Source organism: Corticium candelabrum, chromosome 17 (genome assembly GCF_963422355.1).
Source record: "Corticium candelabrum chromosome 17, ooCorCand1.1, whole genome shotgun sequence".
In the NCBI taxonomy this organism is placed as follows: Eukaryota; Metazoa; Porifera; class Homoscleromorpha; order Homosclerophorida; family Plakinidae; genus Corticium; species Corticium candelabrum.
Genome location: NC_085101.1, coordinates 150349 through 222437, shown reverse-complemented (window position 1 = coordinate 222437; position 72089 = coordinate 150349). Strand labels below are relative to the sequence as shown.

General features: G+C 39.1%; 7 protein-coding genes and 2 long non-coding RNA genes across 10 annotated transcripts in view; 3 read left to right on the top strand and 6 right to left on the bottom strand.

The window, feature by feature from the left end:
* Positions 1-11683: 11683 nt before the first annotated feature.
* On the top strand, positions 11684-12624 carry LOC134193480 (uncharacterized). Its single transcript, XM_062662307.1, has 3 exons — positions 11684-11898; positions 11971-12241; positions 12301-12624. The coding sequence occupies exons 1-3, from the start codon at positions 11684-11686 to the stop codon at positions 12622-12624; spliced, it is 810 nt and encodes a 269-aa protein (XP_062518291.1).
* Positions 12625-18731: 6107 nt separating this feature from the next.
* LOC134193479 (52 kDa repressor of the inhibitor of the protein kinase-like) lies at positions 18732-19697 on the bottom strand. The gene has a single exon (XM_062662305.1). It carries the CDS (start codon positions 19293-19295, stop codon positions 18732-18734), a length of 564 nt encoding a protein of 187 aa, XP_062518289.1. The 5' UTR covers positions 19296-19697.
* On the bottom strand, positions 19669-21334 carry LOC134193478 (zinc finger MYM-type protein 1-like). The gene is made up of 3 exons (XM_062662304.1): positions 21262-21334; positions 20909-21092; positions 19669-20833 (listed from the first exon to the last, which is right to left on the bottom strand). Exons 1-3 carry the CDS (start codon positions 21332-21334, stop codon positions 19669-19671), a joined length of 1422 nt encoding a protein of 473 aa, XP_062518288.1.
* A 10290-nt stretch (positions 21335-31624) lies between these two features.
* Positions 31625-33869, top strand: LOC134193166 (uncharacterized). Its single transcript, XR_009972021.1, has 4 exons — positions 31625-31715; positions 31775-32374; positions 32469-32559; positions 33735-33869. It is a non-coding gene; the product is annotated as an uncharacterized LOC134193166 (long non-coding RNA).
* LOC134193165 (uncharacterized) lies at positions 33797-34908 on the bottom strand. The gene is made up of 4 exons (XR_009972020.1): positions 34600-34908; positions 34421-34528; positions 34293-34346; positions 33797-34235 (listed from the first exon to the last, which is right to left on the bottom strand). It is a non-coding gene; the product is annotated as an uncharacterized LOC134193165 (long non-coding RNA).
* Positions 34909-36990: 2082 nt separating this feature from the next.
* Positions 36991-41285, bottom strand: LOC134193147 (uncharacterized protein K02A2.6-like). Its single transcript, XM_062661947.1, has one exon. The coding sequence runs from the start codon at positions 41179-41181 to the stop codon at positions 37129-37131; it is 4053 nt and encodes a 1350-aa protein (XP_062517931.1). The 5' UTR covers positions 41182-41285; the 3' UTR covers positions 36991-37128.
* A 3688-nt stretch (positions 41286-44973) lies between these two features.
* LOC134193097 (uncharacterized) lies at positions 44974-47682 on the top strand. The gene has a single exon (XM_062661884.1). It carries the CDS (start codon positions 46508-46510, stop codon positions 47201-47203), a length of 696 nt encoding a protein of 231 aa, XP_062517868.1. The 5' UTR covers positions 44974-46507; the 3' UTR covers positions 47204-47682.
* Positions 47683-51266: 3584 nt separating this feature from the next.
* On the bottom strand, positions 51267-63323 carry LOC134192924 (integrin alpha-V-like). 2 transcript variants are annotated; one of them, XM_062661679.1, is made up of 13 exons: positions 63143-63323; positions 62988-63073; positions 62791-62929; positions 62641-62733; positions 62497-62576; positions 55839-55934; positions 55553-55775; positions 55443-55499; positions 55268-55381; positions 51983-52108; positions 51827-51922; positions 51638-51760; positions 51267-51579 (listed from the first exon to the last, which is right to left on the bottom strand). In XM_062661679.1, the coding sequence occupies exons 1-13, from the start codon at positions 63143-63145 to the stop codon at positions 51478-51480; spliced, it is 1338 nt and encodes a 445-aa protein (XP_062517663.1). In that variant the 5' UTR covers positions 63146-63323; the 3' UTR covers positions 51267-51477. The 2 variants fall into 2 exon arrangements, with proteins under 2 accessions (XP_062517663.1, XP_062517664.1); XM_062661680.1 differs by lacking the exons at positions 62497-62576; positions 62641-62733; positions 62791-62929; positions 62988-63073; positions 63143-63323 and adding exons at positions 58449-58506; positions 58567-59484.
* A 3723-nt stretch (positions 63324-67046) lies between these two features.
* The window catches only part of LOC134192714 (integrin alpha-4-like), a 26040-nt gene continuing 20997 nt past the window's right edge, over positions 67047-72089 (bottom strand). The window contains exon 17 of the transcript XR_009971966.1: positions 67047-67340. The gene's annotated coding sequence lies outside the window, so the exon portion shown is untranslated. The remainder of the gene's footprint in view (positions 67341-72089) is intronic.

Here is a 72089-nt window from a genome sequence, read left to right as displayed (position 1 = left end):
TTTTGTATACAGGTAGTAAATAATAGAGAAAAGACTATGACTTATTATGATTCAATTAGAGGATTGTATGATGCTACAGACAGTTTCAGTCAGATGAAGTAAGTAAACACATTCACAACATAATCACTAACTGTTAGATCATAATTGTTATCTTAATTTTGAACAATTGCAGGCAGTATTTGTCACGACAAAGTATGTTGAGACGTACAATACAGATTGACTGGACAGAGTGGAAGACTATCAACGCCAGTGTAAGATCTATTATATTCACTACTATATAAACCCGAACATTTAAAGAGTGCATGTTCGAATAGGTCACATGCAGCTAGCCATATAAGACAATTAATGACTTATTACCCTCAACTAATTAATGCTCACTTCTAATCAAATCGTAATGAAAAACCTCTTACAGTTACTCAATCTCAACACAAAGATAATATCTGCCCACTATCATTGGCTCTTACTAGCTGCAAATATAGGTATACATTGTATATAACAGGTCAACTTTTAACTTAATAGTGGCCTTGAAACTGTTAGACAAGTTCTGGCCAACAAAGAGTCCTCCTTTGAGATGCAATGTCGTGAATGCAGTTAGTGTATTGTGAATTTGTGTGTGTGTGTGTGTGTGTGTGTGTGTGCGCGCGCGCGTATGTGTGTGTTCATCATTAAATCCAATAAACAGTTCAAAGACCATGGTGTGCAAACAACTGACATTAGTTAGTGTTGTTATGTAGCATGATTACCATTGTAATCTATAAATAAATGCAATATACACAAAGACATTATTCTGTTATTCATACTTTCTTTATGACTTACGCTAATACAGGAAATACCTCAACAGCAGAACGGTAATGACTGTGGGGTGTTTCTTCTCCAGGTATTACAAGCTACTTGGTCTGACTTGTTCTAAACTAGTCACAATTTAATTTTATCTATTCAGTATGCCTATTGCGTGGTTCAGAGAAGAGACATGGACTTCAGTCAGGTACATGATTGTTAATTTATATATCCATTAATTAATTAATGAACATTCAACAGCTTACTACTGATACTAAGAAACTCAAACATTCTATTTATAGAACCACTTAGAAAACCTGAATGATATATCTAGAACAGTTTGTACAGTTAGTAAGTACTCGTACTTTATTGGCTTTGTTACTACAGGCTGACATTCCCCAGATTCGTTGTCGGATTCAGTCAGAACTAACAGACGTGTGCAAGTCAAAGACAGCAGCTGACTCCAATGAATCCATATCAACACATGTAGAAATAACCAACAGCACTGACTTGGCACCCATAACTGAGTCCAAAAACAATGAATGTCAACCCACAATCAAACAATCGCTCATTCCAACCTGCCAGTCAAATCTAAGCACAGATTCAGATTCGGATTTTGAAAACAACACTGTGGAAAGAGTCTCCTCCGGCAATAGAAATTGCTATTCTGTCCTAAACAGAAATGATTGCCCAGAACAATTGAGAGCTGTTGTACCACAATCCAATAAATACACATATGTGATAGATGAATTCAAAGTATCTGAGCAACACTGTCTTGATAGTCCCCAGTTTTCTGCCACTCTACGAATTAATTTAGCAACTAAAGCCGATGCAGAGCAATGGCTAAAACAATTCATGTGTCACAGCAAGTGCACATACAGAACAACAAGAACAAAGAAAATTGCTTTCAAACGCCTTGTGGCAAAATTCCACATGCATTGTCAGCATCACAGAAAATCATTAAGTCACAAGCAAAAACAGGCACATCTTCGAGTTGAGAGAAAAGGACAGAGAAGATCTCTCATTGCAGGAATGAGAAGCAAAAAAACAGAATGTCCTTCAAAGTTGACTTTAACCATCATGAAACCTACCAAGAAGCAAGTTTGTACAGCAGATAAAAACGTCCTGTCACACATGACAATCTTGAAGTTGAATTTTATTCACAACCATCCTATACACTCAGCGCATGCATTGAGTTTTCGATCTGTAGATGATGCCACAAAGCAGGAAATTTTCACTCTTTTCTCTAAGGGGCATAGTGCAGCATCAGCTCGGCACGCTCATGAAACCAACCTGATGATTTCCTGTGCTGAAAACGAGCAAGATGTTCAACGTGTACTAGCAGACAGGGCCATAAATCCATCAGTACAGGACTACAGCAGATTGCATGAGCAATGGAGAAAGAAGGAAATGGGTGAAGAGAATGGGCCAGACATGTTTTTTCAGCTTCAAACTGAAATTGATATCTACAATAAAAACAACCAACAACAAGGTGGAACAGCCAAACTTCAGGTCTATGAAAATCCATGCTTGAACAAAGCAAAAAGTGGCACATCTTCTAACAGTGATGACGATATCTCACCACCACCAAGAAAAAAAGTCAAGTTGTGTAAAAGAAAGCAGAAACATCAGCCAATGGTTCTAGCAATCTGTACACCACTTATGTCCAGAGCCCACAACAACATCAAACAAGCCAGAGAAATGGTGTTTATTGATGCAACTTCCTCACTAGATCGCTATAATTCATCTGTATTCATTATGTCAACTAGCACACCTACTTCTGGTATCCCTCTAGGTGTGATTGTCACTTCAGATGAGCAGGCGACAACCATACATCGTGGACTGGAGTTGTTAGGAGAAGTTTTGCCTGAGGAGGCATTCAATGGCAAAGGAGTGAAACATGGTCCCACTATTGTTATGACCGATGACAGCCATACAGAGCGAGAAGCTCTTCACAATTTCTGGCCAACAGCAAATCTCCTTCTATGCACATTTCATTTTCTTCAACGCAGGTGGACCTGGCTATATGATAGTAAAAACCAAATTTTTAAAAATGATCGTACCATCCTTATTGAAAAAGTCAAGAAATTAGTTTACACTAATACAGAAACTGAGCTACAGAAACACTACAACAGTTTCCTTCAAAGCCCTGAAGTAAAGAAATGTCCTAAGTTTTATAGTCACATGCAGTCACTGTGGGCTAGACGAAGAGAATGGGCGCACTGCTATCGTAGAACGATTCTTATTAGAGGAAATCATACTAACAACTATGCAGAAGCTGGAATGAGGATCCTGAAAGAGCTCATTTTCAGTCGAGTGAAAGCATACAACTTGGTACAGATATTCTATTTCATAACTGAAATAATGGAACGGTATTACCAGGGTAAACTGCTCAGTGTAGCCCACAGTCGAGTTGACCGCTATATTTCACTTCGGTATCAAGGCGTAAATGCTAAAGCATATGCTAAAGTAACCATAAAGCAGATCGCAAAAGAAAGCTTTTTGGTGCCAAGCAAGACTGAAAGAGGAGTTGCTTATTACACTGACATGAAAATAGGAGTTTGCACGTGCCCAAGAGGTCAAGATGGATCACCGTGTAGTCACCAAGCAGCAGTTGTGTTGCACTTTGGGTGCACAACAGTAAACTGCATTCCTGCTCTCAACCCTGAAGACAAATGGAAGTTGGCATACATTGCATATGGCAAGGAATGTGTACAAGATTTGTCCTTCTATACGCTAATCAGTAAGCCAGTTGACACAACAAAGAAATCATGCGAGCCACCACCATCACCAACACAGCAGCAGGAGAAGCAGCAGCAGCAGCACTACATTTCAACTGGCTGGTATGCGCAATCAGAATATCTACAGCCACAATGGTGTGTAGATGATGACACAAAGCAGTGCAACAAAGAGCATGATTCTGATACCACTGTCTCTCTAAAACAAGAAACACAGCAACAAGACCAACTCTGTAAGGTAGTTGACTTAATATCCGAAGATATTAAAAAGCAACTGAGGGCTGATGTTATGTTCCAGCAAAGCATAGAAAAGTTTACTACAACATACAATAAACTATCCACCAAATCCACAAATTCTCATCTGATTACAGCTTTCCATAAATTCGGTTGGTGCTTTGGGGGCAGTGTCACCCGAAAGAATTACGGAGTTTTGCGGCGAGGTAGGAGGATCCCTATTCAAGCCAAATCAGCTGGAAGAAGAAAATCAATACACAGAGGGAAAGCAGCAGCAGCTCCTGGACGAGCCCCTGCAGCTGTCACTAAAAATCAAAAAGAGACTGAAAAAGATGACAGGTATTTTATACCAGTTCAACTAAAAAACAACTCAATTAAAAGACCTCACTCTTTGAAAGACAGTATCTCCAAAGGTCAACAAAATGCAGGAAGATGGTAGACTGTTCACTACTCTCTCAACCTGCCAGTATAATATTATGTTAATTAATTAAGCACAGTTATGAAGACATGCAAAAGAAATATTCAGTACTTACTTGGACCACTAACTTGCACAATGTAAACTGCATAGTTGATCACACCTCTTGTTACTATGTATTATGAATAACCAATTGTTTGTGACATGAGTCTTGATGACATAAATTATGTGTCAAAGTATACTGAAATCCATTGCTGCAGCAAAATACCCCAAGGTACGTCCTTGATCCAAAAAGAACAAACATACAGAACTACCCAGGAATTGCCCCAAGATACAATAATTTATAAAGCTAACTAATTAGTTTAGATCATATTATTTAGCCTATACATATAAACTATAGAACCAATCAATAAGAACATATGTAATAACAAATAGATAAACAGACAAACAAACAAACAAGAAGACAAACAAACAGATATAAATAGATGGTCAGACAAACAAAAACAAAAACAGATAATCAAACAACTCTGTTCAATTAATTGTTCAACTTATTTCTTAGTATCTATAACATCTACAAACTGTTGTTGCATGATAACGAAAATTAACTAATAGTGTCACTGCAAAAATAAGTCAACACATAAAGTCAAAACACTTGCATGCATATTGATACAAACAGATAGGCACTTAATAAATCAATGTTTGTAAAAGACTAGCCGGAGCAATAATTTTCCAATTAAATTATTTCCACTGTCACATCGTCGACAGCAACAATAAACACCACATAACTAAATAATCTAGATTAACTAAAAAAGAGTTTCAGTTGATCAGCTGTGTAGATCATATAATACAATATGACCATCTACAAACTAATAATTCTAGTATGTCAAAGTTGAGTTTGCCTAACATTTGCTGCATAAACTAAGTATTGATCTTCGTCTTCATTTCAACCATTTGATCTTTACCAAATATTGATTATGTTCTAGTTATGTTGCTCGTACTTCAAGTAGGTAAAGTATGCACACACAATTAACACACACAATTAACACACACACACACACACACACACACACACACACACACACACACACACACACACACACACACACACACACACAGCTAATTACATATACAACTGTCATTCATGTCACCAATTATATAACAACCAATGGCATGATATGTATTTCAAATATAATGTCAGTTCGTAAAAGGCATATATATCCAACATCTGATTTGTCATGATTATTGAAACGTCTATACATTATTTTACGTACGTGTTTATGCCAACTAAGTAATGCTTAAAATATATCAATGCTGTCATTTCAACTAGATAATGTTTATGTGTTAGTAAATTTGTGGTAGTAGTAGTTTGTATTATATAATTGTATTATTAATTGCATATTATATGATTGCACACAGAAAATAGATTTGCCATAAATAGTACACAATTTGATGTATGCAGTGTATGTAACAGCGTAAATATTGCCGTACAATTCAATCGAGGCAACGTGCATAGCTATATGCACCCAAAAAAGACTTTAGAAATAATAAAAAATGTTTAATCGCAATTCATAGTAATTTAGAAATCACTTTACCTGCCGTCCAATCTATTTGAAGTCGATTTGCACAGAGAAAACAACGTTCAGCAGACGATGTTCAAAACTGGGGCTCCCTTTGAATAAACGGTGCAGGTTACTGTTCGAGAGATGCGCAAAAACGCAGCACTTCGTTTATGTCAAAATCACGGTTGTAACATGTCCATTGACTACCAAGAATCAAAGGCCGCGCCGCTAGCCTCGTACTACCAGCGCACTGTTCGCTCCAGCGGCTAAGTCGAAAGGGTGTCCAAAAAAAAAATTCGCCCGGTCCGGCCATGGCCGGACCGGTTTTTGAAATATGCACTTTCGCCAGACGCTCAATGGCATCAACTTCCGTTTTAAGGGTATAGCCGATTAAATAAGTAATATATTTCTGCTCATTTTTGGAAAGTTCGATTAAGGTTATGAGCAGCAATAAGTATCAGTTTTAGAATTAGACATGGCTGTCATTATAGTTCTCGTTAATTAAAGTTGTCCCGCCCATCTACTAGCGTGCGCTACATTGTCCAGCCCACTAGCGCGCGCTAGGCCGGACCGGTTTTCATTTACTTCCTACGCCCCTGTTTATAGCGAACTAAATTGCTTGTAAGTTTTCAGTCTGGAATTCACGCAGCTAGAATAGTCAACATGTGTACGTACAATTGAAGCAACACTCCATATAATAGTATCATCGCTTAATGACTATAAGTTCCATGCTCTCATAATAATATAATTTGTTTTAAAGTCATTATATGCAAGCAAAAAGAAAGTCTAGTCTCAGCAAGATTATTAACACGCGTACAAGTACACTACGTCTTAATTAAAATTACAATAGCAAGTCAGTTGATAGAGACTACCTGTGCACTGTATACCGCATGCTCATGGTAGCATTCAATAATCGAGTCACAAAAAGTAAAAATACAATGTAATAAGTTTGTGTTGCTATATTGTGCAATGTGGCTAAATGCCAGAAGCTGATCTTGGTTTGTGTGCCTAGTCATGATCAAGAAGTACCATGACATTTCCAGTGGAAAGATCAACCAAATCCTGGGAGACAAAATGAAGTATTTGAGAGTACAAGGCAACCAATGACATTGCATGAATGCGTAATATAGCTAGAAGAGTATGTTGAGATGTTAATTGTGCAATACAGAGATTTCCAATCACCATTTCTTGTGCCAAATAGAGTTCCCGCGTGTGTACAAATGTCTGATCCATATGAACAGCTATACTGCCCCTAGTTTTAGCACCACCGTTATTTCCATGGATCCATGGAAGCAAGAAATAATTCCATGGAAATGTACCATACTTGCACAGAAATAATAACCCTGATTACCATAGAAAATTTCTCCCCTGCTTTTAGGGTAACCATGGTAAAAATATCATGCTTCCATGGAAATTTTGCCATAAAATTTCCATGGAAATTCCATGGAATTCCTTGCTTTGTCTGGCACGGGAGCGTTAGTATCAACCTCTCTAGGATGTCACGTTATAATTGAATAACTAGTTGTACGGTATCCGTAGGCGCCTCGCGTTCGTGAGTAACACGTCCAACGGAGTTTTCAGACCGTCTACTGAAACGCCGAGTCCTAGCTAGACAATACGTATTTGTTGAAACCCTAGCTGTCATGGAAGTAAACATGCAAACTTCCTAGTAGTTTAGATTACGTCTATAGGCCTGGTATAGGTGGTCGTCGTTTTGCGATCTTGATCAAGACAATTGAAATGTACAGTCTAGGTATGCACTCAATTCTGTTGTAACGACAGTGGTAGAGCGACGCCCTGTTATCGGACACCATCAATCATCAGACAGCCGTGCAAGAAGTAAACGAAGTAAGACTGAGGTTTCTTAAAGCCCACAGTAAGAAGGATTAGTAAAGACTGTGATTCCAGACGCGGGACTTCCAAAGGCTTGAAACGGTTATGCTAGGACGGTAAACGTGATCCTTCTCTAACCTCGGCCTCCTAGACCCGTGTAGCGACGATACAAAATCGATACAAAATCGGAGGACGATTTTGTATCGGCGCTACACGGGTCTGGGAGGCCGAGGCTAATCCTTCTCTGCGACCCCGTTCATCGGACACCACCATCGTTCACCGGACACGACCTCCCCCATGAAAACGCAAAGGCAATTCTGCAACTTCGCACCTGAGATAGGTTTACAGGTAGCTAACACAACAACACTATCACTGTCTCCATTTGCTACTCTCCAAGAGAGATAGCGTACGCTCATTGAGTCGAGGTAACGCCCCTTCGTCGGACAGTCGTTTCTTCTTTGCAGGAGCAGTCTGGGTCGGTCAGTGGATGGTCCGGCCATTTCAATTTTCATGTTTTCATTTTTCAAGTTTCAATTTTTAGTTAAATTTTTAAATTTTTAAGTTTTAATTTTTAATTTTCCTTATTTTTTGTAAAATGCTTTCATCTTTTGATGTTTGATTCTTGTGATCCTTAGATTTATCTTTTAAAGTTTGATTTTAGGCACCTATGTGGGTCAGTGGGTCTTTCGGCCATTTCAAATTTCAAAATTTTAAATTTTTAAATTTAAAATTTTTGAAATTCAATTTCTCAATTTTTTGTATTGAAATTTTAAATTTTTAATTTAACGTTACCAATTTTTATAAATTTGCATTAAATTTTCAAATTTTAATTTTTTGAATAATCAAAATTTAAAATTTTGTTATTTCAAATTTGTAAATTTTTAGGTGCAGTTTATTAGAAATTGCTTTGCCGACGAGAAAGCGGATGTATTTGTATATATATGAACTGATGGCCAGATTTGAACTAACAGAAATTGAACGCTCATTCGTTCTCTCAAATAATTTGAGTACTGTACATCAGAAAAAGAAAATAGAAAGAACGAGTAGCAGTGTACGCGGTAGGGAGTCCAATGGACGGCGTAGGGGTGCATTCCAACGCGTGCTGATACGTTGATTCAATTGAACTAGGCGCGGTTTCTGCTAATCACATCAGCACGTTTTTTGTACCATGTTTCTGCACCTGTACCAGTCTACGGAACTACCTCTCGCGTTATGTTCCAAATGAAGACCCGGATAAGCCGTATCCTTCTCTAATGCCAAGTCCCGTATAACAGGACCTGGCGAAGTCCCTACTTCACGGGTGATGAACAGTCTCAGTAGAGCCTTCCTTCACCAGTTGCTGTCGTTGGTAGTGAAGGAAGTCTAGAGGCGTCGATTTGACAATGTAGGGCGTGTGTCAGACTGCTTGACTTCGTGGAAAGACGGCGAAAGTTGGGGTGATTTGTCGCTGTGGCGACCGTAGCGCCTTCCTTTGTCAATTTTGTCCACGGAAAGGCCCCGGCCAGCAACCCAATGTTGATCACCCTACGGTAGCATATACCTTTGTCGACTGTTTGAAGGAGTTCGAGCTCGACTCTTCTCTTTTAGTGCACAGAATAGGATGAGGAACATGGCGCTTAGCGACCGGAAGTTTGTGGTTTTCAAGTCGTCGTTATTGCCCGGTGATTCATCGTTTTCAAGGTATTCACATTTTTTTGAATTTGGTAGGCATTATAGCATGCCGTCGTGGCGTTGTAAGGTGCTTGGTGGTGATTTCAGGTACTTGTGGGATAATTTATTGAGGCTTGTCAACGCGTTACGGTGTGGGAGCCCAACTTTTAAGCCTCCCCTGCATTTTGTCCAAGGGTCAGAAGACTAGTTAGGGCTCTCTTAGTGCTGTTCAGATGTAAATCTTTTGTTTGCCGCTAGTCTTTTAGAATCCTCGTCCTCTGGTAGTGTATAGAGTACTTAGCAATATCTGCATTTCGCGTTGCATGCCAATTGTTGTAGGCGGGGCATGCACAAGTTAGTGCTAAGGTTTACCAGCTGCATTCTGTGCCATTGTTGCACGTGGGAACGCTGGCAATTGCGAATCGTGTGTACTCCGAGTCGTCTTCAGTGGCTGCTTGGTCTGTTTGACACACTGTAAACACTACAGCGGCGGTTACTGTATTTGTTACTGTATTTATTCAAAGGTTGTGTGTATTGACCTGACCGTCTCTTGTGTTTATATACTGTTTGACGTTGACACTGCTGGTAAGTACTTTGATCAAATGTCAATAACACTGTTGCTTAGAAATGTTCTGTGGCAGGCAGCAGATCCTTCCTGAATTGGCTCATGGTCACAGCACACAATTGAAGCTGCACAAAGGGCAATCACTGTGAAGATTCCTAGGTTGACAGCAGAATTAGTAGGACATGCTTTACTCTGCGTAGATCACTACGGGAGACTACCTGCTGGGGTGTGGTGCCTCCAAAGAATAGAAACTTGTCCATAACTTTCTTACGCAGGGCTGTGGAAGAAAATAGAAAATACTGAACTGTCAGCAAGGCACTGCCACTGTTAACATACAATTAGAATTGTTGCCGTCTTCTACAATTGAGAATATACAGACCTGTTGTCTTGTCTGCTGACTACAAGATTATGTAGTGGTTCTCCCTAGCTCCTAAGGTTATTCTTGCAGCTGTTTGTGGCCTCTTATGGGTCTGCACATTACTCCTTATGGCTCTAAGGTACAATTTGCTTCTTAGTGAGACTTTAATTAAACAAATACGTGCACGACCACAAGATAGGTACCTTCCTCTGTTGCTGCTAAGTGTTCATATCTCCTGGCCACTACTTAACAGTAAAGGACAGCTCTCCCGAAGAGAGATACTGTCCTTGGCATGCCTATAAATTGAACTACTCTTGAACACTTCTGAGTATCCATTGTTCTGTTGAATGCACTTTGTGCTTTCTCCTCTTTGTCACTGGATATGGTTCAAACCCAAGAGCAAGAGGGACAGCTATAGTGCTGAATCATTAGAGGTTAGTCTTGTAGTTCTTAAATAGCACCATTTCTTTCCAATCCTACTGAGCTACTCACACACAAAAAGTGTAGCTAAAATTTTGTACTTCTGTAGTTAACCCTGTCAATAACATATCACCCACTGTATGTAAGGTCTCCTTAAGTTCTAAATATAAAACAGCAGTCAAATCATCTGTAAATCGTGTCTTTCTAGCGATTTCAGTGGCATCCGGAAATACCCCGCCCCCTCTAAACAATAGGCCGCCGCTATCTGCTTTCTGTCTCCACAACGCATCCACAATGGTAGAGCAGTCGAAGAAGAACACACTGGTATAAGTTTCTAGTCAGCACGCGCCGCAGTTACCGAGTAATGTACGGGGAAGTCCAAGTCATCCGAAATTACCCCGGATTACCCTAGTATCATGATTTACTTCTTCCAGAGCTCCCTTCTTCCAATCTTGATGTCTTTTTGTCCTGGTTAAACCAGGTTTGTTGTTGTGGACAGCGTGAGCTACGTCTGAGACACCCTACAGGTTCTTCCCGTTAGCGGTGTACATTTGGCCAACATCCCGCCCCCTGAATGGGACCTCGTTGTCGAATCTTGCTGGAGCAACCACTTGACGCACATGGTCGTGTTCATGACGGTTCGGGACTTGGAGAAACAACGTGTCGTGTGTTCGGGCGGCCGTGCCAAATATACGTGAACTTTTGAAAGATAAAAGAATGCCATGTTCCGTAGACTGTACGTACCTTCTTGACACTCGAAAATATCTTGTAATAAAGCTCTCCGTCTCTAACTGTAATTTTTTCGGCTTTCCTCCTGATTTTTCTCTTCTGATTGCACGGTAAGCCGTGAAGAGTAGGTCCCCTCGGATCATATAAAGAATGCGCATCACCGCTCTAAAACGCGCCAAATAGGTGGTGCAAAGCGTGCTCAGCCACGTGTTGATTCTACTAATATAAAATACCCGTATACTCTGTTTATCAGTCTGTCCCACCATTAACGTTGCAGGTGGCACAATAAATGCAGGTTGCTTACATAAACCAACAGAACAGGAGTGGCTACGGCTAATTTGCAGAGAGTACTGTAGCCATCTGTTCTTGCGTACGCTAGTTACCTGCCTTGTTCGCGGGAAAATTATGGCGGCTGCTGATATTTACGCAAGAGTGCATGGAGTTTGCTTTGGTCCTGATCCACAGCGTGATGTCATCGATTTCATGCAGCGTCGAGGACTTATTTCAAGGCAAGAACAATGCAACAACTGTCATGGTGTGGCCATGGCAATAAAATCGTTTAAAAGATGCAAGGACGGTTATATTTGGAGATGTCCTGAAAAAAACTGCAGAATGCAACGGTAATTTTTAAGTTTGCAAGATGTGGTACCCTAAAAACATTATATTACTATAAACAGAAATTCTTATTATAGTTCAGTTCGATGTGATTCATTTTTTCAACAATCAAATGTTCCTTTGACAACTTGGTTACTTGTAATCTACCACTGGTGTTTTGAGACACCTGTGTCTCAAATGAAGGATCTTTGTAAAGTATCTCTAGTCACTGGCATCCAGATGTACCAGTACCTAAGAGATGTGTGCTCGTGGAAACCCCAACAAAATGTTATTAGACTTGGTGGCATTGGTCCAGTTCAGTCCAACGTTGTTGAAATAGACGAATCCTGTTTTTCCCACAAACCGAAGGTAATTGCATTGAACATTACACTGTTGACTGTTAAGAGTTATCCTGTGAAATTATACAGCATCACAGAGGAAGAGCACCACGTGACCCAGTGTGGGTTTTTGGAATTGTTGATGTAACACAGCAGCCAGCACTGGGTTACATGGAAATAGTTCCAAGAAGAGATGCTGCGACACTTTTACGGATCGTAGCACAACACGTACTGCCTGGCACAATAGTACATTCTGACGAATGGAGAGCGTACAATCGGATTAACACACTCCCCCTGGTGGCAGCTCACAGGACAGTTAACCACTCTTTAAATTTTGTGGACCCTGGCACTGGAGTACACACTCAACATATTGAATCATATTGGAATCGAGAGAAAACAAAACTGAAAAAATGAAAGGGTGCCATCGCCATATGCTGCCGTCATATTTGGATCAATTCATGTGGCGGGAGCGTCATGGCGTAACTCACGCGGCAGCCTTTGCCGCCATCACGTTGGATATCAGCCAGTGGTATCCAGTACCCTAGCTAGGTGTCTCTCAACTTCTTCTAGCGTTGCAGTTTAACCTAAACAGTTGTGTTGTAATAGTAAGTTCAACTTGTCTTATAACAGTAGTAGGTAATTACGCAAAAAGCTGACAAGAAAACCTTGTTCTCTTTTTTTGCAAATGTGTAGTTACCCGGATGGGATTAATATTAATTGATAGAGGGTTGGGTTGCAGCTTCGTTGTTGTTGAAAGAAAGCCTAGACGCTGCATGAAATCGATGACATCACAGTGTGGATCGGGACCAAAGCAGACTTCAGGCACTCTTACGTAAATATCAGCAGCCGACATAATTTTCCCGCGAACAAGGCAGGTAACTAGCGTACGCAAGAACGGAAGTCTACTCTCTGCAAATTAGCCGTAGCCACTCCTGTTCTGTTGGTTTATGTAAGCAACCTGCATTTATTGCGCCACCTGCAACGTTAATGGTGGGACAAAACCTAAATCGTGACTGATAAAGAGAGTATACGGGTATTTTATATTAATAGAATCAACACATGGCTGAGCACGCTTTGCACCACCTATTTGGCGCGTTTTAGAGCGGTGGTGCGCATTCTTTATATGATCCGTCCCCTCCACCAGATACTTATAGACATCGTCTATTAAAAGGCCGCTATCGCTTTCCATACAGTAACGGTGAGCACAACGCTGTTGTGCGTACTGTACTCCCACAAATTCAAATCACGCGCATGCGCGAAAATTTACCTGCAGACTAATTTTGGCACTGCTGGACCAGATTTGGCTGCTAAAACTGATCCGGCCGGACCAGAATTTTTCGTCACAGGCGTTACCTCGACTCAATGAGCGTGCGCTATCTCTACTGGAGAGTAGCAAATGGAGACAGTGATAGTGTTGTTGTGTTAGCTAGTCACCTATAAACCTATCTCAGTTACGAAGTTGCAGAATTGCCTTTGCGTTTTCATGGGGGAGGTCGTGTCGGGTGAATGATGGTGGTGTCCGATGAACGGGGTCGCAGAGAAGGATCATGTTTACCGTCCTAGCATAACCGTTTCAAGCCTTTGGATGTCCCGCGTCTGGAATCACAGTCTTTACTAATCCTTCTTACTGTGGGCTGTAACAAAGCTCAGTCTTACTTCGTTTACTTCTTGCACGGCTGTCCGATGATTGATGGTGTCCGATAACAGGGGCGTCGCTCTATCCCGTATGTGATAATCTTTGGCTTTGAGTACTGGGCCAGGTTCTATTCCAACTGCCTTTGCATATTAAATTATACACGCACAGAGGAAAGAGCAATGCAAGGACACTAAAAATTAAGATCTACATTCGTGCAACGTGCGCTAGGATACCATGGTTCCGTATCTACCCGGTAGACTTAGCCTAGAGACCACTTGAGCTTGAGTATACTACCTCTGAATCATGTCTAACGAAAGCTGTTACATACATTAGACATGCCTAGAAAAGACGTACAGGCCCTAGTGAAGACATGTACACCCTAGGTATATGGTATATGTTGCGCGCTTTTGCGCTCCTAAAAACTTACCAAACTAGAATTTTTAAAACTTTTTCTCTGAAAAAATAAAAAGATGTAGGGATTGCATAAAAAGTAACAGAAACAAGATCTATAGATAATATGAACCAAAGCCAGACATCATTAGCTAGTGAATCCTTCCAACCCCCGCTTTCCCTACATTATATATACATTTTGGGGGTTGGAAGGATTCCCTAATGATGTCTGGCATTAGTGAATCCTTCCAACCAACCCCCCCCCCTTTCCCTACATTATCACAGGGTACGGTAGTACCCTGTATGTAGGGATTGATCAGGTTGTGTGGGCGTGGTCATATTTTAGACCTTCAGAAATCACCTTAAAATGTGGTTAAATATCTTGAAAACGACGGATAGAAAACCTTACAAGTTCAACTACGCTTGACTACTTCTGAATTGATCTCAGCTTGTCTTCAGAAGGAGAAAATCGCTCATCAATTTCGGAGGTTTCGCTGGATTTTGTCTTCTTTCTTCTTCTTCTTCTTCTTCGTCACGCATAACTCCTTGACTACAGCATATCTAAAGCTAAAACTTTGGGAAACGACGTAGAATAAGCCGACCTGTATTCTTTTGATGATAGAAAAAAGAAACATCTAAGAAAAAAGATTTCTAGAATGGATTTGAACCTGCTACCCTACTTACGTTCAACCGCAATTGTTGTAAGCAATTGTTATCAAACAATAGCCAGGCAGCCAATCACAAGCTCTTGCTACGTTGCTTGAAGCAGTTTAGGGTACTGTACACGTGTACAACAAGGCGACAAGAATTCTTGACACGTTTCGTGGTTGACAAACCTGAAAGCCTACAGCTAGGCAAAGAATCGCGCTCTTGAATCGCACGAGCAAACGCAAGAAGTGCTCGTAGTTAATTAATTAGAAGTGACGGTGAACGTCATCGCAATCGCAGACACGATATACCTCTACTTGCCGTAGTTGGAACACCAACGCCTTCAAGCATTTGAATTATGACAAAAGCAAATTAATTCGACTCGCTTCCATCACAAAATGTCGACTTTGCAACGCTCGGAATGTGACGTCTGTTACGAGCCTAGAGGTGTGGCCTACGATAATATTTTTGCAGTTGTCTAGTGCTACCGTATTATATTTAAGAGCAAGCTCCCGCAAATCGAAGACCTCGTACTGTGTACAAGCCGGTCGCGTGTAGAAGCTTTTACGTTCGGTCACGTGCACGTGCGCAAATGTGGCGTGTGCGTGTAGCGTTCAATGACACCTAGACAGCAATGATGACGAAGAAAAAGGTGACGCTGTTGAAACTAGCATCTCGATTCTCATAGTAGTGACAAGTCTATCTAACCGAATCTTGCGTTTCAATTAAGTGGTCTGGATAACAAACTCATCAACATTCTGTAACGTGATGCATGACCATCAATGGAAATGCGAGCTTGCTTTGTTGCCCACACCAAGAACTTTAGTTGTTTAAACACTAATACTCATATCCCACCGGACACAAATTTTAAAAATTATGCAAGAATGCATCTAGAAATTGTTGTAGACAACCAGGAGAGCTAACAGCTAATCATCTGCATAAACTCCTTCTTCAATCTACCCCCCCCCCACACACACACACACACACAACTACATGCACATATGCTCGTAGCTCTGAAGCAAGTAGAACACAGCTTCATACTTACTAGTGGTACTATTGCAACTAAATGTAACGTCTGATTCAAACCACCTATACACAAACATTGCATAGCTCTTAGCATATTTGCAAGTACACTGTAAACCTAAGATCCACATGCTCGAGATATGAGACTATACATGTAGACCAAGTATGGTTTAGAAAATGTGTATTTTTGTTAGGCTATAAAATCTTTGTTTAATTAATGGAGTAGGCTGTGATTTCGCACTCCCAAAAACTTACCAAACTAGAATTTTAAAACTTTTTCCCTGAAAGAAGAAATAGATGTAGGGATTGTATAAAAAGTAATAGAAACAAGATCTATAGATAATATGAACCAAAGCCAGACATCAGCAGCGAATCCTTCCAACCACATTCCCTACATTTTACTTTTATTGGGTTGGAAGGATTCACTAATAATGTCTGGCTTTGGTTCATATTATCTATAGATCTTGTTTCTATTACTTTTTATACAATCCCTACATCTATTTGTTTTTTTAGGGAAAAAGTTTTTAAAATTCTAGTACATTTTGGGGGTTGGAAGGATTCACCAATGATGTCTGGCTTTGGTTCATATTATCTATATACAGTGGCGGATTCAGAAATTGAGAAAGGAGGGGTCTATAAAACAAAATTTTAACCACGCCTACTTCGCCTACTTTTGTTAGGATTCAGTCACTTTAATAATTAAGAACTTTGGAGCTGTCTCCCTTGGGCGTAAAAAACCAATTCCAAATAATTCCCTAGCAGAAACAAGAACTAGCTGCACCAGCTGGTAGCAGCAAGCTAGCTATCTCAATCTAAGGCTATTTATATATGCTGAGGGAATATAACGCCCGGACACCGGACATTGTCCGGTCAAAACAAGTCCATGTCCGGTCAAAACAAGTCCATGTCCGGCCATATATTGTGTTGTCCGGACATTGGCTACTAGAACGGTCACATCCAAATGGCATGATTCGGACACTCATAAGTCAGACTATGTGCACTATCAGAGAGTATGTTTTCTTGGGGTACATATCTACTATCCCAGTAAGCCTGAACTGGGAAGCGAGTAATGAGGTAGAGGTCACACCAGGTGTGCTTATTAGAGCATGTTACACCAATTATCTTAAGTGGTTCCAGTTGATGATCCCTTGATCTCACTAGATAATTGGATAATAACCATTTGTACTTGGCTAATATGTCCTTGATATGAAAAAAGTGTTATCTTTTGGTTTCCTTTGTAGGAAGGGCTTAAATAATTTAGTAAACAGATGCCAGATCTTGTGGTTTCTAACCATTCCAGATCATCAGGGAAGGTCCAAAAAAACAGCAGAGATATTACAGATTTTCAAAGTTCACACTCATGGGGTCATAGACAGTATATATGCTTTTGTGTGAAGTGGTGAGACGGGTTACTGAGACACCAGTTGCCGTAAAATACAAATTTTCACCTAGAATGCGTGTAGCACAGCACCAAATATGAGGACATGAATTGGTAGAAACATCGTCCCCAAGACGGTAATCAAACACCCTGATTTGTGAATGTTTTCTTTCTTGTCATTGTCAAATAGCAGTGACTGCTGTTTCTTTGAAAATTCCAGTCCTTCTGGAAAGATCCTAAACGGTTTCTTTCAAAGAGCCTTTTGGCAGACTATTCTGTCAGCACACTAAGTAACTGCAGAAAAGGTGAATACCGATTTATTATGCCTTGATAATAAAAAAAAGGAGTGACTAGGTTGGTGTGACACCAAAACTGCTTTGTCATATAATTGCCTTTCTTGACAGCCAAACATGGCAAAGAAAAACCTAATGTTCAAACTTCTGAGCAAGATAGTGAAGACAAAAACGTTGATGATAATGCAGAGGTTAGAGAAGCTGTAAAAACGCTTGCTGTTCATTTTGCCAAACCATTAGAAAGCAAAGGGGTTAATATTCTTGCTCTTCATGTTGAGGAGGTAGTCCATTATGCTAGAAAATATCTGCACATCAGCAAGGTGTGCTATGAGTCTGTGTGGTACATAGTTCACACCTGTCCAGACATAGTATTAGTCTCCCCTTAACTACCACACATGTTGAAAGGATGTTTTCATCGCTGAAACTGATCAAGAAAGACCGGCACACCAGCATGAGCAACACCACCTTGTCTGACCTTATGGAAGTATACCATGAAGGACCATCACTTCAAGACTTTCACGCTGACGCCGCTACTCGGCTGTGGTGGGAACAATGCAAGACCAACTGCTGTCCTAATCAAGGTTTCAGAAAGCAATACTGAGCAAGGAAAACTGGAGAGTTGACCCAAGACGATAGCACTAGCAGCTTTAGTTTAGATGACTGGGACATGTGGCATAATCCTCTAGGACCGCGTCTACAAATAGTTTTCCAGAAGGTCTGACTGAATACAATTTTGCACATTGTTGTGCTAGGTTTCCCTGTTAATGTTCTGCTATTGTCTCATTATAGTGCACTTTCAAGTTTGTCTTTTGAGGTTCCATAATTTTTTCACTTTATTGTAACGCAATAAAAGATTGCTTTGCAGGTATGTTGCCTCAAAGTTGTTCTGGTTATTGTCATGCTTTGTATATATGTCAAATAATAGAAATAAAGTGTTGTTTGCGGGGTCAAAATTTGTTAGAATGGGCGTGGTCTAAATGGGCGTGGTCTAAATGGGCGTGGCTTTGGCAAACCTGTTTGTCTGGACAAAAAATTTCCTATATTCCGCTCTGTATATGCCATACATATAATACTATATACATTAATTAAGACATAATGTTTAGTACAATGTACACAGTGGAATTAAATGATTTTACATGTTAACAACGTGAAATTATTGATCAGCTAGAACAAAAGCAATCTTCATTCTCCCAGGATGTAATGATGCAAATAAGTTCACAAGTAGATTTAGTGCTTCTGGAGATTTCCGAATTCTTTCACATCGATCACTGTCTATTTTCATGATTGCCAATCCATTTAATCGATCGTCTGTCATTGTAGATCTTCTGCAGGTTTTAATCAGTTTGAGTTGACTAAAGCTTCTCTCACACTCGCAAGTGGTGACTGGAAGCGTTAAAGTCAACTTCAACAAAACGAATATGTTAGGAAACTGAATCTCATCACATGATTTGAGTGCATCAACAAGCTTTGTTGGAACTTCATCTGAACACTTCCATTTCCGGACCCACATTCGATACTCAATGGAAAGCATGTTGTGATGAGGCAAGTCGTCTTTGAAATAATCAGCAGCTTGACTGAGTGTTTCTGGAAAGTCATCATGAGATTCAGAAGCAACCTTACTTGGAACCAAATGAAGCAAGCCGTGAACCAAGTACTGGTTTCCAGAAAATCTGTTGTCAAGCTCCCTTATGGCATGAGATAGGAACTCACTGTACATGGTTACACCATAATACTGCTCTGCACTGCATGTTTCAATGTTGCTTCAATGAGACTGTCGCCTTGCAATGCGCGGTTTGGTCAACTCAAAATCTTCACCATGGAGATCTTGTCCTAACTTAAGACTTTCGGCAAAGATTTTATTGAATTCTTGGACACAGTCCTCTCTCATTTTCTGTAGGATTAAACGTACTGACTGAACCTGCTTGTAGGCATACATGACATCAGATGTTTGCATTTGAAGCTTGCCTGTGAGGCCTTTGAGACATTGCAAAATTTCAAGGAGAATCTTGAAGCAAACTAAGAAAGAAGGCGACTGAAGCTGATACAGATAGCCATTCGCCTTTGTGATTATATTGCCATCCCAGCCCCAATCAGTACCAAAGTCTGTGTTGTCCTGGAGAAACCATAGCTTGCAGAGATGTGTGAAGTGCTGGTAACAACTCAAGAAAGACTGTGTACGAATCAATACGTTGAACCCTCCTTGTTCTACAGGCGTCTTTGAGCTTTCGGGCCTTGGCTTTTGGAAGGAATTTATCCATTGTCTTATCAAACAGTCGTTGCCTTTTGGGAGAGAATGCAAAGAACCTTGCAATTTCTCCGATGTATGCCTCAACATTCATGAATCCTTGGATCTTACATGCAGACACTACAGCAAGATTTAATCGATGAGCAGCACAGTGGAAATAGGCAGCCTTTGGAGCTTGCTGTTGAATAACAGCACTACATCCTGATCTTGCTCCAGACATGTTACTGGCTCCATCGTAGCACTGCCCTCGCATATCACTTGGTGACAATCCAACTGTCTGTATCCAGTTTAAAATTGCTGCAGCAATATTCTTTCCTGTGATCCTTTCTACTGAGACAAAGGCAATGAATACTTCCTTCACAGTACCATAATAAACGTAGCGAAGGCAAATTGAGAGCTGCTCTTTGTTTGAAATATCAGTGACTTCATCAACAATGACAGTGTAGTATTTGCTCTTCTTTACCTCTGCTATGATTTCGTTGCAGATGTACTTTCCAACCACTTCAATCAATTCGTTTTGAATCGTTTTGGATGTGTATCTAGCATTTCTTGGAGAGTTCTTGAGATGTTCAGAGAGAATATTGTCAGTTTCAGCCCTAAAGCATACAAGCTCAATGAAATTCCCTGGGTTTGAGTGTTCATACTCAGTATCCTCCCAGTTGAAACAATCATCATGATGACCACGAAACGCTATGCCTTGTTTTCCACACAGCAAAACTATTTTTAACAGAGACGAAATCACTTTCTTGTTAGCCTCCATCCGCTTCCGAGCCTCGGATACAAGCACTGTGTCAATAGCTTGTGATGGGTTACTATAACAATCCAAGAATGCACTCATCTTTGCCAGAGAAGCAAGATGGTAATCAAGCTTGCCATGAGCTAGCGTCCTGTCAGATAGTTTTTGCCATGTTCTAAAAGGTGCAGTCACGAACTGACCTGTAGAATGTCCACCAAGTAACTCTGGAGCAAAAAATGCACAGGCTCGGCAGAATGCCCCATCCTCTGCATGACTGTAATAGAGCCAAGGATATTTCTTAAACTAGCTTGGTGTAAAGTGGCGATATTGTTTAGAAACAGCACAGTACGTCTTTGGGTAATAGGAAGGATCAAGATTTGGCTCAGATGTAAGCAATTGGTATTTACGTGTCGGATCCAAGTCACGTAACTTCTGGTTTGCTTTCAACAGTGCTCCAGTATCACCAGGAGGGAAAGCAGTGCTCGACTCAACTTGGGACAGAGTGGTGGCACTGGGTGACATTCGACTTGGACCTGTAAACATTAAAATTAAGCGGTGTTGTGATAGCTTGTATTCTATTTGCAGCTACATGTATGTAACTTACTATTTGAATTTAAGATTAATACTATTTATAATCTACTTACCAGAAGCATCTGGGGCCCACACAAGGGTCTTCTGTTACACAGTTTTGTGATGGCGAACCTATATTTGCACTTGAGTGTGACTCTCCCTCAGACTCTGTAGTAAAGGGAATAGTCAGTAAATGGTAATCCATTGAATTTTGTCAAACGCTATTATATATAGTATAAATGCAAATTTGTCATCTGCATTTACCTTCTCTGCTCCTTTTGGAGAAGAATAAAGTGATAGGTGTAGCAGCATGTCTCTTCATTTTGAAGTATTTGTTGACGACTTCACGGAATCAGTAGATGCGTGGGATTGTAGAATGAAGTTCTCTGAGCATGAGCAGATCTTATGGCCTCGATCTACCGTCCTTTTTGCGCGCTTACAACAAGCCTACAGTAACACGATCTCGGCAACCCGGCGAAAGGACTGGACCTTGGACCTGGTAGTTTCGAAACTTAGCTAGCTGTCTTTAATTAAATATACTGTTGAGTAACTCAGTTCATACAGTAACACAGTACCAAAGAACAGGTATTTTTGTATTAGAATGAAAAATCGAATCTGAAAACAGTAATGCTCAGCTCAAAGGGGGGTCTATAGACCCCATAGACCCAGCCTGAATCCGTCACTGGTGTGCACAGGGTACAAGAATATAATTGATTGTTAGTTTCATGCGGCATTTTGGATGGTGCCGACAAGCTCGTATATCTGCAGTACACATTAGAACACTACACAGTTCGGTAAGGTTTGAACTTAGTGCTTGTCGGCTGCTCTCACGCTACCTGCAGTATACCTTTTGCGATTGTATATATATATATATATATATATATATATATATATATATATATATATATATATACCTATATATTTACTACCCACACTTGATACTAGTAAAATTACTGTAAGAAGCGCTTTGTAAATTTCTGTTTATTTCTTCAAGGCTCATTTTGATAGCTCTCAATTTGAGCAACACAGGAAAGATGGAAAGAAAAAACTGAAATGGAATGCAGTACCAACAATATTTCCCCACCGGAAAGTTGGCTCCAAGAATAGCAGAAAGTCTCGAAACAGCACAAAGGAAGAAGACTCTCTGAATGCTGGTGTCCAAGTAACAACAGATGTGCAAGATCACAGCTATGCTGCTGATGCTATGCAAGAAGACCATCTGTCACCTGATGAGGGTAATGGTCTGTATTGAGATGTGTCATCTTGTTTAAAATAATCATGAATGCATGTTAGTTTGTGCATGCTCGTTCTAATCACATATTTCATTGACATGCTGTACTTCTGCTAACATAATGAAGAAGCACTACAGTGCAAACCCTCCGCATGCCATAGCTATGCAGCTTGATTCGCGTCCACCATATTAAACGTACGGGACATTTATTTGGTCACGTCACGTGTTATGTCGTTGCGTCGCAGGTCATATGGTCATAGATACAGTCGTGCGAATTTTTTTTTGGGGCCCCGTTGGGTGTGGCTTTGGCTGTTCCCGTATGCACTTCCTCGCGGTTTTCAGTGGTCTGGTAGTACGAGGCTCGGCAGTCAATGGACATCTTGCAACCGCGATTTTGACATAAACGAAGTGCTGTCTTTTTGCGCACCTTTCGAGCAGTAACCTGCGCCGTTTATTGAAAGGGGACCTCAGTTTTTGTCGTCTGCTGAACGTGGTTTTCTCGGCACAAATCAACTTCAATAAATTAGGCGACAGGTAAAGTCATTTATAATTACTATTCTTCGCAGTTAAGCAAATTTCATTTTTCATAAAATCTTTTTTTGGGTGCGATTTATGCGTCAATATTGACACTGTTGCATTCACTGCATACATCAAATCATGTACTATTTATTGCAAATTTATTTCCTGTGTGCAATTAATTATATAATATGCAGAAAAGTGCAAAGTGCTCAGGTAATTTAATTCTATTTCACAACTACTAAGTTACTAAAAAGATTTATTAACAGATAAACACTCTAATAGGGTAGTATACAATTAAAATAACAGCATAGGATATGTGTGTGTACACAATATTTACTAAGCATTACCTAGTTGGATAAACACGTACACAAAATATTGTACTCTAATAATCATTACTAAACGGATCATTTAATGTGAACAACATACTAATTACTAATGCATAGAATATGATGATGATGACGACGACATATTGATAACACTGCTGGTTGTCACACAGCTAGCAATTATTGGGGTAATCTATATTTAGAGCTAACATTGGTTTAAATTAAATTATGTTAATTAAGTTAAGTTAAGTTAATGACTTAGTTAAGTTGATGGTATCAGTCATTGTGTTGTGACACTTAAAGGTGTATACATTGGATATGCATTTTGGCAACGGGCATTATATTTCAAACTAGGCATTGGTTGTTATACAGTATATTATACAGTATATTATACAGTATATATACAGTATATATACAGTATATTATACAGTATATTATACAGTATATTATACAGTATATATACAGTATATTATACAGTATATTATACACTATATTATACACTATATTATACAGTATATATACAGTATATATACAGTATATTATACAGTATATTATACAATATATTAGACAGTATATTATACAGTATATTATACACTATATTATACACTATATTATACAGTATATTATACAGTATATTATACAGTATATTATACAGTATATATACAGTATATTATACAGTATATTATACAGTATATTATACACTATATTATACAGTATATTATACACTATATTATACAGTATATTATACAGTATATTATACAGTATATATATATATATATATATATATATATATATATATATATATATATATATATATATATATATATATATATATATATACAGTATATTATGCAGTATATTATGCAGTATATTATACAGTATATTATACAGTATATATACAGTATATTATACAGTATATTATACAGTATATTATACAATATATTAGACAGTATATTATACAGTATATTATACAGTATATATACAGTATATTATACAGTATATTATACAGTATATATACAGTATATATACAGTATATTATGCAGTATATTATACAGTATATATACACTATATTATACAGTATATATACAGTATATTATACAGTATATTATACACTATATTATACACTATATTATACAGTATATTATGCAGTATATTATACAGTATATTATACAGTATATATACAGTATATATACAGTATATATACAGTATATTATACAGTATATATACAGTATATTATACAGTATATTATACAGTATATTATACAGTATATTATACACTATATTATACAGTATATTATACACTATATTATACAGTATATTATACAGTATATATATACAGTATATTATACACTATATTATACAGTATATATACAGTATATATACAGTATATTATACAGTATATATACAGTATATTATACAGTATATTATACACTATATTATACAGTATATTATGCAGTATATTATACAGTATATTATACAGTATATATACAGTATATTATACAGTATATTATACAGTATATATATACAGTATATTATACAGTATATTATACAGTATATATACAGTATATTATACAGTATATTATACAGTATATATACAGTATGTATACAGTATATTATGCAGTATATTATACAGTATATATACACTATATTATACAGTATATATACAGTATATTATACACTATATTATACACTATATTATACAGTATATTATGCAGTATATTATACAGTATATTATACAGTATATATACAGTATATATACAGTATATATACAGTATATTATACAGTATATATACAGTATATTATACAGTATATTATACAGTATATTATACACTATATTATACACTATATTATACACTATATTATACAGTATATTATACAGTATATTATACAGTATATATATATATATATACAGTATATTATACACTATATTATACAGTATATATACAGTATATATACAGTATATTATACAGTATATTATACAGTATATTATGCAGTATATATACAGTATATATACGGTATATACACAGTATATTATACAGTATATATACAGTATATTATACAGTATATATACAGTATATTATACAGTATATTATACAGTATATTATACAGTATATTATACAGTATATATATACAGTATATTATACACTATATTATACAGTATATATACAGTATATTATACAGTATATTATACAGTATATATACAGTATGTATACAGTATATTATACAGTATATATACACTATATTATACAGTATATATACAGTATATTATACAGTATATTATACACTATATTATACACTATATTATACAGTATATTATGCAGTATATTATACAGTATATTATACAGTATATATACAGTATATATACAGTATATATACAGTATATTATACAGTATATATACAGTATATTATACAGTATATTATACAGTATATTATACAGTATATTATACACTATATTATACAGTATATTATACACTATATTATACAGTATATTATACAGTATATATATACAGTATATTATACACTATATTATACAGTATATATACAGTATATATACAGTATATGATACAGTATATATACAGTATATTATACAGTATATTATACACTATATTATACAGTATATCATGCAGTATATTATGCAGTATATTATACAGTATATTATACAGTATATATACAGTATATTTATACAGTATATATATACAGTATATTATACACTATATTATACAGTATATATACAGTATATTATACAGTATATTGTACAGTATATATACAGTATGTATACAGTATATTATGCAGTATATTATACAGTATATATACACTATATTATACAGTATATATACAGTATATTATACACTATATTATACACTATATTATACAGTATATTATGCAGTATATTATACAGTATATTATACAGTATATATACAGTATATAAACAGTATATATACAGTATATTATACAGTATATATACAGTATATTATACAGTATATTATACAGTATATTATACAGTATATTATACATTATATTATACAGTATATTATACACTATATTATACAGTATATTATACAGTATATTATACAGTATATATATATACAGTATATTATACACTATATTATACAGTATATATACAGTATATATACAGTATATTATACAGTATATTATACAGTATATTATGCAGTATATATACAGTATATATACGGTATATACACAGTATATTATACAGTATATATACAGTATATTATACAGTATATATACAGTATATTATACAGTATATTATACAGTATATATACAGTGTATTATACAGTATATATAGAGTGTATTATACAGTATATATACAGTATATTATACAGTATATTATACACTATATTATACACTATATTATACAGTATATTATGCAGTATATTTACAGTATATTATGCAGTATATATACAGTATATATACAGTATATTATACAGTATATTATACAGTATATTATACACTATATTATACAGTATATTATACACTATATTATACAGTATATTATACAGTATATTATACAGTATATATATATACAGTATATTATACACTATATTATACAGTATATATACAGTATATATACAGTATATTATACAGTATATTATACAGTATATTATGCAGTATATATACAGTATATATACGGTATATACACAGTATATTATACAGTATATATACAGTGTATTATACAGTATACATACAGTATATTATACAGTATATATACAGTATATTATACAGTATATTATACAGTATATATACAGTGTATTATACAGTATATATACAGTATATTATACAGTATATATACAGTATATTATACACTATATTATACAGTATATTATACACTATATTATACAGTATATTATACAGTATATTATACAGTATATATATATATACAGTATATTATACACTATATTATACAGTATATTATGCAGTATATATACAGTATATATACGGTATATACACAGTATATTATACAGTATATATACAGTATATTATACAGTATATATACAGTATATTATACAGTATATTATACAGTATATATACAGTGTATTATACAGTATATATAGAGTGTATTATACAGTATATATACAGTATATTATACAGTATATTATACACTATATTATACACTATATTATACAGTATATTATGCAGTATATTTACAGTATATTATACAGTATATATACAGTATATATACAGTATATATACAGTATATTATACAGTATATATACAGTATATTATACAGTATATTATACAGTATATTATACACTATATTATACAGTATATTATACACTATATTATACAGTATATTATACAGTATATTATACAGTATATATATATACAGTATATTATACACTATATTATACAGTATATTATACAGTATATATACAGTATATTATACAGTATATTATACAGTATATTATGCAGTATATATACAGTATATATACGGTATATACACAGTATATTATACAGTATATATACAGTGTATTATACAGTATACATACAGTATATTATACAGTATATATACAGTATATTATACAGTATATTATACAGTATATATACAGTGTATTATACAGTATATATACAGTATATTATACAGTATATATACAGTATATTATACAGTATATTATACAGTATATATACAGTATATATACAGTATATTATACAGTATATTATACAGTATATATACAGTATATTATACAGTGTATATACAGTATATTATACAGTATATATACAGTATATTATACAGTATATTATACAGTATATTATACAGTATATTATGCAGTATATTATACAGTATATTATACAGTATATTATACAGTATATTATACAGTATATTATACAGTATATTATATAGTGTATATATACAGTATATTATACAGTATATTATACAGTATATTATACAGTATATATACAGTATATTATACAGTATATATACAGTATATTATACAGTATATATACAGTATATTATACACTATATTGTGTGTGTATGTGTGTGTGTGTGTGTGTGTGTGTGTGTGTGTGTGTGTGTGTGTGTGTGTGTGTGTGTGTGTGTGTGTGTGTGTGTGTGTGTGTGTGTGTGTGTGTGTGTGTGTGTGTAATGGTGTAAGGAAGTTGAAATAGAGTATTTGTACAGGGGAGAAGTCTAACAGAAGGCCTATCAGACAGGTGTCAACTGGTTCTTCTAAAGGCAGGAAAATCTTAGAGACTTGGCCAACGTCAGGGGTAACGGCATATTTAATACTTAATTAAATGTTACATGGAACTTAAATGCTGTTAGAATGGCTTTCATTGGCAGCTTAATTGTTTTTGTACAGTCTGAATTGCCTTTAGAATTCTCATGATATATGTTTGCAGCCAATGACTAGGAACCTTATATTTGCTTACTTTTACAGACAGTTGTATAGCCATTAGTCAAAGTGAAATTTGTTATGTTAATTAATTAATGGTGTACTCTACCTTGGACTTTGAACAATTTCTAAATGTGTTATTAAAAGAACCTATTTTTACATGTTGTTCTTACATGTTCAATTTCCTTACATGCTTTGCTGACGGAGAATTAGGCAAAGTATTCCTTGTACAATGCTTTTCTAAGACAAATAGTCTGCACAGTCGTTTCGACTAAAACTAATTTACTTACTTTTGCAAGAGCACAAACAAGAAAGAAATCGTGCAATAAGGCAAACATTAGTAAAGTTTGTGAGTCACTGCTTTACTCAAATCAAAAATGCACAACTACCTGATGTAAACAAACTGAAGTTAGAACAAGTAACTGTATAATCAATCTAGACAAGAATCAAACAAGAGGAGGCAAACAATTATTGTGCGCTAGAGCACCACACTTTGCTTGATACCGGCCATTTTAGCAAGCGTTCTGTCTCCTATTATCAATACTTGTTTGAAGACTGTGAACTGTTTTTGACCGGAGCTTTCTTTTTGCTAGAGTGTGACGACATAAGTTTTTCATGTTGGTATTGTTTGATTTTCTCTGCATTAATGATGGACGACCAGCCTTAAGAGGTTTTCCTCCACACTTTTTAATGGCTCGTCTGCTGACAGCTGTTGGTTGTACTGTAATGGTGCGTTTGTTGCTTCTGATCTTACGTCCGTGTCCCTTTCCAAACTTGTGCGGAGCAGATATTAACAATGGCTTTGTGTAAGATTTCTCTTTGCCATCAGCACCTCTAATTTTTTTGTACTGGCTGCAAAATTCTCGTATAGCTGTTGTAAATACAGTGTCTCTACTTGCCAATCCTTTCTTAATGTCTGTCATGACGTATGTCAAATCTGTTAGAGTGTCTTCAAAATTGCTAGAGGTGGTGTGGCTCTGATGCTGTTGTGGGTCTTCACTTGCATGATCAGATTCTGGTGATGCAGGTTCATAGTCAATAGTTGTTTCTTGGTCTTCAATTTCTGTGTGTTGAGAGCTTGGAAATGTTTCAGTTCTTTTACTCCACTCTGGTTGCATCCCTAGATCTTTCACATAGGTGTCTTCTTCTTTCTGGTGCAGATGGCTGTAGAATGCAACTGGTAGTGCTGCCTCTCCGATTGCTATTTTGGCATACAGCTGGCGGCCACATACTGATGATGTTGGTATTTTATTTAAAGAGTGACGTTTGTATTTTAATGAAGCTGCCAGCTGATGTCCACATGGCTGACCGTTTCTTCCTCTTGGACAGGTACAAGTTCCTACCGTCAAATCCACTTTCCATGTTTGTTGATTGTCTGTCCTACTTTGAACATGAAATACGTCATCTGAGTCAGTGGCTTGGATGGTATGAGATGAAACTGTATCTGCTGTACTACCTGAAATGGTAAATCGAAGAGCAACGAAGTTATCAAGACGATTGTTAGCCAGAGAAAGCAAACGCTGTTTGTAGTAGAGATCCATTGTTGTTGTAACAAATTGGAACATCTGGATACTGTTGTAGGCCTTCAGTCGATCAAATACTATATCTTTAGTAATGCGAATTGCTGCCTCAGAGTAGTTATTTGTGTTGTTTCCTCGAGTTATAAAATCTTTTCTAAGGCTAACACACCATTCTTCACGCCTTTCCCAATAGGACTGCAACCTGTTTCGAAACTTAATGTTTTGCTGAACTTTTACATTACTGTCAATTCTTTGTTTAGCAGCAAGCAACTTTTCAGAAGAATCTGCGAATAACAGCTCCTTTACCATGCTTATAAACAATAGTCAGTCATTACCAGCAACACCTGACGTTGAATTCCATAGCCACTGCCACGTGCTCTGCAAAAAATGAAAGGCACACAAAAACAGTGTAGCTTGAGGCCATGTTGTTTTCAAGGCTTGTCGCTCACTTGTTGAGTCATCAGTCGTAAATCCCATGGGCCCTATTCCTACTCCTCGACTAAAGAATGCGTCTGATGGCAAAACCGTTTTGAGAGTTTCAAAAGCCTGTGTTAAAGTTTCTACATCTTCTCCTGAAGTCATCACTACTGCTAATGGTACGGCTCCAGCAGCAGTTGCTGCACTTATGATAAAAACAGGGGTATTTAGCCTATCCATACTTGCAGTAGCATCGCAGAAGACCATTTCTCCTGCTTGTCGGACAAGCTTGTGCGCTCTTGCCATAAGAGGGGTAACGATGGCAAGAATAAATGGTTTCTCAAGTTGCTGCTGGTCCACCTTCGACTTAGAATATGCATGTTCTTGCAGTTCGCTGTCTCCATTCTGTCTTTGTTTCAGAGTGGCAGTGTACCTCTGTATATATGCTTGTCCACCATCAGCAGCAACAGTCTTGTTGTACCTGTTTACCTCATCGTCTAACCTCTCAAACATGGCCTTGCCATTTTCAGCTCCCACTGTAGATTCTCTCCAGTTTCGAAACAGCCTTTGGACATCTTGAACATTAGGATTTGTGGATCGATCAGCTAATAGTCTTTGGATATCTGGCTTTCCATCATGTTCCAATTGTAGATGTCTCACATGCTCATGCCTTGCACTGGATGCAGAATTTCCATTCTCAAATAGCCGTATGTATTCATCTTTGGTATCTTGTGACACTGGTCGAAAACTTAATGCATGTCCTGAGTGCAGTGGATGATTGTGGTTGAAGTGTAATTTGACAGAGCATGGATACTGTGGGTATTTTAAGGGATGTTGTTTGCTAATACTGAAACAGACAGGTTGGATGGACATCCTGTTTTTTTGTCTCGTGTGCTTCTTTCACACCCTTCCTTTGGTGCACCAACCTTCTTGTCTCTGCTACTTGCTGTCATCTTTTTTGCGGGTTTCTTCTGTTTGTGCTGACAATGTCTAATTGTTTTGTATACCACTTTCTGTCCTTTCATCCGATATGAAGTTCCTTTGGTTACTCTGTATGTAGTTTCTGTTTTCTCTTCTAACTGCTGTATCCATGTTTGTGCATCAATTGCTGTGTCAATCGTCAACCACAGATGAACTTCAAATGCAATAGGTGGTGCACCAAGGAAACCTCCACTTTCAATTCTTTCAAATTTATCAATCTTGTAGGTGTACTTTTGTGGCAGGTAGTTCATCAACTGATGGAATTTGTCACAGTTGTCATCCACTCTGTTGTCTTTTATAGCTTTGATCTCATCTGGTACTTGAAAATTGTCGCTGACACTTTGGTTGTGGGTTGTCCTTCTTTTCTTCACAAGTGGTGGTATACAGTCATCGGCGGCTACTTGTTCTTTCTCCTGAGAGTCTGTCATGACTCCTAGAATGACAGGGAATAATGATAATTGTGATCTGTCTGATGACATAAATATGTGGAAGCCCCTCTATACAAGACACTTTACATAAACCAACGGATTAGTACACTGGGTAACATGATCATGACGTAGAAAATTAACCCTAGGAGATAATTTGATATCTAGAGTCAATGTTAATTAACCAAAACTTATTTGATATAGTTACCGAAACAATATATTGGATTTACGTCGTTGTACATCGTGCACACATACCTGTCTAGCGAAGAGGTAGCTATCAAACACAACAAGGAATTCCGTGCTTCTATGCAGTCATGCACAAAAGAAACAAATAGAATTGGCGTCTTCACGTTTTGCCGCGTACACGTGAGAGACCGGACGTGAACGTGAGTAGGCGTCAATTTGCTGCCACAATGATAGCTGTGTCCGTCAATCTGACATACCCACACAGAACGTGAAAACGAAGACTCCGATCAGTAAGTACTACTTTCGGTTTGTTGTTTCAAATGTGCGTTGTGTGTGCATCACAGGAAATTACCAGCTGATGAAGCTATAACTCTATCCATCTAGGACATGAAGCATGCAGTGCAGTCTACGTCTATAACAACCAGCGCTATTACTTCACAACATGCTACATTACTCATTCAAAGTTTTGCTACAAGTAAGTTGGATGCGGTAGCTAAATAATTATTAACAGTTGAACAGCTGCTGATTTCTCCTAATAATTTCCCAGAAAATTAATATTTACAGGTGTCAGACAATAGGGGACTTAGTCGAGAGGAAATTATTTGAGACGGGGAAATTATTGTTTTATTTTTAAAAATTTAGTAACAGTAATAATTAATCCTCATAGTTGAGCTACAGCCACCTTTGTTAGCATTGCAAATGCTCCTTGACATAATCGAGCATTTCAAGTCATACATCCATTTCTGGCTTGTGTTGCCACAACACTTAATTAATTAAAGAACTTCTTAACCAATCCCATGCTGTGCAAGGAATGGGAAATTGCGGGGGAACTCTTGGCAAACCTATCAGGGAAGCTCCACATCTATTGCTTGCCAGCCAGCTCTCTTTCTTATGAAGATCCGTTCATAATGACTTAGAAAGTGGGTTCATTCTGAATACTCAAGGTAATCTGTGGCAATCAGTGGACAACGAGACAAGGAAAAGAGTCATGGTGTTGTCCTACATGGACTTCAAGAGCTGGATTAAACCTTAATTTATGTCTGATTATTCTTCTATTTATTTTTTTATATTTAATCTTCTATGCATGGCTACCTATTTTTACTTGTTACGCTTATGTATCTTGTCTTGCCTAGGGCACTGTACCTGTAGCGGTACAAATCAAAATATTATTATTATTATTATTATTATTATTGAATGAATGAATGATGAATGATATATTTGATTATATTTGATTATTATTATGTTGTGCTCAACCAGATCAGTCTGATTCATAAGGTCACTGATAAGCACCGAAAGCAAACCCTGCCTCAGAGGTGCTTAGACCACCATGGCTGTCTAGACAGAAGACATGACTTTACGCAGGATCCGACTGGATCCAAGAAGCACTGTATTACTATTATTATTAATAATAATAATATTATTACTATTCAGGAGAGGTAATTACATTCACAGTGGGTGTATACTAAGGGAATTATACAGGCAGGGAATTAATCAGGAACGAATTATTTGGAGAAATACGGTACCTCATCAAACAGTCTGCTTGTGCTCATGTCTTGAACTTAATATACATTGTGGTATGTTAGCGAATTGAATAAATTCTCATTTAATTCAATAGCTGTTGTCTACGTTTTGACTGCATCATGTGTATAGATGCTGATCTGCATCCTGTGAGAAAAGAAATAGCGACTGCTGCTGTTGCACATACACAATGGAAGTTGCCTATTACAAGTCACAAATTATAGATCTGACCACAATGTTTGGACGTTATTATAATTATAGTTCTAACAAGAGTCAGATGACTCATGATTATTTGTGGACATCCAATGCATATGCAAGATAAGCAGTGACAAACATTTTATTGCTAAAGGCAATGTAATACTCTGTCAAAGTATAGTTATCTAAAGTCACATCTGAAGTCACAACTGTCGTCTTGGTACAACTAGCAACTAAGACTACTTTCATCACTCTCATTTCTGTAGTAGTGCAGGTTTCACTGATCATGACTCCTTCTTCTAGTTAGAGCATGGCTTCAAATGAACTCATAACAAGTAGCAGACATCAACTCATTGTTAATTAATAATGTTGACAAAGAATTTCAGCCAAACAACTTTCAGCTGGCTGGCAACAGATCATTTTAGAAGTATTAAGGACCTGCATAACAATTGTGCTTTAATTCTACAATTTCTCTTACGGGTCATTTTGCCTCACCATGTTGATTTTGCTATTGTCTCAAATACATGGTGTCTTTCAAGTGTCATCAACCTACAGTTGTATCATCAAAGTACACAGATTCAAGACAGGCAAATGGTTATCACAAATATCCATATTAAACATACCAGTAATGTGACATAGCCAACAAAAGGACAATTAAACACCATGCTTGGCTACCTGGATTATTTCAGTACCAGGTGTAGCTTGATGGCCCAGGTAACGCTCTCACATTTCTAAGTACAACCACACATGTTAGGTTCTGCCATAGCTGCCACATTAACATGCAGACTAACATATACCGTACTTCACATGGCCATTAGTAATGGTCAGAACACCCAGAATGCAGCAAGCCAGACAGTTCTTGTCGACAACAACAGTCACAGACCTTGTCCACCCCAATGAAATACCAGTTACTCAATATATACACTAGAATCAAATGAGGCAAAGATGGGAGTTTCTTGTCCAAGAAATTATCATCTATCTCATCATTGCTAGGATGATAGTAGTTCGTGCATTAATGTGTCTTGAATGTACCAATGCTATGAGATGACACTTTTCCAATTGAGTAAACAGCCATATGAATACACACACACACACACACACACACACACACACACACACACACACACACACACACACACACACACACACACACACACACACACACACACACACAATATAGTGTATAATATACTGTATATATACTGTATAATATACTGTATATATACTGTATAATATACTGTATATATACTGTATAATATACTGTATATATACTGTATAATATACTGTATAATATACTGTATATATACTGTATAATATACTGTATAATATAGTGTATAATATAGTGTATAATATACTGTATAATATAGTGTATAATATACTGTATATATACTGTATAATATACTGTATAATATACTGCATAATATACTGTATAATATACTGTATAATATAGTGTATAATATACTGTATAATATACTGTATATATACTGTATAATATAGTGTATATATACTGTATAATATACTGCATAATATACTGTATATATACTGTATATATATGTATACTGTATAATATACTGTATAATATACTGTATATATACTGTATAATATACTGTATAATATACTGTCTAATATATTGTATAATATACTGTATAATATACTGTATAATATACTGTATAATATACTGCATAATATACTGCATAATATACTGTATATATATATACTGTATAATATACTGTATAATATACTGTATAATATAGTGTATAATATACTGTATAATATAGTGTATAATATACTGTATAATATACTGTATAATATACTGTATATATACTGTATAATATACTGTATAATATACTGCATAATATACTGTATAATATACTGTATAATATACTGTATAATATACTGTATAATATACTGTATATATACTGTATAATATACTGTATAATATACTGTATAATATATTGTATAATATACTGTATAATATACTGTATAATATACTGTATATATACTGTATATATACTGTATAATATAGTGTATAATATACTGTATAATATACTGTATAATATACTGTATATATACTGTATAATATACTGTATAATATACTGTATAATATACTGTATATATACTGTATATATACTGTATAATATACTGTATAATATACTGTATAACAACCAATGCCTAGTTTGAAATATAATGCCCGTTGCCAAAATGCATATCCAATGTATACACCTTTAAGTGTCACAACACAATGACTGATACCATCAACTTAACTAAGTCATTAACTTAACTTAACTTAATTAACATAATTTAATTTAAACCAATGTTAGCTCTAAATATAGATTACCCCAATAATTGCTAGCTGTGTGACAACCAGCAGTGTTATCAATATGTCGTCGTCATCATCATCATATTCTATGCATTAGTAATTAGTATGTTGTTCACATTAAATGATCCGTTTAGTAATGATTATTAGAGTACAATATTTTGTGTACGTGTTTATCCAACTAGGTAATGCTTAGTAAATATTGTGTACACACACATATCCTATGCTGTTATTTTAATTGTATACTACCCTATTAGAGTGTTTATCTGTTAATAAATCTTTTTAGTAACTTAGTAGTTGTGAAATAGAATTAAATTACCTGAGCACTTTGCACTTTTCTGCATATTATATAATTAATTGCACACAGGAAATAAATTTGCAATAAATAGTACATGATTTGATGTATGCAGTGAATGCAACAGTGTCAATATTGACGCATAAATCGCACTCAAAAAAAGATTTTATGAAAAATGAAAATTTGCTTAACTGCGAAGAATAGTAATTATAAATGACTTTACCTGTCGCCTAATTTATTGAAGTTGATTTGTGCCGAGAAAACCACGTTCAGCAGACGACAAAAACTGAGGTCCCCTTTCAATAAACGGCGCAGGTTACTGCTCGAAAGGTGCGCAAAAAGACAGCACTTCGTTTATGTCAAAATCGCGGTTGCAAGATGTCCATTGACTGCCGAGCCTCGTACTACCAGACCACTGAAAACCGCGAGGAAGTGCATACGGGAACAGCCAAAGCCACACCCAACGGGGCCCAAAAAAAAATTCGCACAGTGACCTGACTGCACTACTATCCCTAGCGTTTCACGCGTCGAGTAATGAAAGGCAGCTGCAGGAGGCTTATTATAGTGGCAATTGTAGTAACTCTACTCAAGTGTTATTAGACAACCGCCAACTCAGAGCTAAACCGCGCACGCGCAACCGGACCCACGTCCTCGCATGTCAACCTACTACACCCCTTCCCCCTAAAGTCTTTTACCCCTACTTGTATGATAGTGCTAGTTTACAAGTCTAGTCTGTCCGGCGCCTTCCTTGCTCGAGCAGATCTTCTGACCCCGGTTGATGCCGGCTCCATGTTGCTGGTTGCTTCATGGCCAACCGTTTCCCCCTGACCACCGTGGTCACCGTTTGTTTCCGAGATGCTCCCTCCTGGTTCACTTGTTACCTCGATTGAAGGCAGTTCTTCCGTCATGTTAGACTCCGGTGGTGATGCAGTGGGGTCTGTATGTGTGCCGTTGGGTAGTGGGTCATCTTCCAGTTGACGCGACCGAATGTGATCTTGGTGTCTTCGTAACATTCTACCATCAGGCAACATGACTCGGAATGATAGTGGACCCGTTCTTTCTTTCACTGTTGCCATCACCCATGGCGTGCCCTGTCCAAAATTTTTCACGTACACCAACTGTCCAACCTCAAACGTTCGGTCTCGACTGCGCTTATCATGGTCGTTTCTTTGTTGCTCCTGCTTCTTGTACGTATAGGCCGCCAAGTCGGGACGTAGTAGATCCAATCTACTCCGCGGCATCCGCCCTAACAGTAAGAGAGCCGGTGGTTCACCAGTGGTAGCGTGTGGTGTGATTCGGTACCGCAGCAGGAATCTGTCAATTTTACTCTCCAATGATCCATACTCCGAATTCATTCTCTTCATAGCCCCTTTGAAGGTTGCTACTGCTCGTTCTGCCAACCCGTTAGACGATGGGTGATATGGCGCAGAATAGATGTGCTTAATGCCATTTCCTTCCATAAATTGCCGAAATTCAGCACTGGTAAAGGCAGCCCCATTATCAGATACTACTATCTCTGGAATGCCATGTGTTGCAAATAACCGCTGCAGCTTCTTGATCGTTACGCGCGCCGTCGTAGATGTCATAGTGTCCACCTCCAGCCACTTGGAATAGGCGTCAACTACGATAAGGAACGACTGGCCAAGAAACGGCCCAGCAAAATCAATGTGTAAGCGAGACCATGCTCTGTCTGCTTGTGCCCACGGATGCAGAGGTGCCAACGCCGGCAATTTGCGATGTACCTGACAAGTGTGGCATCCTTTCACTACTCTCTCCAGCTCCTTGTCTATGCCCGGCCACCATACGAAACTTCGAGCAAGCCCCTTCATCCTTGTTTCTCCTGGGTGTGATACATGAAGCTCTTCTAACACTGATGATCGTGTTTGAGGTGGTACTACCACGCGTCCTCCCCAAAACACACAGCCACCTGAAACGCTTAGCTCGTAGCGTCGGTTAAAGTACGGCCGGATATCAGCTCGTTCCACAACACTTGGCCATCCAGTCAGTGTATACTGACGCACTTGGGATAACACTGGGTCTCTCTCCGTCCCCCGTCGTATCTGGACTGCGGTGATTGGTTTGGTTGACGATGAACTCAGTGTCTGCAATGCCAGCACAGCCTCCACAGGCTCTTCCTCTTCGTCGGGCACCCCACTGCTTGGCAGTCGGCTTAACCCATCTGCATTGCTATTTAACGATCCGGGTCGATACGTCATTGTATACTGATAACTGGACAGCATCAGTGACCAACGTTGCACTCGTCCGGAGCACATTGCTGGTACGCCTCTGTTCTCCCCCAATAAGGTGAGCAGTGGTTTATGGTCGGTAAAAATGGTAAACTGGTGTCCAAACACGTACTGTCGAAACCGTTTAACCCCAAACACCACTGACAATGCTTCCCTGTCGATCTGTGCATATCCTTGTTCCGCCTTGGTCAAAGAACGGGACGCGTAGGCAATCGGTCTTTCCCCACCATCCGGGTACTGATGTGACAACACGGCTCCTATCCCTACCGGTGAAGCATCACAGGCAAGCGACAAAGGTATCCTCGGATCGTAATGAACTAGTAGCTTATCTGACTGTAATGCTGCCTTTGAACATCTGAATGCCGTCTTTTCTTCTTCACCCCATCTCCAGTTCATTCCTTGACGAAGGAGCTTGTACAAGGGCGCCAAGGTCTTTGCTAGGCCTGGTAGGAATCGGCCGTAGTAGTTAATTAGCCCTAAATAGGCTCGTAGTTGGCCCACGTCGGTGGGTTCTGGCGCTGCTCGAACAGCCTGGACTTTCTCATCCGTTGGGTAAATTCCCTTGCTGTCAATCCGATGTCCTAAATACTGTATCTCCTTTTTCAAGAAGGAACACTTCTGTCTTTTCAACCGAATTCTTGCTCCTGCCAATCGGCTCAACACAGCTTCTAAGTTCCTTAGATGTTCCTCCTGTGATCGACCCGTGATGAGAATATCATCTAGGTAGACCACTGTTCCTGGAATTCCCTGCAACAGACAATCCATTATCCTCTGGAAGATCGCTGGTGCAGCTGCTACTCCAAACGGCAGCCTGTTATACTGAAACAATCCCAAGTGGGTGTTAATGACCAGGTATTGCTTGGACTGTTCTTCCAGTTTCACTTGTTGATATGCATGACTAAGATCGAGCTTTGTAAATGTCTGTCCCCCAGCCAACGAAGCAAAAATGTCTTCCACTCTTGGTAATGGGTACTTCTCAGTCTCTGCCACCTGGTTAACCGTGAGTCGATAATCACCACAGATCCTAATGGAGCCGTCAGCTTTCAATATGGGGACAATGGGAGCCGCCCAGTTGGCAAATCGAACCGGTTCAATTATGCCCTCAGCTTCTAGTCGCTTTAGCTCATGTTCTACCTTCGCCCGGTAGGCATATGGTACTGGTCTCGGCTTGAAAAATCGCGCTGCACTGCCCTCTTTCACTTTGACAGCAGCCATCGTTCCTTTCAACTCACCAATCCCTTCTTCAAACACACCATCAAACCTCTTCAGCAACTCTGTGCAGGACGTCTCTGTACCAATGGACTTGATGTGTCCCTTCTGTAACATTTCATGCCATGGTAATACGAGTGACTTCATCCAGTTCCTTCCCAGTAGATTGGGTCCATCATTACGCACCACTATTAGTGGTAGCGTTGCAATCTGATTTTGAGTCCGCACTCGGACATCCAGCTCTCCCAACACTGTCAATGGTTCCCCAGAGTAAGTATGCAACCTCACTTGTGGTCGTCGTAAACCAGGCAACTCTTGCCTCTTCCACAGTTTCTTGTAAGTGCTCTCACTTACAATTGACACTGATGCTCCAGTATCAACTTCCATCTGTACTGCTTTCTTGTTGATATGAACCGTCACTGCTAGTGGTTCATTCTGACACTCCTTACCCACAACGTATACTGTATACATTCCTTCAACTCCATCATCGCTTTGCCCTTCTTCCACTGCTTGTTGGGCTTTGGGTGTAAGAGGTGTGGTTTCAACTCGATGTGTTTTCGTCACAGGAGATTGGGCAGCTATTTCATTCCTTGCCTGGCCTGGCTGTCGCTGGCCTCGACATGCTCGAGCGAGGTGTCCAACCTTCTTGCACTTATGGCACTGCATCCTCTGAGCATAACAACTGTTTGGTGGGTGGAATCCAAGGCACCGGAAACACTTCATCTTAGGTAGACTGGGCTTGGTTTCCTGCATTTTGTGTACCTCTCCTTCTACGCTGTCACCAGTCGGTCTCTGAATCTCCTCTGCATTCAGTGCAGCTGTCTCCATCGCTCTGGCTAAACTCAGTGCTTTGTCAAACGTGAGTTCCTTTTCTTGCAGCAGTCTCCGTTGGATCCTCCCATCACTCACTCCGCACACCAACCTGTCCCTTAGCATGTCAGCTAGTGTGTCTCCAAAGTCACAATCCGTGGAAAAACGGCGCAGTTCAGCCATAAACTGCACTACTGATTCCCCTGGCTTCTGTGATCTACTGTTGAAGCGGAAGCGTTGAACAACAGTGGACGGCTTCGGGTTCACGTGATCTTTGACCTTTGCTACGATGTCGTCATACTCCGCGTCTTCCGGCTTGCCAGGCGCCAACAGGTTGCGAATCAGCTTATACGTTTGCACTCCACATACGCTCAACAATACCGCCTTCTTGCGCTCTGTGTCAGTGATCCCGTTGGCTACGCAGAAGAACTTCACGCGCTCCACGTAATGCATCCACTCCTCTTGATTTCCCTCAAAGGGACCGACGGCACCCACTACAGTGGACATACCTCACGATTGGTTCGCTGACCTCGTCGCCAATGTAGTAACTCTACTCAAGTGTTATTAGACAACCGCCAACTCAGAGCTAAACCGCGCACGCGCAACCGGACCCACGTCCTCGCATGTCAACCTACTACAGCAATGATCTAATGCAGAATGGTACATCTGATTTGCTTTGCTGACTGTGGGTCGGTTGATGTAGGGGCATATGCGAGTTCTGTTGATACACCCCAGAAGACAGATGACAGGGACCTTTCTCCATCAAAGAGTAGACTAAAACTATCAGAAAAGTGTAAGCAAATCAAGCAGCTTGAGATGCAGTTGTTATGGTGAAGAAGGAAAACAAAAGCTCTTATGAAACAGAAAGCAGTGCAAGACACAAAATTACAAAAATTGTTTCGTCAAGATCAAGTACAAGCTCTCTCGCGGAAAAGTATGCGTGGAGTTCAATGGTCAGCAGTTACTGTTAAGAAGGCCTTGAAACTGAGGTTTGCTTGTGGAGCATCTGGCTACCAGCTACTCTTGCAGCAGTCATACCCTTTGCCATCAGTTCGAACACTTCAGAGACGATTAAAAACGGTATCCTTTCGTCCTGGCATTTTAGATCAGGTGTTCAGCTACTTACAGCTGAAAGTGAAACAACTGTGTAAGGAAGAACAGGTTTGTTGCCTCACATTAGACGAAATGTCTATAAGTCCATGTGTGGAGTATGACCCCAGTAGTGGTCAACTGCTTGGCAATGTAAGTTTAGAAGGTCACAGTGGAGTCGCCACTCATGCTCTTGTGATCATGTTGGGTGGGGTGACATCTCGCTGGAAGCAAACCGTGGCCTACTATTTCACTGGAAACTCTTCTGATCGAACTGTCCTAAACCAATCATACTAGAAATCATAGAAAAAGCTGCAAGCATTGGCTTGTATGTGATTGCTGTCACTAGTGACATGGGTAGTATGAATAGAGCCATGTGGAGATCTTTCGGCCTTAGGACTGGGCGACACTGTGGAACGGTTAACAAGATACCTCACCCGCTGGATTCCCAAAAATCTTTGCATTTTCTTTCAGATGTTCCACATGTGATAAAAAATTTGAAGGCTGCTTTGGTCAATAGGAATGTTTTTACATTGCCAGAATCAATTGTAAGTGAACATAACCTTTCTTCCTGCAATGTGTCTATAGCCCCTGTCAAGGATCTTGCAGAATTTCAAGAATTGCAACCTTTGAAATTAGCTCCAAAGCTATCGTCCTCAACCCTTGCACCATCTCACTTCGAAAAAATGAAAGTTTTGAATGCTTTGAACTTCTTCAGCAATGCTGTTGCATCTGGACTGCACTATTTGGTGAAGGAGGAAGGTCGTTCTACAGACTATGTCAGCACTGCCTGGTTTATTGCAATTTGCAACCATTGGTTCGACCTCATGTGTAGCAGACACCCAGTGTTGGCCTTAAGTAAATTGCACCCTTCTAAGCACAGGGAGGCTGTAAATTTCTTGAGGTCTGTGGTCACACTCTTCAAGTCTTTGAAGATTAATGGAAGAGAAAACTGGAAGCCTGTGCAAGCAGGTGTCATAATGGCAACAACTTCTGTGCTGGACATACAAGAGGAGTTGCTTGATAGTGGACATAAGTTTCTGCTGACTTCACGCCTCACTCAAGATTGTCTTGAGAACCTCTTTAGTGTAGTAAGGCTAAACAATCCTGTACCATCACCTGTGGCTTTCAAATGTGCACTAAAAATCATCAGCATTGCTCAGTTTATGAAACCTCTAGGTGGGAATCGTGGAAGCTATCAAGATGATGACACAGATTATGCTGTTGATTTCCTTTCCCAACCAATACAACTACCAATGAATCCTGATCCAGAGTTGATGGAAATTGAAATCTCAGAAGCCAAGTCTGTAGAGGAATTGACTAAAGCGGAGTGTAACAGTTTGTTTTATCTTGTGGGTTATTGTGTCCATAGTATTAAGAAAAATGAGGTAGTGTGTGATGCTTGCCTTGAGTATGTGTTAAATTCAGCTCCAGATCATAGCAGTTTTACAACACTAACTAGTTTGAGAGAATTCAAGAAGGGCAGTCTTGAGCATGTTACAGGTCACACATTTGATTTGATGTTGAAAGTAGAGCTAATGTTTCGAAGTATAGCAGAAGATACTTTGATGGCTACCAGAAATGTGAAAGAGGTTTTGATACGGATGGCTGAAGAACTCACTGATGACTGTGTGTATCCCACATGTCATAATATTAAGAGGAAACTGATAGCTAGATATTTCAATGTACGTCTGCACATTTTCTGCAAGGGAGTACAAAGGAAAAGGAAACAGAACTTGGAAACAACCAAAGTAGGAGGAGAACTGGGGAGTCGAAGCATGGCCATGAGAAAACTGATAACGAATGTGAAGTAGGAAGGATGTGAATTGTGTATACCATGTAGTTATGTAGAATGGAAGACATCACTCTACCTTTGTTTGAGATATTTGATTAATTAGTAAACGTTTTGTTGCTTTCATTACACCCACTTGTATGTTTCAGTGTCTTTCTTCATCATGCATTCAAAACTATGTCCATACATTTATTCCTAGTCTATAGGAATGTATATCAGCAAACACACTTGTATGTTTCAGTGTCTTTCTTCATCATGCATTCAAAACTATGTCCATACATTTATTCCTAGTCTATAGGAATGTATATGAGCAAACACATTTTGTACTTACATATACATCAATTAACGTATTAATTAAATTACTATACATTTCCTCAGGGACAACATTGTCAACAGGTAATGAAAATATACATGTCTTATTTATGTAGACATAGAGGGTCAATGGGCGGTTGGACCCTTCTATGTTTTTTGTATTACAGTTTTTATGTATCTAATTTTGTAATTTTCTGCTTTTATTTTCTAATTCTTAATTTTATTTTCAAAACAGTAATTTGAAAGACCTAATATTTTTGAATTAAAAATTTAACATTTCAATTTAAAATTTAACTAAATATTTTTAAAAATTTAATATTAACGTTTGAGTTTTAATTAATTTTTACTTTTTAAAATTGTTATTTTGTTTTTTTCTCTTACTTTAAAGGGGTTGTTGTTGTTGCTGTTGTGGTGGTTGCTGCTGTTGTTGTTTCTTTTTAGGTTGCTCAGTGACTCACCTAAATTTAAAATTTTATGGGCATAAAGAGTTTTTGTCATTTAGAGCAACTATTAATTTTTGCCGTGCATTTTTTATAGACTTTTTTGTATACACACTATTATATATTATAGATATAGAGAGAGTATGATTACTGCTTAGAATTTATACTGCCTTTTGTAGTTTGCGTAGTTTCGCTTGATTATTTCTTTAACTGATTGATCGTTTCCAAGAGATTGTACGTCTCACTTTGCTCACAGATTTATCATTAGCCTAAGATACATGTTGCACAGTTAGGGTGACATGAACCGAATTCCGAGGCTAACGCGAGAGGTTCTGCAAGAGTCCTTGGAAAGTGACGTTCCGATCGCCTAGTTCTCCTTCGAAGGTTTTCTGTTAGAGTGCATAGGGTGCGAAGAACAAATCTAGGGTGTAATGCGGTTTGTTGTAAGCTTCATATCTCTCAGCGACTACTTTCTGAAACCAGGACCAACGAGAAGCGATACGTACTGACGTTCAGTCGACCTCGATTTTACGCTGCAAGTTTCTGCTTGAGTAGGGTAACAGCTCAGTCTAGTATGGAAACGTCATTTGTTTCATACGATTTTTTGCAGATTATTGTAGTTACGCAGTTGGAGTCAAAATGGCATCCAAAATACGGTTTGTCGCAACTGTCTTTATATAGGGCTCTGTGGCAATGGATAGCCTCGTAGTTGTCGTGTTATACGGGAACCGGGCATGACGGCGCGAGAGGGTCTGGTACGAGGCTAGCAATGGACGCGTTAGAGGTGTTTGAAGATTGTATCATATTGTATCTTATTGTTGATGCAGTTCTCGGTGCCTTTGTGCTGGTCAAAACATTTAATGTGACTTTACCCGGAAGTTCAGATGAACCAGAATCTAGGAAAGTGGAAACAGAAGTGTTGTTAGAAGCTACAACTTCATCGCACCATTCAGACCTGGATGAAGCTGCTGTTCTCTATTAGAAGGTGATGCAAGGTTCAATGTCTGCAGATCAAGTTTGCCAGTCTGGTGTGATAACCAGAATCGGTGATGCTCTTCAGAGAGAAACCAAATTCCTGTAGTCATGTAGGACTGCTAAACTTTGGTTGCAGTACACGCATATGGTTGATTGCTCCATTACTTGGCCGCATGTGGACACAACCATTACACAAAATCTGCATGGGTATATCTGCAGCGAATGTCTAATCTCCACAATGAGCATCCAGATGTGTATCAACATTTTCGAGAAGGTCTCCATGTGGTGAGACGAAGTGATTGTTATTGGGATGGCTTGTCCTTGGATCTCATCTCGAACAGGTGCTCATGAGAAGCCTGAAGACCAGCGGGGGGTCTCACAAGAAGACGAGGGATGACTGAGCAGCAACGCCTGACATGGTTGTTGTCCAAGCCAGCTTGTGCTGATGTGAACTGTGCCATGCAAGGGCTGACTGGGGTTAGCTACACCACAGGAGAGCAAAACAAAGATATAACCAAGGCTAGACAAGCTTGTGACTGGAAAGATACCCACAAAATTCTCAAGTATCTTCGAGATATGAACCCCTTCACTTCCAACACCAGTCTACGAAGCATCTCTGCAGGAAAGCACACAGAACCGTCAATGTTGACAAGGCAAAAGATGTTGGAAATGCAATTCTGGTTAGCATGAAGGGAAAGACTGCTGCAGAGTATAATTTCAAGGAGAAAGACCATGTCATCACTCTAGACACGAAGAATGCAGTCAAGGTTGATCGTATTGCAGTGCAGATTGACCCACAACTTTCCAGAGACTCACGATAATTGCTGCATAGGCAACTGACAATCTTGAAGATGTCTTCAGGTATATGAGCTATGCAGTTATCCACCAGCCCTCTTTGACTCATCACTACTGCTTCGGGAGCCACAGAAGCCAGTACTGGCAAATGCCATCTGGAACCTATTGGCACGAGACATTTCTGAGATAACTGGAGAGGTCCAGTATGTGCTGGATGGCGGTACACTCATTCAGCGCATCCGATGGACGTGAGGGGCAACATACCAAGAGATATACTTAGTGTACGCAAGGTATGTCTCTAAAAAGTATGGGGAAGCAGTTGTCGTGTTTGATGGCTACAGTGGCAAATCCTCGGAGACACAACGCATAAAAGACAAACTAAAGGGCATGATAGAGTAACTGTAGCATTTACCAGCATAAGCAGCTTACAATGTCGAAGGCTAAGTTTTTGGCCAACAATTCCAACAAGCAGCAGTTCATCAAAATGCTCAGAGATCAACTAGAGATAAACAACTGCAAAGTGCATCATGCTCCAGGGGATGCTGATTTACTAAGTGTACAAAAATCAGTGGAGTCTGCCAAAATGTTGACCACTATCCTAGTTGGTGATGACACAGACCTTCTCATCTTGTTGTGCTATCACTCAAGCTTGCACTCTCACAGAGTGTTTTTCCAACCAGAGCCAAAGAAGAGCACAAAGAATCCGCGCGTGTGGAACATCCAGGTTGTCAAGGAACAGCTAGGTCCTGAAATATGCACTCATGTGCTCTACTGCATGCCGTCCTTGGATGTGATACAACTTCCCACCTGTGTGGCATTGGAAAAGGAACTTCCCTTAAGAAGTTCAAATCAAGTATACACTTTCGAGAGCAAGCTAAAGTGTTCGATGCACAGTCAGCTTCCCGCAAAGATGTTATTGTTGCAGGATTGCAAGCATTGGTTTGTTTGTACAATGGGAAACCTGCAGAAGGACTTGATTTGCTGCGTTATACACGTTTCTGCGAGAAGGTGGCTACCAAAACATCTTATATTCAACCACAGACTCTGCCACCCACTTCAGCTGCAACAAAGTACCACAGTCTCCGTGTATACTTTCAGATACAACAATGGAAAGGTTCTGGGTTGAACTTATGCCAGTAGAATGAGGGTGGAGAGAGAGTGAAGAAGGACTTAAGCCAGTTCAGACTGACTTGCCTCCAGCTCCTGATGAGCTCCTGCATATGATAAGGTGTAATTGTTAGACTGATTGCAGTACATTAAGGTGAACATGCAAAAAGCACAAAGTGAAATGCTTCCCTGCCTGTGGCAACTGCAGAGGATCTGGCTGTATAAACTCAGACCGGCTGACATATGAAGGTGGTGATGTTGATGATGATGATGATGCTGATGATGATGATGATGATGATGATGATGATGATGATGATGATGATGATGATGATGATGATGATGATGATGATGGTGATGAAAAAGAAGACAACATTGATTGAATACATAATAATTATTGACTATAGTAACTATTACATCTCATAAATCCGTTATTTACTTATTGTCATTTATAGCCTTTACAGTTAAGTAGTTGAAAAATATACAGAAAGTTCAAACACATTTACAATCCCACAAAAACATTGGTATATATACGATAAAAGATGGTGTAGAATCGGCAACAAGTATGTCAGCGTATGACCACTTTTTGACACTTTCCCCTGCAGATATTCCTTAAGACTTTGAGTATGTTATAGAGGACACTTTTCTGTATACGAAACACTTGAAAAAGTTTGTGTTGCAATTAGTTTAAGGTTGACTCAAAATTTGTCACAAAATGCCTGTTCTATGATCACTATGAATGGTTTCTAGTGTTGGTGGAAATTATGAGCTGTTGAGAATTTGGTGTTCCAAGTTCTTGTAAGAGAGGGTGTTGGAGTTGTGACTGGCTCAAGCACTCGTTTTGTATCGAACAACGCTGCATTCAGTGATGATCTCGAGGGTTATGCTAACATATCTTATCATCTGGTCTAGATCTATTGCTACAGAGGAAGCAAAGACAAGATTTGATTAGGATGGGTTACTATGATGGAAAGTAGAAGGTTGAATTGGATAATCAGTTTACATTTGCAACACCACAAAGTCTATAGGTAATGGGAGTAATTGCACCTCTCACAGAGGTATTTTTGCAACACCACAGTTAGGAGAAATATGGATCAATAAAGATAAATTATGGCGGTATTGGCTGCAGAAAACAACTGCAAACTACCAAAAAGTACAACTGCAACTACTGTGAATGGTTCTATAGCAGACAATCAAGACTACCAAAACAGACTGGATTTCTATTCAAGCACTGCATGTTTTCTGTTCTGCTTGTAGACTATTTTACTACTTGAGATGGTTTATTTTGTGTGTGATATGGATATGTTTAGTGTATACTCTTCAATTTTACAAGCCTTTGTTGAATGTGTCAGCAGCAACTTGTTATCGATGATATTCATGAATGTTCTAAGAAATATACTGTACATATACTTTATAATAAGTCAAGAATGCCCACAATGCTTCATTTAGAATGTGAATTGCATACATTGCATGTTATACTATTTTTAGAATGCAGTATTGTTTATATTAATATTTGGTAACATGCGTTATTGAACTTATTCAGAATGGCAGGTAGACAAGTCTGGAAGATCTCTTTTTTCTCCTCCCCTTTGCATTGCTTGGTGGTAATCTGTTAATATTTGGCGTCTTTTTTGCTCGGTTGTTGCATTCTTTGGTTGTTGCTTTTAGGTGGTTTTAGTAAGAGAGATTGATGGCTCAAGATATTCAAGCTAGCTCTGTTCATGAGCTTGAGGTGGCTGCAAAACAGGTACATCTTAGCACAAGTGCAAAGGTTGCAGCAGCTGAGGACAGCAGTACCCGTTTCTGTGTTCTAGAATTTACAGTTATATCAATCACTCACAAACACACACACACACACACACACACACACACACACACACACACACACACACACGCACACGCACACACACACCACACCACACCACACCACACCTGGAACATGGAATTCTGCCACTATGGGCTTCGGCATTGCAGAAATTTCCACCAGGAAGTGCAGTCATTGCCATGTAACAGGTCAATATTCAGTTACACCAGGTCTCGCATGGTATCAACCCACCTGTACTTTGGACCATGTTAATTATGTTGACACCGTCGTCGTGCGTGGGCGGCAGCACACCAGCACAGGACACTCGAGGACAAAGAGTGCGTGTCGTTTTTTCAGCTGAAGTAACGCGATGGCAATCCAAATGAAACCTGTGGCACTGGTTGAAGGTCACCACTCCATTTTGAAAGTCAAGAACGACTCTGTGAAGCAATACGAGAGGCGTGTAGACAGCGATTCCCCAAGACATGGTCGAAAACTTGATAGCGACTGTTCGCAGGAGAAATGCGGCGATCCAGAGTGCAAAGGGAAAGGCCACTTAGTACTGAAACATTTCTCTAATGTCATTAGTCACCATAAACTTAGACCTGCATTTCTAAAACCCACAAAAACCTCAGAGAAAGCAAAGCCTTTTAGTCTACTATTTTCAGTCAGCTAAGCGCCAAGCTACCCATTCTCACTCTTGCGTCTATGAAGAGTTCGGGAAAAGCTTAGAGTTAACGATAAACCGACTGTATATATGTGCTGTTAATCCTCTATCTGCAGGAGTCAAATGCAACAAGACTAGTGGAGCAGAACTTCCATAAAATTTAATTTACGGGTGTGGTCACGTGCACTGGATTTATCTAGGTGGATTCGTTATAATTATGCCGGTCACTATATACAATATACCGTATAAGATGAAATAATGGCAGGGAATTTATTTTGGCAGATTGACGGATTTTTCAGCGAGCACCAATATAAAATCTACCAGTAATTTGGCCACTGGCATATGTTGATGTCTTCACCTATGTGGATCAGGCATCGGGCGCTACATCATGTGGATGAGGCCACGAGATAGTAACCCCTGCTTGCCGTCTGTTGTGCCTATTATGACGCAGGATGAGTCATGTGGGATACATTCTTTGCACTGAAACAGCAATTGTTCATCACTACAGTAGTTGGAAAACGGTAATTACAAAAGGAAATGTGATTTTTTGCCACGAACGCAGCTGTCAATCACAAATGTATATGATATGAAGTGGGGTGGAATATCGTACATATAGATCAATAATCTAACAACTATGTCCAACCGCCAAAATAGAATCCGCCAACATGGTTTTTCCATCAGTTTCTTAGCAAACCGCCAAAATAAATTCCCGCCAATGGTTCCTCTTGTGTGGTATAGTACGTACTATAGTAGGTACTTGCCTAAGTAGTTATTCTAGTGTATTTTCACTGTTGCACAACGAGTGCATGTACTTATCGCCTAATTAATAAACGGAGTAGTGTGAGTACAACTCTATTGTTTAAGACTATAAATGACAATCATGTAGTATAAATTATACTCAGGAGTCTTACTTTTAGTGCTAGAGATGTGAGTAGATTCTGTGTTTCAATAAATCAAATTGACAGACAGACAGACAGACAAAAAGGACAGGCAAACAGATAGACATTATACAACACCTGTACACCAAAACTATTTACTTACACAAAAATATTTACTTACAGAACAGGTGACTGATGATTGATCAATTCATATATATATAACAATGAGATATACTTCATGACTAATAATAATAGAAATTTACTAACCATTAGTAATATTAATAGCTAATCTGCCCGTGTGGAGAACGGAATGGTGGGCTAGTAGGAATTGCCAATTAAAAATGACTGAATGAGAACTACATTTGCTCATTTGAAATTAATATAGCAGACCTACTACAACAGTCATGTAGGAAAGAAGGACCTGGTTTGACTTTAAATAAACTTAGAATTGTTTGGAGAAGCATTTGCGTTCATTTCTTGTCTTGATTACTAAGTTCTTTAGCAGCCGAATCCAGTCATATCAACAGACGGAATGCGTAGAATTCTCTAATGAACTAGCAATACACATGTACATGATTGACTTGACTTGGTGAATATTCATGTTTGATTTGACGTACTAAGTCAATTGTCAAATGCACATTGGTGTGGAAAGTCTGATCTGAATACAGAGGAATGATAACACAACCATCTTGGGAACAGTAAAGTACTTTGAAGTAAACCTTCATGCTTAACTGAGTGTGGAACAAATATGTTTCAGATTATCAAAATGTGAATACTGTGCAAGTCAAGAATCCAGTTATACTACATGAATACTCACTAAAACTTTAATCATGTCAAGAATTTAAACAACAAAGTGAACTATGCTACCACAAAATGTAAAGCATGCCTATGTCTTATGCACGTCTCCATAACTATTACACACACTCATCTCATAATAGTAACAAGTTCTAGTCGCCATTGCTAACTTTAAGAAGTTGTTCACCATGAGCAGCCAATTCTGCCTTTTCCTTGTTCAGCTGCTCTTTTTTGGCTCGCTTAAAGAATCCCAACTAAACAAATCAGAAAGAATTTGACAAGTTCCATGAATTGGTAATGATACGTCCTTACATAAGCTAGAAGTATCACAGCAGCAATCAGGATCAAAACTGTTACGATGACAACAACAATAATGATCCACACTTCAAGAGACTCATCAGTTACTTCAGCGGGTTGTGTAATTTGAGTGGTCACCTATTCACAACATAAATTCCCTATACGAGCATTCCATTGCATACAGCACAAATGTAATGTTCTTACATTGATTGACTTTGGAAGAGGGTCACCATTTACATAGTTTTCTATTTCAGCTGAAACATTAGCAAATGATGTCACATTTAATGCTGAAATTTTGCCCTTTACACAGCCAAAACAATTTAAATACCACATACCCATTCATTACATTGTTCCGAGTACCTGAACAAGCGATCGCTCATATAATCGAGAAACTATCTCAATATCAGCAGTGCCACCTTTCTGCAACTGACTGATACGACATTTGATTGGACAGCACAAAGCATTAGAGCTACCAGGACAATCTTTCTGCAGAAATAGAAACAGCTGTTTACACACACGAACTGCACTAAAAACACGACAAACCTATTCCTTTAAGACATTAACAATAGTACGGCTACTACAAATCAAAAACGAGTAGGAAAGTTTGTCTGCTTTAAAGAGACATTTCGGAGATTTGCGTTAACGCAACATTTTAGAAATGCGCGCTAACGTAAATTTGCAGCAAAAAGCAATGGCTGCATGCATTGACATGCTGTAATGGAAGTGACAAGAACTGCAATGCAAAGTTACAGTTGAGTCCAGTTTTTACGACAGGGCCCCTTCAGTGTGTGGTAAAAACAGCTGTTCATACGTGGTCTGTCGCACATGAACACGACTTAAAGGATAAAGAGGCGAGCGGTATTGGCGTCCGGATCTGTTTCGGCGTCCACCGCGCTTCACCGACTGCTGTCGATGTCATGTGATGTTACACGTGATGGCGAGAAAACCCTCTTCAGCATCACGTTAGAAAAGCATTGCCTGCTTGATAAGTATGAGTAAGTTGTGCATAAGTGTTTCAGCTACTGAACCAAACAGCACGCTTTGCAAACTGCGATCTACAGTAGATATTCGAGAAGTTGGAGTCCTGATCGAAAAAGTTACAAACGCGTCCGATAGAATTTATCATTTAATCAGTTAAAAGCACAAGTAAGCATATCTCGTTCTGCAAATGCGTCAAATGTCTCAATTTGATTGTTGGTAACCAACAATCAAAGGTGTATGCTGGGCACAATTTACTAGTGCATGTGGCCGAAATGTTCCTTTAAGTATATTACAAGCCATCGTACTACACAAGTAAGTGAAGTGGAGTGCACACAGAGACAAGATCACCATAAAGCTACGATGCTTGCTCCTTTAGTCTGCATAAGTCATCATATTATACCACTATACTCATCTAGTGCTCTTGATTTTACCAAAGTTGGTGCCTAAAGCTTGGTTTGCAATATGACGCTGGCAACGCTCGAGGATGCTAGCCACGACGCTCAGGCAGGCGTCATATTGTAAACACTCACACATCGCGTCCCGAGCGTCGTCAGCGTCTATAAACCGGAAGTGCTCTACAGTCTACCGGAAGCATGTGCCTTTTGTCGACAAAACAGAGATCAAATCCGGGAATGAAATAACCAAAAGTAAACTATGGAAGAGAAGCCTACCGAAAGTGTATACACGTAGGTACAGCTGCTTGCGGCAGATCAAGTCATGGTAGCTTAGAGATGAGAGTTGCAAGAAAACGGTTGGAAAAACGTATCGAAAAAAACAGGCTCCCAGCAGCAAGCTGCCAAACAATGCGGAAGCATATATGCGACAACTTTGTGAGGGAGAAATTCAGGAAATGAAAACCAAATCACAGACTTTTGTATATGATTATGATGAGCATGCGCGTAGTGGCTCGTCGCTGACGCTTATCAAATGATATTGTAAATGGTACAGCGTCAGCATCACCACTTTGACACCTACTCGGTATATTCGAGGGCGTCATCAGCATCATAATGTAAACCTAGCTTAAGAAAATACTACTAAAAAGAACACAAACAACAACAGCTCCACTTCACTATTACATAGAAGCTGTGTAAAGTAAATTTTATACACTCACATTAGAGTCATCATCTCAATTTGAATAACGTGTTTCTGACATCTAAAGTATACGAAACATTTTGCAAAATTCCTCATGTGCCAAAGGCTATGACTAACAGCCTGTCACGCTGATTTATGACAAAGTTAGGCTATGTCATTACGTCACATGATAGGCTGAGCCATGCATGTTTTTCGGCCAAATGTTCTTTGGCACGCAAAATTACTGTAATTCACAAATTTTAGATTTTCAAATATTTTGAAAGCATGGATAACCCTCCAAGAAAATGTTTGACCGTGCTTCATTAATTAAAGCGAGCAGTAATCTAGGTTCTCTGTCACATGTACTTAGAGGACTTCACCCGTGCGTGCAACTCTTGACTCCAGCCTCGGCCACTAATCGTTTCTGGTCACACATCAAGTTGGGAAATTTGGCACTATCTCAGAGCAAACTTGATAGCTGAACATTATGATAAGGCTAGAAAACCAAAACGTACAAGGCAGTTTTCCAAATACCGCTTCATGTTTAGTAAAACATGTTTTGCATCACTGACTTGCCTTCAATCTACGGCGAAAAGCACACATACAGCAATGGTTCAGCTGTAGAAGGCATTTGGTGTCATGTGATTATGTGCAGTGACACACGTTTCTGTGTTTTTCGCATCACGCAAGCAATTTTCTACTGTACTATGGCCTCCTATTGTAGAAAAAAACGGAGGAAAGCGAAAGGACCGAGAGATTGCAAGTCATTCAAGACGATCCAGTCTACAACATAACTGAGTCACTTATGAACTGTAATTTGTTCTTTTTTACTGTCTGAGTCGCTTGAAGCGTCTAGATGCATCTCTCATGTACTCTAGTGCTAGCCTAAAAAAGCAAGACCAAGAACAACGCGCCGTGCAGCACAGCAAGAGTTTGATCCACAGCACAAGGCCTTAACTGTTAAACATATGTTAATGTCTACTGCGAATGGTCAATCAGTTAAGCGTTCCTTTAAGTGTTCAACACGCATATATTAATGCAAACCACAGTGTCAGATCTTGAGGCAAAGTTCACCCTGTAGTCTACTGGCAATGTGGCAGGCGAGAGGAGTAACATAACATTTTATTAAAAAGCAAATGTATATCATCACCCTCTAGCTTTGCTACATTTTCTCCTTCATGGTACCCACTGACCTGACAAGTAGCTCAATATGAAACACATTTTGTGTGTCAACATGAAACTGATTACTAGTATGCTGATTATTTGATTATGTGTAACTATAGAAATATCTCCACCAAACAAATGCCCCAACAATACACAGACCTAATGCCTGCCAATAATTACAGGAAGTTTCACATTATAGAAATAAATTTAGAGTTGATCAACAACAGACGTGTTTCTAACATAACGTCAACATCCAAAAGTTTAACCCAACCTGTCATAAACCTGTCATGACCCATTATGACATTATAGTGGCAGAGCTATTTGTACATACTGAATAAGTGTATATGTATGCATGTATGAATGTATGCTGTATGGTTGTACGAGTATAAATGTGCATATACAGTGTTAATTAAAGTTATCACACTCAACCTCCTCAGGGCATAGCTGCTCAGATGATGCTCGTAAACTTCTAATGCTGCGTTTTGTTCTGGTAACAATTTCACCTTCCACTGTTGTAGCATTCGATTCTTCAACAACTGGGGCCTAGAAATGTTGATGATTAGAATGCCGTGACTACAAATACCAAGCAATTCACAAAGCTGACTTCCAATTTAAGAGGATTCTCAATATCACCAGTGTTACACTGGGTTGATGATGGCATCTACAAGACAATGACAATTAATTTCTTATCACTGCACAGCAATTCTTCCATACCTTTAAGTCAGTAATGTAAAGCAAGTAGGTACTGTTTCCTTTCTTCACCTTCCATGGCCACAGGATATCCAGATTCACAAAATTGACAACAGATGGTCCCTTGTTGATAACAGAATATGTATGGTTGACGAATTGGCCAATCTCCCTCTGGTTTGTTGGTTCACGAGACACATCAACTGTTGGTTTGTCGATGTCAAACTCGATTTGAGCTGTAGATGGACGACTAACATATAAGTGTGAATAAGTAAATAGTGAATACACAATGTGACATAAAATGTATTCATACCCATCATTAAATCCATATGCAGCTTTCGTTTCTACTATTATAGACTCAGTTTCATAGTAATTGTCAATCAATGTCGTTGCATTCTCAGGATTGTCGCTAAATACAAACCTTAGTCATATCATCTCATGAATGAAGTTCCCAGTACACCACCAGTACTATCATTACACTTTAATTAAGACCACTCCACACTACACAATGTAATCAGATCCGACTGGATCCAATCACAATCCGTCATGTCCACACCTGAGCCACTATTGACTGATCCAGACCCAATTGCAGTCAGTCTCAAGGTGGTGTCAATGCGGATCAATGATCAATCCAGATCTATTAAACTCAATTCTGTATTGCAAGTACATGTTGACCTTCATGAAGTGTATTTGTTCACGTCACAGGAGCAGATTCATCTGGTTGGAGCCCCAAACTGGTCTTGTGTCCTTGGGCACAAGAAAATGGACAGAGTCAGCAGGACTTGCTAAGTACTAACTACAGGCTTTCCACATACACAAGAAAACACATCGGCCTTAGGGTTAGGCCACTTCTATTATATGCATGACGTGATAAGTGATAGGGCACAATAAAAGTTCAAGATGCAGTGTGAATGCTCATAATCCAGATCTGATCATGATCCGACCACAATCATCTGGATCTGTATTCAATCAGAATCATTTTCTGGTCTCGTGTGGACATGGCTGTATATCACAAAAGGTGTCAAGTATGCTAAATCGGCCATGTGCAGATCTTGCACAAGTCATGCAGAAATGCCACATAGTACAGGCAACCATGCTTATCCCCCCTGTGCAGTTACAAAATCTTTAATCACAATTTAAACAGGCCCACATGACATTTCCTTATAGCCCATTTACACGAGCACTTGTAAGCGAGCCAGCACAGACTGGCTCGCTTTGTAAAGCACGTGTAAATGCAGGCTGAGCCGAGCAGTATTTCTAGCCGTGCCAACCCAGTCTGACTTGAGTTAGGCGTGTCATGTAAACACTACTCGTGCTGAGATGAGAGCCGCCCATGCTAAGAACCAAAATATTTGAAGAAAGCTACTGATATGGGCTATCTCTTTTGACCGTTCTCCATTGAAGTTTTTGGTCATTGGGGTTCTGATACTGATTCTACTATGTTCGAGGTTTCAAAATAGCCACCACCAACGTTGGCATAACACCTACTGCCTTTTTGAATTCTTGAAGACATCATCTAAGCACCCACCTCAGAAAAAATTGCAACATCATCAATCAGAAGTTACTCTTTATTCTTGGAAGACAGGAAAGGACCCGAACATGTGTATGGTTGACATGGTTAGCTAAATGTTTTGGCAATAACTTTATGTAGAAGTTGACTTGCAAGTTTGTGTTCTGTAGTGCTCTTAGCTGTTATTGTTTTGATGATATTGTTGTTACATGTACTGTAGTCATACTGCAGTCATACTGTAGCGACAAGCGATAGTTTCTTCTTTTAAACCCTGATGTAGGTTGAGATATAGTGTTCAAATAAAGAGAGGGGAGAGGGAGGGAGGAAGGGAGGGAGGAGGAAGGAAGGGAGGGAAGAAGGAAGGGAGGGAGGGAGATAAGACAGTATCTTTGGTCATCGTCATGCAAATTCATAGTAGTAGATGCTGAATCAATGACAACCAACAGCAGCCCAATACTTCTTCAAAAAAGCCATGCTCAACAAATACTACGGCTTTCCTAAACGGTTTCTTGCGCATCCCAGATGTGCAAGTTCCTAGTGGAAACAGTCGCTTTCTTGAACTGGTTTAGTCTATAAACTAGTTTGAGCTAAACTAGTTTAACATGCAGCTACTAGAAACACGGTCTTCCACACTTATATAGAAAAGCCCACCATCCCATTCTCTGCAGGGGCAGATTAGATTACCTGTCAGTAAATTAATTTATCATTGCATGCATTGACAAAGTCATATCTCATTCACAGAATTAGCAGCCACAGACAGAATTCTCATAAAGTTTACTAATTTAACATTGTATGGAAATTATGTTGTTGCATGAGTATCTCATCCTGACAATTTATCATTTTTAAGTATATCTCGTTCACATGCATTTTTCTCCGTTCTGAAGAATTAATTAGCAGCAGAACAAAATTCTCACGAAGAATTTCGTTCAGAGTTATATCCCGTTCAATGATATCCCGTTCTGAGAAATTAGCAAGGATCGAGTATCCCAATGTATGCAAATCTATTTGTTGTTGCAGGATATCCCGTTCTACTGTATATCTGTAACTGAGTGTCTCGTTTCACAAAATCTGGTTGATTGGATTATTGATAACATAGTTAATATCCCATTGAAGACAAAGAATATGTAACCGAGAGTCCCGTTTCAATAAAATCTTGTTGACTGGATTAATGATTGTTAGTTAATGTCCCATTGAAGCCATTTCGACACTCTCGTTAGACGCTGCATTACTTCGAAGACGTTGCTGCCGTTGCAAGGAACAGGTGTATCAAACCTGGCATCTATTCGATGCGAATCCAGTTAGGAAAAATGTATACCTGGGCAGCAGAAACTTGGAAGTCACGTGTAGTTATGTACACATACGGATAATCCATTCCCCATATATATACCAAGTCACAACTCGTCTCACTCTCACCATTTCGAAGACGTTGCTGGCATTGTGGGGAACAGAACGTGGCAGGAATTCGATTCGCCTACGCAGCCAAATGAAAGATACGCATTTTTATGACCCGGATATACTAAAAATATCTTGCCTCTCTCAACGTAACCCGCAACAATCGACATGCTCCACGCATACTGCCCAATGCAAGAAACGGGCAGTTTAAATTCAGTGGAGATCCGATACACTGTTACAGAGATATTCGTGAGTGAGCAGAGGCAGGTTGCATCTGCAGGAAATCGCGTCATTGCAGGAAATCGCGTCATTGCAGGAGAGTCCGAAAGACGACCACAGCTTCACTTTCGACCTCTATGGATTCGGCATGGGCGAGCCAATTTGGTGGAGATCAGACTCGCCTTTCTTGAAGATCCTCTCCTACACACAGATACACCCACAGACAGACAGACAGACAGACAGACAGACAGACAGACAGACAGACACCTCTCTTTTACATATAGAGATTTACAATTGTCAGAATCAGCAGCAGGATTTTGCAGCTAATACCAATAGTTATAATAACCATACAGTCTGCTACAAACGGAAACAGATTACAATAACGTGTTCATGAGTAAATTTCACGATATTAAAATTTCACAATTTATTAAGCTGTTTTAATTACTTCACAATTTATTAAAATTTCACATTGTATTCAGCTGCCTTAAAGATTTATATTAGTTTATCAGTATAGTATCTTCTAATTTTCGAACAATCGATAATTGCCTAAGAGGAGATTAAACTGCACTATTCCACACTAAAGTTAGTTGTCGAGGCAGTACAGTGATATATAGATATGGTATTCACAATATGTTAAGGTAAACAAAATCAGCGTGGTTTATATGTTCAATGCCATGCCACCATTTGTACCACACTGACACAGGTATTACAAGTGACAATTAAACAATTACTGCAACATGATTTATTAAAGAGACATTTCGAAGATTGGCGTTAACGCAACATTTCAGAGATGCGCGCTAACGCACACTTGCGGCAAAAAAAGATAATAGCTGCATTGATGGAATTGACAAGAACTGCAATGCAACGTTACAGTTGAGTCCAGTTTTTACGACAGCACCCCTTTAGTGTGTGGTAAAACAGCTGTTTATACGTGGTTTGTCGCACATGAACTCTACTAAAAGGATAAGGAGATGAGTGGTATCAACATCCAAATCTGTTTCGTCGTCCACTGTGCTTCCACGGAATCAAGAACATGCTGTCGATGTCACGTTATGTTACGTGATGGCGAGAAAATCCCCTTCAGCATCATGCTAAGAAAGCGTTGCCCGCCTGATAAGTATGAGTAAACTATGCCTAAGTGTTTCACCTACTGAACCAAACAGCACGCTATACAAAAGATTGTAAAATTGCTCCTGTAAGTTTTCCTTATTTTTGTAACGGTGACTACACTCCGATATCCAGCTTTGCCTGATCAGCCCAACCTTCCAACTTGATTGCGTATAGTATGCAATCAAGTTTGCGGGGTTGTAGCGCTAAACGACGGAGTGTACTTTAAACAAATTTACAATAAGTGACACTGACAAAAATACTGCACAAACAGGCAATTGCCATCACAAAAAGGTCTCAGAGGAATTTGTCAATAATCGTTTCCTGTGAGACGAAACAGCATTACTGCTTCCAGCTTTGATTCGTAAGGTAGCCTAAGAGATCTCCATTTATTTGTTTCAAAATAGTCTTAGCTCTGTCAAATTGTGTACTTTTTTGAATGAATGAATGATGAATGATATATTCTTTCGCACCTAGTAGTCCATGTAATCAGAAGCCCTTTGTATCAACATGAAACCACGTCATAAAACATGAGACTATTTTCATCTTTCCAACTACACTACTGCAAGTTTCCAAACTTCTCACAACATTGTTTGAACTCAGTAGCCAGTGTTATTATAATCACATTAATTAAACTCACTAGTCAGTGCTACCACAATGCCAAATTGTTACTACATGTCATCTGTAAATGACCAAAGGTTGATTTACAGTAACTTAATTAAGCAAGCCGAGTGTCAGCTCAGTATCGATGTCAGCATCAGTCGATGTTGTGACAGCTGTGACAAGCGTCCAGCATTAAAATACTGTTAGCAGACGTGAAACAAGTACTGCTGCTACAGCTGTAACGCTGTAATGGCTATTTACGAGGATTCCTTGCTCTTTGGTTCAGTTCTTTAGTTCACATTTAGTCTTTAAACCAGTAGCCTGTAATCTTGTCATCACTTCACTGCACACATTCTCATTTTCAGACTGATCTTTATACAGTAACAGGCATTGCTGACTTGCCAGAGGCAAGCTGTGCTACCTTCTCCACAATTTAAACTCATACCATAGGGTGCGTTTCAGCCTTAATTCTACAGGACTATGAGTCCCTTAAAGGGGAAGTCCAAAAATATTAACTTAACTTGTATGAGTAGATCTTACCAAGACAAATCGATCGGTATAAGTTACTACGTTATTTTTGCTTTTGTATACGAGAACGAGCAATGTTTTCTGTGATGTGCAACGCCCATGTGCCTGCTTCGCACTTCCTGGTTGATTAAGCTCCGCCCACTGCAAACAAATCAATGCATTTACGGATGACTTCTACGGATGTATCGAGAATGTCGAATGTGAATGCGAAGATATTATGAAGATCTGCCTTCTTGCCGTCAGTGGTTCCTCTCTAAAGTAAAATGGTGTCGGTAGAGCAGTTTTCCCGTCAGACTTTGAAGCAGAATTTCTTAATACCACGGCTTACCTAGAGAACGCGCTTGTGCTTGAGTATTTGTTTATCCTTGTTCTTTTAATATCTGAAGAGAAACGTTCACCGTGCCGTCTGGCGTGTGCTACAGAGGACGTTCCTATTTTCACATCCAGGCTGTTCACTTTCTTTGCCGCTGATTGGCAGAAAATTACAATCCCGGATGAAAAATAAGATTATCCTCTGTAGCACACGCCAGACGGTGCGCTGGACGTTTCTCTTTGGATATTAAAAGAGCAAGGATACACAAATACTCAAGCACAAGTGCGTTCTCTAGGTAAGCCGTGGTATTGAGGAATTCTGCTTCAAAGTCTGGTGGGAAAACAGCTCTACCGACACCATTTTACTTTAGAGAGGAATCACTGATGGCAAGAAGGCAGATCTTCATAATATCTTTGCATTCACATTCGGCATTCTCGATATATCCGTAGCAGTCATCCGTAAATGCATTGATTCGTTTGCAGTGGGCGGAGCTTAATCAACCAGGAAGAGCAGAGCAGGCACGTGGGCATTGCACATCACAGAAACATCGCTCGTTCTCGTATACAAAAGCAAATATAGTGGAGTAAGTTATACCGATTGATTTGTCTTCGAAAGATCTACTCATACAAGTTAAGTTCATTTTTGTTGGACTTCCCCTTTAAGAGTTATAATCAAATTGTAAAGAAGTATTATGATGCTATTCTGCTTCCAAGCATGCTACTTATAGAATCTATCTAAATCATGCAAAGTGACTGTCATTTGAAATGACCACAAATTCCACTGAAAGCATATCATGCTGATGCCTGAAAATACAAATCTTTGCCTTTATACTAATATTTTTATAATAATATCTACCACTACCCCTATTTGAATATTTACAGCTACTACAAAGTGCACCTTGGTTATTGCATAGAGATATCAAAGTGCGTCTGTACTGCAAGGCACAAAGCACATGTGCAGTAAAACATCTAGTGAAGAGAATGAGGAACAAGGGATGATGACTTTGGCTCATTATCAACAAGCAAGCTTGCAGAAGTGGATCTATAATTACTACAGTAATCATGCTAAAGGGTTGTAACATTTAAGATGTGTGCAAGATAAAAGTCAAACTCAGCGTTTCTGTATAAGTGAAGGTGTCAGAGATGGCATTACCTCCATAGCCATGTTACCCTTACATAACAATATATTGGTATGAAATAGGAATATTTTTACAAGGGTCAGTTGACTGTAATTAAATTGGTCAACACTTTTTATTAAAAACTGCAGTAACACAAAATAAAGAAAATGTAATAAACACACCTTTTTGCCTCTAATGACACCTTAAAGTCTTGAATATCAGCAGACAGAGATTGAACATTAATTTTAATGCCAAACGTCACCTATAAAGCACAACACCCACTACACTAAATTTCTGTTAGCTCCCTACATACGTTCTATACTAACTGAATCTTTAGATTGAAATGGATTTCCAAGAGGACAAATAATACGGTTTTGCCCAATGCTATCCTTGCTGGCATCACATGAAAAAAGAGTGTCCTATAAACACATCAGTTACATAAATGCATGCCATTGCACTTGATCAGTCACTCTCACCTTATCTAGGCCAATATATCTTAGATCAGACAGAAATGTTACAATCAGCCGAGCATTATATGCGTTCTCTTCCTTGTTGGTCACAGTCACAAAGACAGTCATCTCATTTGCCTCACCCCTCAGAATTACATTGCCATCTCTACACAAAATTATTAAACACTCTTAGTTGCAAGTAACATTACATAAGAAGCTCTTACTTTCCAGACACTTTGACTTTTACAAGTCCTATATGCAAGTCAGGAATGCATATAAGGGCTTTACTACAACCACGAAGCAAGTATGCCTGCAATATAAATAGCTCATGTATAAATAGAAAGTTCAAACTACTGCAGATTAATTAAGAGAACCATACCATTCCGTATTCCAAAACAGTCACACAAATTCTCAAATAATGAGCACCATCCTTAGTTGGCTGGTGCTTAAAGGTAAACTCCCACGTAAATACAAGTGACACTCTGATGATAGGTTAGGGTTAACTGATTCTATTAAAGGGGAAGTCCAACAAAAATGAACTAAAGTTGTATGAGTAGATCTTACCAAGACAAATCGATCGGTAGAAGTTACTCCGTTATCTTCGTTTTTGTATACGAGAACGAGCCATGTTACTGTGATGTGCAACGCCCACGCACCTGCTCCACGCTTCCTGGTCGATTAAGCTCCGCCCACTGCAAACGAATAAATGCGTTTACGGATGACTGCTACGGATATATCGAGAATGCCAAATGTGAATGCGAAGATATTATGAAGACCTGCCTTCTTGCCGTCAGTGGTTCCTCTCTAAAGTAAAATGGTGTCAGAAGAGCTGTTTTCCCGCCAGACTTTGAAGCTGAATTCCTCAATACCACGGCTTACCTAGAGAACGCGCTTGTGCTTGAGTATTTGTTTATCCTTGTTCTTTTAATATCCGAAGAGAAACGTTCAGCGCCGTCTGGCGTGTGCTACAGAGGACGTTCCTATTTTCGCATCTGGTCTGCTCACGTTCTTTTGCCGCTGATTGGTAGAGGGTTACAATCCCGGATGTAAAAATAAGATCATCCTCTGTAGCACACGCCAGACTGGCGCGCTGAACGTCTCTTCGGATATTAAAAGAACAAGGATAAACAAATACTCAAGCACAAGTGTGTTCTCTAGGTAAGCCGTGTTATTGCGGAGTTCTGCTTCAAAGTCTGGCGGGAAAACAGCTCTACCGACACCATTTTACTTTAGAGAGGAACCACTGACGGCAAGAAGGCAGATCTTCATAATATCTTTGGATTCACATTTGGCATTCTCGATATGTCCATAGCAGTCATCCGTAAACACATTTATTCATTTGCAGTGGGCGGAGCTTAATAGACCAGGAAGCGCGGAGCAGGCGCATGGGCGTTACACATCACAGAAACATCGCTCGTTCTTGTATACAAAAGCGAACTTATATTGGTAAGATCTATTCATACAAGTTAAGTTCATTTTTGTTGGACTTCCCCTTTAAAGAGTAGTAGCTTTTTTGTTCATAACTCTTTCTAGAAGAAATTGAACTTCCAACTTGGGGTATGTTTACTACCTGGACAAAATAATGCAGTATAAATGGCTTACTTTACTTGCAGTCTTTGTGATAAATTATTACATTCAGTTTACCAAAAAAAAAGAGTACGATCACAAACACAGTGTGCACTTTTTATCACTTTCTCTGTAGAACCTAAGATCTACTGAAACAGCAACTGACAAAGCTTCAGTTACAGAAACAGAATTAGCCATTGCTAATGTAGATTAACGATGGATGGACACGCATTGATAGTTGGTATTAGGCGGTGCCAAGGTTTGATTTGTTGCAACACAGTTACTAATTAATTTGTTTTCTGGCGCACATTTACTGCTTTGGCTTAATTGTCTGCTACTCTCCGCTTGGGGCCAATTTGACACTTCGTATTAAATAGAGTCTACACACTATCATTGCTGCATAGCTTTGGTGTAGTTGCAACAACCTTCAGTCTGGTGCCATTGCAAAGCCCTTGCCTTAATGAAAGACTTTGCCACCTGACATGACATGTGGTGGCATTTCAGATAGTGTCAGTGAATTCTGTTTCCTTTCGCATTTTTCCCTTCTCTTTGTCATCCATTTTCAAGAGTTGCTCAAAATCCCATATTATAATTTTGCCAAGCTAGAGTTTTTGTTTTTTCTGTCAAACAATTTCACAGGCAAATTCATATTTTGCAGTCAGGCACTGCAAAAAAGCCATGTTGTTACTTCACATGCTCACATGCTGACTAATGATGCTGACCTGAACGTCAACATCAAAGACACCGCCTTGACGCTGGTGGCATACTTTGATCTTGACATGATGCTGGAATAGGATTCATTTCTATTCCAGTGTCAGTGTCAGTATCAATGTCAATATTGTGAAGCTTGAGCGAGGAAAGCGAGAAACAAAGAGAATTCACCATGGAAAGAAACATTTCAGCCTCATGCGCTAGTAAATTGGGCCCCGCATACCAACAATCAAATTGAGACATTTGTCACATTTGCAGAACGAGATATGCTTAGGTATGCTTTTTAACTATTAAATGATAAATTCTATCGGACGCATTTGTAACGTTTTTGATTGAGACTCAAACTTCTAATTATAGCTACCCTAGATCGCAGTTTGCATAGCATGCTGTTTGGTTCAGTAGCTGAAACACTTATATGCACAAGTTACTCATAGTTATCAGGAGGGCAACGCTTTTTTAGTATGACACTGAAGAGGGTTATCTTGCCATCACGTGTTACATCACGTGACATCAATAGCATGTCGTGATTCCGCGGAAGCGCTATGGACGACGAAACAGATCCAGACGTTGATACCGCTCATCTCCTTATCCTTTTATTAGTGTTCATGTGTGACAAGCTACGTATAAAGAGCTGTTTTTACCATACACCGAAGGAAGCCTGTCGTAAAAACTGGACTCAACTGTAACTTCGCATTGCAGTTCTTGTCACTTCCAACAATGCAGCCATTGCATTATTGCAGCAAATGTACGTTAGCACGTGTTTCTGAAATGTTGCATTAACGCAAATCTCCAAAATGTCTCGTTAAAGAATGTACTTGTATCTGCAATGCAATTGGCTATTCTGAATACATACAGGACCTCCTTTTGCACGATCGGTAGTGAAAGCAAAATAATATATCACATGTATCTATACTATAATAGGATAGACTAGCTAATGCCCACAGAAATTCTGCTGTACACATTAAAATTGCATCAGCCCGTAGTTGTTTTCTTTCTCCCTCCCACCTGCCCTCCCTCCCGCCCGCTCTCCCTCCCTCCCGCCCGCTCTCCCTCCCTCCCGCCCGCTCTCTCTCCCTCCCGCCCGCTCTCTCTCCCTCCCGCTCTCCCTCCCTCCCGCCTGCTCTCCCTCCCTCCCGCTCTCCCTCCCTCCCACCCACCCGCTCTTCCTCCCTCCCAACCGCTCTCCCTCCCTTCCAACCGCATTCTCTTTATTGAAGAATATAGCTTCATCAAAACAGATGTGTCAACTCAAAAGGTAACATCTAGTGCGCAAGAACGTCAAGCTACGTCAACAATTCTCACTTACTAATGAAAGTTAGATTAATTAATTAATTAAAAGAAAAAGTATGATGCAGTAACTCTAAAAAACCCTTGTACAATAATTTACAATAAATCTATGTTAAAACAGCAAACAATAGAACAACTAGTAGAGTTTGGATCTTTCTTTCCTTTTCCAACTATGGATGAAACTTTCTCCTTCAAAATGTTCAAATTCTCTTTCTGTAAGCATACAGAGATACGATGTCTCCACAGACTTGCAAACTCGCTTGATGTTAATTAAATCTAAGACCGATAGCACTTTTTAAAGTTTCCCGCAATGTTCTCTGCACTTCCTCTCCCCATCGACCAAAGACTTCAATTGCAACTGGGCAAAAACGTTACCCTGGTCAGCTGACATTTGTAAATACTTCGCATTCTTCTCCCATTCTTTTTAAGCTGCAGTAAATCCTGCCCTAGCGTAACTCTTTGCAACATATTTCTTCCCTCGTGGATAACCAATTGTAACATCAAACAAAAAGTCTTTCCATCTTCATAATCGAAAATTACAATGTCTGGTCTGTGTTTGCCATGGAATTGATTCAGTAGTTCTTTCTAAGACTGACGGCCCTCAGCATATTGAATAGACAGTCCAGTATTCTCTCATGTCTATACATTGGACTACCTCCCCACCTACAAGTGAGAAGATGGTATTCTTGATTATCAATTGGTTGCTTGCATTGAGACACACATCTATCCACCCCTATGAGAGCTGGTATAAGCGCACCTAGTGGAGCAGTGCAGAAATCTGCATTACGTCAAGTGAAGTGCTGCGTACTTGGTATGGCATCTAGCCAACAACCAGTTATAGGACCTCCACAACTGATAATTCTTGCTTTATCTGATCACTCTCACATTGCTGCGAAAAATTCCTGAAAACCTTTATCTTTCACAATCGCATTCAGCTTTGATTGTAGCTTTCTTGGGTGTCTAGCCTGCAGGGTTCAAAAAATGTGTTTGAATCTGGTCGCCAGTTCGGCCACCTAGAGGAACATTTGACTTTGACTAGTTTCTAGGTCAGAGATTCCAGAAGTAAACAAGTCATTAATATCACGTTGAGACCCTTCCCAGATTACCATGCTTGATATTAAAGAGACATTTCGAAGATTTGCGTTAACGCAACATTTCAGAGACGTGCGCTAACGTACATTTGCAGCAAAATGCAATGGCTGCATGCGCTGATGAAAGTGACAAAAACTGCAATGCGAAGTCACAGTTGAGTCCAGTTTTTACGACAGGGCCCCGATCGGTGTATGGTAAAACAGCTGTTCATACGTGGTCTGTTGCACATGAACACAACTAAAAGGATAAAGAGAAGAGTGGTATTGGCGTCCGGATCTGTTTCGCCGTCCAAATCTGTTTCGGCGTCCACCGCGCTTCACCGACTGCTGTCGATGTCACGTGATGTTACACGTGATGGCGAGAAAACCCTCTTCAGCGTCGCATTAGAAAAGCGTTGCTCGCTTGATAAGTATGAGTAAGTTGTGAATAAGTGTTTCAGCTGCTGAACCAAACAGCACACTTTGCAAACTGCGATCTACGGTAGATATTCGAGAAGTTGGAGTCCCTATCGAAAAAGTTACAACTGCGTCCGATAGAATTTATCATTTAATCAGTTAAAAGCGTACGTAAGCATATCTCATTCTGCGAATGCGTCAAATGTCTCAATTTGATTGTTGGTAACCAACAATCAAAGGTGTATGCTGGGCGCAATTTACTAGTGCATGTGGCCAAAATGTTCCTTTAAATTAAGACCTAACTAGAAATTTGCAGTAGTGTTGGATGAACATTGTAGATAGCAAGTCAACACATCAATCTACAGTATTGTGCTTCGGATTCTTGCTATGTAATACCGTATAACCGGTAAATTGCGAATTCTGCAAAGAAATCACAGCGTGAACAAATAAAATTCGCACATATTAGTCCTATCCTTGGGAGTCCCAGAAAGTAACTGTAGGGACACATGTACAAGTGTGAAACTGTGTGTACCATTAACTGTTCTCCTGGTTGGAACGCAAAATTTAATTGGCAGTAATTAAAACTTTAGTCTAAATTTCTCAAATTGCAGAAATTTAAGACCGCAGAAATAACCGGTTATACGGTAGTATTAGTATTCATATTGTATTCTAACTTTCAACTAATTGTATAGCTACAACCAAACAAAAAAACTAATGTGATTATGACAATGTGGTTTGTCATCACATCGACATCCTGGCAATCCATCCAAGAAGACATGAGCATTCTTTGGTTGAGTAGAGCATTTCCTCTCTATATGACTCAATGCCACCATTGATTTGTTGAGAACAGTACATCCGGCTACTGCACGTAATTTGTGGTAACTCTCAAGGGAAAACTCCACACCCCACTTGGATAGCTGTGCTATTCTCTGGAACGCACCTTATAAACTTTTGTTATTGTAGCGCGTGGCATCATTCAACAACTAGATTTCAGAACAGGACATGCAGAAATGTCTGTCTGAACAAACTGTGAGCATACAAGCACCTCGACGTACCTGGTAGTTCTTCTGATAGAAAGACACTCAGGCAGCTTGCTGTGGAAAAGATGTTTGTTTTGCCACTTCCGACGCCCGCCGTTTGCAAAGATCTACGTAATAGTTTTCATTCGTGATGAGCTCAAGCGCTGTTCGTAGTCTCAATTCAAGATGTTCAGATTTTTCGTTTCCTTTGAACAGCGTAGAAAAGGATCTAAGTAAATAGGCAGTTGCTGTCACCTTCAACTACAATTGGCTGCAGACTTTGTGTTTCATTGAGGAGAAGCTGCTGCGCAATGGCGTCTCATCGATGATAGAGCTGTTGACTTGGATTTGCTGGTGTAGTGTATAAAGAATAGGACTGACCGATTGTTTAAAAAATTATACGCGCCTGCAGATCTATAGTTGGGTTTGTCTGGAGCTGATGCCGAGGACAATGAGATCAGTACAAGCAGTAGAGAGTCCATAAAAATGACAATCAACCAGAGAATAGCAACAACTCGCAATAGATTGCTAGGTGATATGTTGTTACGCGATATGTACGAAGGTGCTAAGTAGACGACATATGTTGCAGGGTGCCACTAAATGGTAGACATATAAGGTGGCAACATATCTTAATTGTAACGCAAAACTGCTGCTGAGCAGGTGGTTCGCATCCAAGAGCTGTTGCCACGAAAGACTAAAAACTAACAAATACACGTATTTCTAGTCACCAAATCGGCAGCAACACTTTGTTTAGTCGTCAACCACCTAAAAGTGATATGGCGACTTGACAACAGAAATTCTTGAACCATGCTAGGAAGGTCTAGTACAAATCAGTTGACTTGTGGATTTGTAGGTACTATGAAGTGTTTCCAGAGAGGCTTATAAATGACTAGCAATAGGAAGAATAATAGATGTGTCATTTGCTTCTACACTTGAAAGAAGTGAGTCACAAATTAGAAACACCCTTTCGTCTCTTTCTGGCAGGTGATGAAGCCTGCTTGCCCATGCACCTAGGAAAGCACAACAAGCAATAGAACTTGACTGAGTTAAGCCCCATCCACCTTGCTTGATTCCCAATGAAAGCTGAGATTTTTGTTGGACTGACAGCTTACAGCTGATTATTTCCTCAAATGTACTAATTACATTTAGATCGTATTCCTTGGCAGTTGGACTGACCAATGATGGAGGAATGAAACACAAAAGACGTGAAACCTTGGAGACTCCACAATAGTGCAGCAACAACGAAGCTGAAGCTGACTGCGCATAACAAACTAAATGGAGCTTGGACAAAAATGACCTGGCAGAGTTGACTTGAATCATTCTTGCTTCTTTACAAATGACAACTTTGTAAATACTCTCTCTCCCTCCCACCAACTCTCCCTCCGACCAACTCTCCCTCCGACCAACTCTCTCTCCCTCCCTTCCACCCATTCTCCCTCCCTCCCTCACACTCTCCCTCCAACCAATCACTCTCCCTCCTTCTCACCCACTCTCCCTTCACACCTCTCCCTTACCCCTCCCTCACACCCTCCCTCCAACCAATCACTCTCCCTCCTTCTCACCCACTCTCCCTTCACACCTCTCCCTTACCCCTCCCTCACACCTCAACATTATCTTTCCATCACCTCAACATTATCTTTCCATCACCCTTCCCTCATGGCCTTCCACGCCCCTCCTCATGGCCCTCCCCACCCCTCCATCACTTCCTCCCTCATAGAGTAGAACCTTGCTAATCTGAACAGCCTCGTAACAAGCCTTGTTTGGATTAGTGAAGTTGTTTGGATTACCAAAATGCAGAGCCATACATACGGTTGTTGCCAAAATGCGTAGCCTTGGAAGTCCAGACCTTGCCTCAAACACCCAGACCACTAGAGCATTTACATATGTCTCTATGTACATCTCATGTTTGTGGTAAAGAACACAGCTGCAACGACTATACTTCTAAATAATGTGCCAGTCAAGATTTTAAAAATAGTCAGAGATGCGCATTTGCTGAAAACTAGATTTTACTGCTTGTGGCAGCAACCCGGATCAGGCGGCTTAATAATATCTGGGTATACAAGACAAGGCGCCAAAGGTAATTCGGATTAGCGAGGTCCTACTGAACTCCTCTCTCATATCCTCTTTCATGCCCCTCCCTCATCCCTCTCTGCCACCCACTTCTCCCTGTCTCCTTCCTTCACCCGTCCTCCCTCACACCCGCTCTCCCTCATTTTTCCGTTCCTCCCCCTCCTCTCCTTGCTCCTCCCCTCCCCTCCTTGCTCCTCCCCTCCTCTCCTTGCTCCTCCCCTCTCTCACCGGCTCTCCCTCCCTCCCACGCTCCTACTCACTCCCTCACACACTTCCTTTCCCCCCTTCCCTTCCACCTGCTCTCCTTCACTTGTCTACACTCCCTCCTGTTCTCCTGTCCTCCTTTCCCATCCACCTCTCTTTCTCTGTGTCCATTAGGTTTACTCTGTGATCTTTGGCGCTGTGCTTGCTGAGCTCTTCAAACAGCACAAAAATTGGTGCGTATTGCTGTCCTGTATGTAGTATGCATGCAGCAATCAAGCCAGCTCACAAACCTGCTCATCGTTTTAGCAAATGCAGTATCCAGGAATGAGCTTATGATAACTCGTAGCTACTTGTTGGACACCATTTGGTCTACACTTCCTCCCTCTTTTCCTTCCCTCCCACTCTCTCCAGCCTAGCCTCATCTCTAGAATCACGTGAGCCTGGCAGTGTCCACTTCCCGTATGACACTTTCAGCCTCCCGTGAGTCTGGACTCACCGTGCCTACTTTCACTTCCTTACTTCACTAAGTGTCACCCCATGTGACTAAATACTGTACCTAGGTCAACTCAATTAGCTTATATCTATCTAATGTGTGACCCAGCACATTGCGTATCACGCCCAAGCCTCCAAACAGCGCATGGTGACTCTCCACGGTGAGTGATTCACCAAGTTCAAGCTCTTCAAATCTCAAGACGATTCCAGCATGTGGAAAGGTAAGTGTATTCCTACATTATTGTCCTACTCGTGTAGACTGGCGAGCCTGCCAAGTCTAGTTACGACGATCCAAACTTCACACGTAGTTCACTTGTTGTTTCGTCGCACATCCACTATTTGCATGGCCCTTGCTAGTGCTCAGACTCTATTGTAAAGGTAAGTAGGTGCACAATGGCAACGAGAGACATATTGACGTGGAATTGCAGTCTGCTCTTTGTGTTTTCAATTATGATGACTTTTGGGAAGGTAAACTTGAAGTCTCCAGGGT

Excerpts from the sequence above, each read along its gene's own strand:
- LOC134193097 (XM_062661884.1), top strand. The coding sequence starts at position 46,508 with ATGTCGAAGGCTAAGTTTTTGGCCAACAATTCCAACAAGCAGCAGTTC.
- LOC134192924 (XM_062661679.1), bottom strand. Across the intron at positions 62,734-62,790 it reads GATATATTGGCCTAGATAAG|GACACTCTTTTTTCATGTGA; the intron begins GTGAGAGTGACT and ends ATGTGTTTATAG. Across the intron at positions 55,382-55,442 it reads AGAATCCTCTTAAATTGGAA|GCCCCAGTTGTTGAAGAATC; the intron begins GTCAGCTTTGTG and ends CAACATTTCTAG.
- LOC134193480 (XM_062662307.1), top strand. The coding sequence starts at position 11,684 with ATGGCGGCTGCTGATATTTACGCAAGAGTGCATGGAGTTTGCTTTGGT. Across the intron at positions 11,899-11,970 it reads AAAAACTGCAGAATGCAACG|TTCAGTTCGATGTGATTCAT; the intron begins GTAATTTTTAAG and ends TTCTTATTATAG. Across the intron at positions 12,242-12,300 it reads GTTTTTCCCACAAACCGAAG|CATCACAGAGGAAGAGCACC; the intron begins GTAATTGCATTG and ends GAAATTATACAG.
- LOC134193478 (XM_062662304.1), bottom strand. The coding sequence starts at position 21,334 with ATGGATTACCATTTACTGACTATTCCCTTTACTACAGAGTCTGAGGGA. Across the intron at positions 21,093-21,261 it reads ACACTCAAGTGCAAATATAG|GTCCAAGTCGAATGTCACCC; the intron begins GTTCGCCATCAC and ends TAATGTTTACAG. Across the intron at positions 20,834-20,908 it reads CCTTCCTATTACCCAAAGAC|TCATGCAGAGGATGGGGCAT; the intron begins GTACTGTGCTGT and ends GCTCTATTACAG.
- LOC134193147 (XM_062661947.1), bottom strand. The coding sequence starts at position 41,181 with ATGTCCACTGTAGTGGGTGCCGTCGGTCCCTTTGAGGGAAATCAAGAG.
- LOC134193479 (XM_062662305.1), bottom strand. The coding sequence starts at position 19,295 with ATGTACAGTGAGTTCCTATCTCATGCCATAAGGGAGCTTGACAACAGA.